Source organism: Triticum aestivum, chromosome 4A (genome assembly GCF_018294505.1).
Source record: "Triticum aestivum cultivar Chinese Spring chromosome 4A, IWGSC CS RefSeq v2.1, whole genome shotgun sequence".
Taxonomy (NCBI): Eukaryota; Viridiplantae; Streptophyta; class Magnoliopsida; order Poales; family Poaceae; genus Triticum; species Triticum aestivum.
Genome location: NC_057803.1, coordinates 12616135 through 12688223, shown reverse-complemented (window position 1 = coordinate 12688223; position 72089 = coordinate 12616135). Strand labels below are relative to the sequence as shown.

The 72089-nt window shown below is 48.7% G+C and overlaps 1 pseudogene; it reads left to right on the top strand.

The window, feature by feature from the left end:
• The first annotated feature begins 28089 nt into the window (after positions 1-28089).
• On the top strand, positions 28090-66093 carry LOC123083694 (GPN-loop GTPase QQT2-like; annotated as a pseudogene).
• The last annotated feature ends 5996 nt before the right edge of the window (positions 66094-72089 follow it).

Genomic DNA, 72089 nt, shown 5'->3' with positions numbered 1-72089 from the left:
GCCCCCAGACGGCAAAGGGCCAGGTGAGGGGGATGGTCTTGAGTGCAGAAGCTAGCAAGTGTTTCTTGGAGCTAAAAACTTGGCACCCTTTGCAGTGTTTGACTAGTTCCTTGGCGTCTTCCAAAGTAGTCGGCCAGAAGAATCCATGGCGAAAAGCTTTGGCGATGAGTGATCTTGAGGCTACATGGTGGCCGCATTCCCCTTGGTGGATGTCCCTGAGGATTGCTATGCCCTTCTCTGGTTCAACGCAGCGCTGGAAGACTCCAGTGAAGCTGCGCCTAACAAGCTCTCGGCTGACGATTGTGTAAGCTCCGGGTCGGCGTTGAACCTGTCTTGCCGAGATCTCTGTCGGAGTAATAGGCCACGGGTAGGCCAACCCGAGCCCCAGAACCTTTCAAGACATCGGGGCAGGCTGCGCCCCTCAAGACCCCAGGACGAAGAGCCGCCTTCTAAGAAGTCGGCGGCAAGACGGCCGACTGCCCACTCGCGGCCGAGTCCCATGGACGACTTCAGGATAAGCCGACTCCTGACTGGCGACCTCCAGAGAAGCCGGCTTTGGGGAGTCGGCCTGCGACTCCAGCAAAACCCCATGTCCTCATTAAGAGGGACAGGACAGGGGAGTGGCTACAGTGAAGACTGCTCCCACCCCTCTCCAGAGGCAGGCATGGCTACAGTACGCCGTACTCGCGGAGATCTCCGAGAGGCGTGGCACTGTTGCCATGCCAGCCCTGCCATCAGCACTAGTGGACCAAATCCTGCGCCCACGACGGCTTGTCCGTACGGCCTTGGGGCAGCAGGTCCCACCAGCCAGCGGGACCCCAGAAGACGGCAAGTGCGCCACCAGTCGGACTCGTTGGGAGTCGGCCCCCGGGAGTCGGCCAGCTCCTCCCCCGGGGCCCACGCGCCATTAATCAGATGTGACGGAGAGTGGCAATAGTGATCGCCCGCCAAGCGGCGGGGCTGTTGCCACGACTCCATGACGAAGCCCGCGTGATTAGAAGCATGGCTACAGTAATCAGCAGCCGGCAAGACCCGCCCGCGGCGGACGCGGCCTGTTGGCTCCGTACCTAGCCAGTCGGCGGGCCCCACCAGTCGGCGGAGAAGACGAAGGCTAGAGGCACTAACGGCTGGGCCCGCGTCCAGCCAGATTACCATTGTACCCCTGGGGGGTAGGCCTATATAAACCCCGCAGGGCACCCATGCAAAGGGTTGGAACCCATTAGCTCTAGACCAGATCATATAGGAGGGGGAGAGCTAGCCTTGCCCTCTCCTACCTCTAGGAAACAACTGAAGGAGCAATCATGTAAACACTTCGCCATAGTGATCATGCGGAGACCCCGTAGAGCAGCAGTAGGGGTGTTATCTCCCCGGAGAGCCCTGAAGCTGGGTAAGATTCGCCGGCGTGCATGTCTACGCCTCATCCCGTTTCCCGGCACCGGCGACGTTCTACTCGCCCCCACCATGATAAGCCATCCTTTGGCATATGTCGCACCCAACCCCCGACATTTGGCGCCCACCGTGGGGCCTGGTGCACCGCCGTCCGGAGACCTGTTCTGGACGGGAACCCTTTTCCTCCCTGGCGAGCGCAGCCAGCCAGGCACGCCAGATGGAGTTTGCACCGACGCACTGCACGGCGTTGAGATCACCTGCGCAGCTAGCTGCCTCGCCGAACTTGTCGGCGAGGTTCGGCTCTCCGACGAACCTGCATCCAACGCAGGCACGGGCGGCTCCAAGAGCCTCCTCGCGGGCCTCCTCAATCAACTCCACATCTCCGGCGAGCCTGCCGTGGACTTGGAGTCTATAGGCTCCACCGACCCGATGCTGGTCGACTCCGACACCGCGTCGCTGGACGCGTTCCCCACTAATGTGGTGGTCTATGACGAGCCTCTCCCTCGCGCGGAGAGCGACGGAAGCACCATCACTGAGGTGCTCGTCATCAGTCATGGCGAGCTCTCCAGCGGAGGAGTGCATGACCCGCTTGGCGCGGCGCTGCAAGACCTAACTGCGCCCATTCTGGGAGACGCTGACGCAGAGACGTTGGAGGCGCGCCGCCTTCAGCTCATCGAAGGCGCGAAGAAGCTGGCTAGCATGAGACGCTTGTCAGAAGCCTACCAGCGAGAGATGGATCGCGCTGTTGACGGCTCGCCGGCCCCGGCTGGGCCCAGCCGCCTTCGCACGATCCAGCAGCGTGGCGTAGCCATCGCCGACCTGTTCGGGGCAAGACGTCCTGTGTACGCTACACCAGCGCAGAACATCCGAGCCGCCCAGGCGGCGGCGGATGAGCTAGACAATTTCGAGGGCAAAGAACGCCGCCTGATGATGGAGCGAGTCCAGCGGCTCCTCGACGCGGCTGCCGCACGGAGGCGCCGCAGCGGCAGAATGACGACCTGCACCGAGATCAAGGCGCGACGTCTCGGACGCCAACTAGCGGTGCCCGAAGAAGAAAAGACCAGGATCCGGCTGTCAGCCACAGTCAGACTCACATTACCATAGAGCGCGACCGAGACAGCCGCCCGAGAGCAGCGGAACGACGGGACGACTGTCCGCCTCCTCCTCCTCGCAAGGAGAGGCGAGTCTCCCCGCCACCTGTTGACCATCCGACTCTCAGCGACCGCCTTGGCTGTCGAGAGGGAGTCAGAGAAAATGACGCCCGCCACCGGATCGACCGACTTCATCGATCCCTGGCGCTGGAAGAAGAAGATGAGTTGGGTCCGCCTTGTTTCGGGCCCCGCATTCGAGACAAGCCCTTTCCCAAAGGGTTCACGCTCCCAAGAGACACGCCTAAATATACCGGCTCCGTGAAGCCGGAAGACTGGCTAGTTGACTACTCTACGGCTGTCAGCATAGCGAACGGCAACAAGCGTGTCGTTGTAAAGTACGTTCCGCTCATGCTCCAGGGCACGGCCCAGACATGGCTGAACAGCCTGAAGCCCCGCAGCATCAACAGCTGGGTCGACTTCACCGAAGCGTTCGTCCGCAACTTCACCAGCACGTACAAGCGTCCTCCCAAGCCTCGTCAGCTCTCCTTGTGCATGCAAGGTCCCGACGAGTCGACTCGCGACTACCTCACGCGTTGGACCGAGCTTCGGAACTCCTGTGAGGGCGTGCACGAGGTGCAGGCTATCGAGTACTTCACCGCCGGGTGCAGAGAAGGCACCCTCCTCAAGCACAAACTCCTCTGCGACGAGCCAGAAACCCTCGACGAGCTACTGATCATAGCAGACAAGTACGCCACGGCCGACTCCTCCATGAAGGCAGAGATTCAAGTCAGCGCAACTGGCAAAGTGGCCCCTCAAGCTCCAAGAACTCCGGCGGGAGACACCAGTCGGCGGCAACAGCAGAGCGAACACAAGCGCAAAGCCTCGCAGCCGGCTTCCAGCAGCCGGCAGGTCGCGACAGTTGAAGCCCAGCAGCCGGATGGGCAGCCTCTGCCCAAGCGACAGAAAGGCGGCAAGCCCAACTGGTTGCCGGCCTTCTCCTACGAGCAAACTCTGGATGGACCTTGCAAGTTCCATAGCGGCACAAAGCCGTCGAATCACACCATCCGGAAGTGCCACTGGCTCACCAGGATCGCCAAGGGAGACGGCCTCCTACCTCCCCCGCCTGCTGGGCGGCCGCCTCCGCCTCCGCCCCAGCAGCCGGCTATCAGGCCAGTCGGTGCGGTACAAGACGAATACCCTGAAGAACACGGAGCCTACATGGTGTTTACCAGTATGGCTGATGATCGACGCAGCAGGCGGCTGCAGCGACAAGAGGTGAATGCAGTAGCATCAGAGACACCATAGTTCATGCACTAGTCCGAGAAGCCAATCAGCTGGAGCCGGGCTGACCACCCAGAGGTGATGCCGAGTCCGTGCTCCTATGCCTTGGTCTTGGATGCCACCTTTGCTACGAATAGACGAGCCGCGCGTTTCTCGCGAGTTCTGATAGACGGAGGCAGCAGCATCAACATCATGTACAAAGACACCATGGAGAAGTTAGGAATCAAGCAAAGACAGCTTCAGAACAGCCGGACTGTGTTCCACGGCATTGTTCCTGGGCTTTCCTACTCACTAATCGGCAAGATCCTGATGGACGTCCTCTTTGGAGACAAATATCACTTCCGCCGAGAGTCAGTTTGGTTTGAGGTGGTGGACCTTGAGAGCCCATACCATGCGCTACTCGGCCGACCCGCCTTGGCCAAGTTCATGGCGGTCCCCCACTATGCCTACCTCAAAATGAAGATGCCCAGTTCCAGGGGAATTCTGGCTGTAGCTGGCGACTACCGGAAGTGGTCTGCCTGTGCGGCTGAGAGCAGTCGGCTAGCCGAGTCCCTGGTGATCGCAGCCAAGAAGCAGCTCCTGGAGCGGGTTGTGGCGATGGCCGGCAAGCAGCCTGAGGTGTCGCCCAACCCAAAGGAGTCGGAGGCTGAGGGTTCGTTCAAACCGGCCAAAGAGACAAAGAAGATACCCTTGGATCCGGAGCACCCGGAGAGGTACGCTGTCGTAGGGGCAAACCTCGAAAGCAAATAGGAAGGCGAGCTCGTCGATTTCCTCCGTGAGAATCGGGACATCTTCGCATGGTCCCCCAAAGACATTCTAGGTGTACCGACGGAATTCGCCGAGCACAAGTTACATGTACGATCTGATGCAAAGCCGGTCAGGCAGCCCCTGTGCCACCTATCAGAAGAGAAGAGAAGAGAAGAGTTGTCGGAGAAGAGATAGCCCGACTCCTAGCAGCCGTCTTCATTATGGAAGTATTCTTTCCAGAATGGCTAGCAAATCCAATCCTGGTACTGAAGAAGAACAAGCAGTGGAGAATGTGTATTGACTACACGAGCCTCAATAAGGCCTGCCCCAAGGACCCATTTGCTCTACCAAGAATTGATCAGGTGATAGACTCCACAGCCGGATGGGAGCTGTTGAGTGTTTTGGATGCATACTCAGGATATCACCAGATCAAGCTGAATCCGGCTGACAGACTGAAGACCACCTTCATCACGCCATTTGGAGCCTTCTGCTACCTCACCATGACGTTCGGCTTCAGGAATGCCGGCGCCACCTTTCAGCGTTGCATGCAGAAGTGCCTCCTCAAGCAGCTCGGCAGGAACGCCCACGTCTACATGGACGACGTGGTGGTGAAGACGAAAAAGCGTGGAACACTGCTGGAAGACCTCAAGGAGACCTTTGAGAACCTGCGCCGATTCCAGATCAAGCTCAACCCCGAGAAGTGTGTCTTCGGAGTACCAGCCGGCCAGCTCCTTGGCTTCCTGGTCTCTGAACGCGGCATAGAATGCAACCCTGTAAAGATCAAGGCCATTGAGAGAATGGAGGTACCCAGCCGACTGCTGGATGTGCAAAAATTCACTGGCTGCTTGGCGTCCATCAGCCGATTCATCAGTCGTCTAGGCGAGAAAGCTCTCCCCTTATACCAACTCATGAAGAAGACCACTTTTTTCGAGTGGAACCACAAGGCGGACGAAGCTTTTCTCCAGTTGAAAAAGATGCTGACTACTCCACCCGTTCTGGCGGCTCCGACTCCTAAGGAACCTATGCTCCTGTACATCGCCGCCACCAGCCGGGTAGTCAGCACGGTCATTGTAGTGGAACGCAAGGAGGAAGGCAAGGCGCTACTTGTCCAGAGACCAGTATATTACCTGAGCGAAGTACTGTCGACTTCCAAGCAGAACTACCCCCACTACCAGAAGATGTGCTATGGCATACACTTTACCGCCAAGAAATTGAAGCCTTACTTTCAAGAGCATCCAATCACTGTGGTCTGCACGGCCCCACTTGCCGAGATCATCGGAAGCCGAGATGCTTCTGGCCGAGTGGCCAAGTGGGCCATAGAGCTGGCTCCTTACACCATCCACTACCAGCCCCGCACCGCCATCAAGTCACAAGCACTGGCCGACTTTCTCGTCGACTGGGCCGAGGCCCAGTACCTGCCTCCAGCGCCCGACTCCACCCATTGGCGTATGCATTTCGACGGTTCCAAGATGCGCACTGGCTTGGGAGCCGGCGTCGTCCTCACTTCCCCTAAAGGCGACAAGCTCAAATATGCACTGCAAATCCATTTTGCTGCCTCCAACAACGTCGCCGAGTACGAGGCGCTCATTCACGGGCTCCGGCTTGCCAAAGAAGTCAGCATTCGCCGGATCCTATGTTATGGCGACTCGGACTTAGTGGTCCAACAGTCATCTGGCAACTGGGACGCCAAAGATGCGAACATGGCGAGTTACCATTTATTTGTGCAGCAACTCAGCGGGTATTTCGAGGGGTGCGAGTTCCTCCATGTGCCAAGAAACGACAACGACCAAGCAGACGCCTTGGCACGAATCGGTTCTACCCACCAAGCGATACCATCCGGCGTGGCCCTTCAGCGCCTCCTCAAGCCGTCTGTCAAGCCTTCACCAGAATCAGACTCCATCTTCGTGCCGGCTCCTCCCGAAGAAGTCGGATCCGACTCCAGAGCCCCGGCAGATGGTACGAGGATTTTGGCAGATGGCTCCAAAGGTGCCACAGCCGAAGCCGGTCCAGGGACAGCAGTACCCGGCCCGGGGACTGCGGCAGCAGACTCGAAGACTCCAGAACTCAGCCTAAGAACCGCGCCAGTCAGCCTGGGGACTTTATTAACCCAGCAAGCGGTTGTTGATTCCAACCCACCACCTCCTAGCCCAACCGCCCTCGTCCAAATCGCAGTTCTGGCTGTCGAAGAAATAGCAGCACCCTCATGGGCCCAGCCCATCCTCAAATTCCTGGTGAGCAAAGAGCTGCCGACTGATGAGACCTCAGCTCGGCAAGTACAACGCCGAGCGGCAGCCTACACCATAGTCAACAAAGAGCTGGTCAGGCACAGCGTAATTGGTGTTTACCAGCGCTGCGTAGAGCCAGAGCAAGGCCAAGCAATTCTCAAAGACATCCATCAAGGCGAGTGCGGCCACCATGCGGCTTCAAGAGCACTTGTCACCAAAGCCTTTCGACACGGTTTCTTCTGGCCGACTGCCTTAGAAAAGGCCAAGGAATTGGTCCAAAAATGCAAAGGGTGCCAGAAGTTCAGCTCCAAGCCGCACCAACTGGCTTCTGCACTCAAGACCATCCCCATTGCCTGGCCTTTCGCAGTTTGGGGTCTAGACATGGTGGGACCATTCAAGATGGCACGAGGTGGCTTAACTCACTTACTTGTCGCAGTGGACAAGTTCACCAAGTGGATAGAAGCGAAGCCAATCAAGAAACTGAACGGTCCGACTGCCGTGACTTTCATCTCCGATATCACGATTCGGTACGGAATACCACATAGCATCATCACCGACAACGGCATAAATTTTGCCAAAGGCGCCTTGGCCCATTTCTGCGCAACACAGGGCATCCGACTGGACCTAGCATCCGTCGCCCATCCTCAGTCAAACGGCCAGGTGGAGCGAGCAAACGGCCTCATCCTTTCCGGCATCAAGCCCCGGCTGATCGAGCCTCTGGAGCGCTCGGCTGGCTGCTGGCTCGACGAGCTGCCAGCCGTCCTCTGGAGTCTGCGCACGACTCCAAACAAGGAACCAGATTCATGCCTTTCTTCCTTGTCTATGGTGCCGAAGCCGTCATCCCAACGGACATAGAGTTCAACTCCCCACGAGTCACCATGTACACCGAGGAGGAAGCAGAAAAGCACGACAAGACGGCGTCGATCTGCTGGAAGAGGGCCGGCTGTTGGCACTCAGCCGGTCCAGCATCTATCAGCAGAGCCTGCGCCGATACCACAACAGGAAGGTTAAGCCAAGATCTTTCCAAGAAGGCGACCTTGTGCTCCGGCTGATCCAGCGAACAGCCGGCCAGCACAAGCTGTCGACGCCTTGGGAAGGCCCTTTCATCATCAGCAAAGTGCTGGGCAACGACTCCTACTACTTGATTGACGCTCAAAAGCCCCGAGCACGCAAGAGGGACGACTCCGGCAAGGAGACAGAACGGCCATGGAATGCAAATCTCCTCCGAAGATTTTACAGTTGATGCAGTATGTACCACGCCACCTTTTGTATTTAAGTACCAAGACTTCGAGCCCCCCAAGACGAGCTCGGGGACTTCCCTCTTTTGTCCGTATGATAAAAATTATGCCTACAAGTATGTTACTCTTTGCTATGCCGCTTGGCACCGGGCTCGACAAGCCAGCTCAGGGATTTGCCGCCTTGCACTATGAAATCCTTCCTGTAGCCGGACAAGTAGTGTGTAACGCCTAAACCGTCTCCTGTCAGAAGCCGCAGCTCGTAGAGCGACTGTACGGTGGGCAGGAGTAAGGTAGAATGGGCGTTCGCATGAAAAATGGCTAAGGACTCAAAGCATAAAACATAGCTCAAGACGGCTTCCAGCCGTTTTTCGCAAACCGACTCTTGAATAGTCGGATTGCCGCCTTCTATTCAACTTGCTCAAAAACTCTTAAAAACGGCTAAGTACTTGCCTTCCCAAAGTAGCCAAGCATTTGATCCAATGGCAGTCCGCAGAGCGGCTGTCCGATTGGTAAAGCAGGCAATTAAGGGAAAACGGCAAAGGAAAAAAGCCAAAAGAGCAATGAGCAAGAAAAGATAGAATTTGGATAAATATTTACATAACTTAGGCCCTTGGCCGAATCTTCGAGCAGAAGTTCAAAATACACCCCGCGTGTGGAATTGTGCAAATTAACAAGTTCTTCAAAGACTACTAAAGCAGATAAAATAAAGATAAGGCGGCAGCTTAGGAAGCAGCAGACGGATTCGGAGGGTCGGAGGAGGCGGCAGCGTCAGGCGTTGGGGCGGCCGGCTGGGCAGTTTCGGCTTGATCGCCTCCGGCGGCAGTCGGCTCGGTCGCACGCGGCTCGTTGCTGGAGGCGCGGTCGAGCTGAGGCTGGCCGTCCGTTCCGTCTTCTAGCACTTCCGTCTCGCCTCCGTCCTCCGCCTCGCCTTCCTCCTCGACGCTGGAGCCGATCACCTCCGCCGAGTCCTCGCCGTAGTCTGGGTTCATCCCAAACCACTCCGGCAGTACCTCCTCGCCGTCTTCAGACCACTCGGGGACGAAGATGTTGGTGTCGGTATACTCAATGATCGTCGTGGCACGCTTGACAAGGGCGTCTTCCACGGCTACCAGCTCCGGCTGGGCCTCTGACCGGAGGGTGGCCAGCCGGTCTAGATCCAGCCCCGGATACCACGCCTTGACGAACTCCAAGGCCCGGCGCGCTCCAGCTCAGGCCGAGGAACCCTTCCAGGCCTCAAGACGACCAGCCGCGACCTCTAGCCAGTTGGCAGTCAGGCTGGGGGTGCGCGGAGCCTGCATGTCTGGCCATAGGGCGGCAACCGCCTGGGCACCGACACGTTGAAGCCGGTGCAGCATCCGGTGAGTCAGCCAAAGGCGAGCCTCAATGCTCAGGATATGCTCATCAAGGGTTCGGGGGGTGTCGGCGGCGATCTCTGCACCTTCCGCTCTCCGACCTTCACGGTCAGCCTCGATGGCTTGGATGGCGGCCTGCGAGTGCCCAGGGAAGAAGTCTGCCAAGACAGAAGAAACGAAGAAGCAAGTCAAAAACCAGGAGTCGGCATGACTTATAATTGGCAGCTCGAAGAAAGAAAGTAAAGAAACTCACCATCAACGATGTCTTCAATCTCATGGATGCCGCAGGCCAACATCGCCTCCTTGTCAGTCCAAGAGGAGCGCTCGCTCGCGAACTCAGCTAGGAGGGCGGTTTTCGCTTCCTCCGCCTCCTTCTGCGTCTTCGCAAGCAGCCCCCTCTGCTCTGCCAATTGAGTGGCCAGCAGATCGCGCTCTGTGGAGAGCTTGATGCACTCCTCCCCCTTGGCGCGCAACGCGGAGTTGGCGTCGCTCAGCTACTATTGAAGAACAGCGTTGGCTTCTGAAGAGAAGGAAGAAAGAAGGCGTTAAGTCATCAATAAAGAAGGTCGCCGGGGAGATCCGGCCCGACTGCTTAGCAGTCGGCCCGAATCTCGGGGACTACAGCCCGCGGGTGTGCCAGCGCGCCCCCGCAAAGAAGAAAAAAGGACTTACTCCGGCTCTCCGACAAGTCGGCGGTCCGCTTGCCAAGCTCTTCAACGTTATGGTTGAAGGCAGTAACGCGGAGGTTGTGGTAGTCCTGCGACAAGTGTTTCAGACGAAAGTTAGTACCCGGAGCTCACCAATTGGAGTTCCGGGCCGCCTGCGCAGCAGCCGGCCCGAAACTCGGGGACTACACCCAGTGGGTGCGCTGGCGCCCCCCCACAGAGAGGAACAAGAAAACAAGGACCAAAGAAAAAACATACCCGGACGGCTGCCCGCGATGCCAGGTACGCCTTGGTGCACTTATGGAGGGCGTCGCCCTCAGCTCGAAGCTTCGCCTGGACGTCCAGAAGCGCCTGGTTCAGTAGCCCTGTGCCGCCTCCTTGCACCCACCGAATGGGCGCGGCGCTCATCGCTTCGGCGTCTGGGATCGCTGAGCTGGCGGTGCCGGCCTCCAGGGGGTGGGGCGCCGAAGTCGCCTTCTCCAGATGGCGGAGCGTTGACGAGCCGACTTGGAGGAGTAACCTCGCCACGGCCTCGTCTTCGGTCGGCGGCACCAGAGGGTCCGCTGGCTGTTTGCCCTGCGCACTCCCAGACGGTGGCGGAGGCGGCGGCAGAACGATCACGTCCGACGTAGAGGAGTCGACGCCTTCCTTCTCCATGATGGGGTTCTCGCGGCCGGCTTCCCCAGTCTGCCCCGTGAACTCTGGAGGTGGCGGCGCAAAGTTCAGCGGGGTAACAAGCACCGCCGATTGGCGGCGTACGGCCTCCTCAGCCTGCCGCTTCGTCGCGGCGGCGGCTTCGGCCTCCGCCAGTTTCTTCTTGGCGGAGGCCTCCGCCTTATCGGCCTCCGCTTTCTCCAAGCGGGCGGCCTCTTCCTCGTTGCGCTTCTCCTGCGCATTCCGCTCCATCGCCTCCCGGAGGTCAGCAGCAGGGCCAATCCGCCGAGTGGTGGCAGACGTCTCCGCTGACCCCATGACGGAGGCGGCGGCAACCCTCTCAAGAGTAAGGGGAGCCCTGAAGCAAGGGAAGCAAGCAAAAGACTCAGACAAAGCTGCAGAGAAAGAATAAAGCGTTAAGATGGAATACTCACGCGGAGACCAGTGGTGGCTTCTTCACTTCCTTACGGAAGCGGATGGCCTTCGCAGCCGCCTCGTCCCGCCGGGTCGCCGCAGCCAAACCCTTGGGCTTCTTCGGCCGACTGCCGAACAAGGTCAGCACGGCCCTACGCTTCTTCCCGCCGCCTGGAGCACCCGGCACGGCAGAAGAGCCTGCGCCAGGCTGGCTGGCTCCTGGCCGTTGGCGGGGAGCGACTTCTCCCTCGGCCTCGTCGTCAGGCCAGTCGGAAAAAGTGGTCGAAGGCCTGGAGCCGCCTGCTGCTCCTCCTCCTCCCTCCGCGTCGTCTTCCAAAGCCGCCGCTCCCAGATCAGGGTTGTCGACGTTGCTCTTTGCCCGGTCGGCAAGGAACTCGCGGGCCGGCCCCGAGGTGCCGGCTGGTGGATGGAGGAGGGGATTCTGTGAAGGAAATATGCCCTAGAGGCAATAATAATGTTATTATTTTATTTCCTTATATCATGATAAATGTTTATTATTCATGCTAGAATTGTATTATCCGGAAACATAATACTTGTGTGAATACATAGACAAACCAAACGTCACTAGTATGCCTCTACTTGACTAGCTCATTAATCAAAGATGGTTATGTTTCCTAACCATAGACATGTGTTGTCATTTGATTAACGGGATCACATTATTAGGAGAATGATGTGATTGACATGACCCATTCCATTAGCTTAGCACCCGATCGTTTAGTATGTTGCTATTGCTTTCTTCATGACTTATACATGTTCCTATGACTATGAGATTATGCAACTCCCGTTTGCCGGAGGAACACTTTGTGTGCTACCAAACGTCACAACGTAACTGGGTGATTATAAAGGAGCTCTACAGGTGTCTCCAAAGGTACATGTTGGGTTGGCGTATTTCGAGATTAGGATTTGTCACTCCGATTGTCGGAGAGGTATCTCTGGGCCCTCTCGGTAATGCACATCACATAAGCCTTGCAAGCATTGCAACTAATGAGTTAGTTGCGAGATGATGTATTACGAAATGAGTAAAGAGACTTGCCGGTAACGAGATTGAACTAGGTATTGAGATACCGACGATCGAATCTCGGGCAAGTAACATACCGATGACAAAGGGAACAACGTATGTTGTTATGCGGTCTGACCGATAAAGATCTTTGTAGAATATGTAGAGCCAATATGAGCATCCAGGTTCTGCTATTGGTTATTGACCGGAGACGTGTCTCGGTCATGTCTACATTGTTCTCGAACCCGTAGGGTCCGCACGCTTAAGGTTTTGATGACAGTTATATTATGAGTTTTGATGTACCGAAGTTAGTTTGGAGTCCCGGATGTGATCACAGACATAACGAGGAGTCTTGAAATGGTCGACACATAAAGATTGATATATTGGACGGCTATATTCAGACACCGGAAGTGTTCCGGGTGATTTCGGAGAAAACCGGAGAGCCAGAGGGTTACTGGAACCCCCCGGGGAGAAGTAATGGGCCATATGGGCTTTAGTGGAGAGAGAGAGGGGCAGCCAAAGGTGGGCCGTGCGCCTCCTCCCCCTGGTCCGAATTGGACTAGGAGAGGGGGGGCGGCGCCCCCCTTTCCTTCTCCCTCCCCACTTCTTTCCCCCTCCTAGTAGGAGTCCTACTCCTACTAGGAGGAGGACTCCTCCTTGGCGCGCCATAGGGGCCGGCCGGCCTCCTCCCCTTGATCCTTTATATACGGGGGCAGGGGGGCACCCCTAGACACATAAGTTGATCCACATGATCATATTCTTAACCGTGTGCGGTGCCCCCTTCCACTATAATCCACGATAATATTGTAGCGGTGCTTAGGCGAAGCTCTGCGGCGGTAGTACATCAAGATCATCACCACGCCGTCGTGCTGACGGAACTCTTCCCCGACACTATGCTGGATCGGAGTTCGGGGATCGTCATCGAGCTGAACGTGTGCTAGAACTCGGAGGTGTCGTAGTTTCGGTGCTTGATCGGTCGGGCCGTGAAGACGTACGACTACATCAACCGCGTTGTCATAACGCTTCTGCTGTCGGTCTACAAGGGTACGTAGATCACACTCTCCCCTCTCGTTGCTATGCATCACCATGATCTTGCGTGTGTGTAGGAATTTTTTTTGAAATTACTACGTTCCCCAACAGTGGCATCCAAGCCTAGGTTTTATGTGTTGATGTTATATGCACGAGTAGAACACAAGTGAGTTGTGGGTGATATAAGTCATACTTCTTACCAGCATGTCATACTTTGGTTCGGCGGTATTGTTGGACGAAGCGGCCCGGACCGACCTTACGCGAGACCGGTTCTCCCGACGTGCTTTGCACAAAGGTGGCTAGCGGGTGACAGTTTCTCCAACTTTAGTTGAACCGAGTGTGGCTACGCCCGGTCCTTGCGAAGGTTAAAACAGCACCAACTTGACAAACTATCGTTGCGGTTTTGATGCGTAGGTAAGATTGGTTCTTGCTTAAGCCCGTAGCAACCACATAAAACTTGCAACAACAAAGTAGAGGACGTCTAACTTGTTTTTGCAGGGCATGTTGTGATGTGATATGGTCAAGACAGGATGCTAAATTTTATTGTATGAGATGATCATGTTTTGTAACCAAGTTATCAGCAACTGGCAGGAGCCATATGGTTGTCGCTTTATTGTATGCAATGCAATTGCGCTGTAATGCTTTACTTTATCACTAAATGGTAGCGATAGTCATGGAAGCATAAGATTGGCGAGACGACAATGATGCTACGATGGTGATCAAGGTGTCGCGCCGGTGACGATGGTAATCACGACGGTGCTTCGAAGATGGAGATCACAAGCACAAGATGATGATGGCCATATCATATCACTTATATTGATTGCATGTGATGTTTATATTTTATGCATCTTATCTTGCTTTGATTGACGGTAGCATTTTAAGATGATCTCTCACTAATTATCAAGAAGCGTTCTCCCTGAGTATGCACCGTTGCGAAAGTTCTTCGTGCTGAGACACCATGTGATGATCGGGTGTGATAGGCTCTACGTTCAAATACAACGGGTGCAAAACAGTTGCACACGCAGAATACTCAGGTTATACTGACGAGCCAAGCATATACAGATATGGCCTCGGAACACAGAGACCGAAAGGTCGAGCGTGAATCATATAGTAGATATGATCAACATAGCTATGTTCACCAATGAAACTACTCCATCTCACGTGATGATCGGACATGGTTTAGTTGATTTGGATCACGTAATCACTTAGAGGATTAGAGGGATGTCTATCTAAGTGGGAGTTCTTAAGTAATATGATTTATTGAACCTAAATTTATCATGAACTTAGTACCTGATAGTATCTTGCTTGTTTATGTTTGATTGTAGATAGATGGCCCGTGCTGTTGTTCCGTTGAATTTTAATGCGTTCCTTGAGAAAGCAAAGCTGAAAGATGATGGTAGCAATTACACGAACTGGGTCCGTAACTTGAGGATTATCCTCATTGCTGCACAGAAGAATTACATCCTGGAAGCACCGCTGGGTGCCAGGCCTGCTGCTGGAGCAACACCAGATGTTATGAACGTCTGCAGAGCAAAGCTCATGACTACTCGATAGTTCAGTGTGCCATGCTTTACGGCTTAGAATCGGGACTTCAACGACGTTTTAAACGTCATGGAGCATATGAGATGTTCCAGGAGTTGAAGTTAATATTTCAAGCAAATGCCCGGATTGAGAGATATGAAGTCTCCAATAAGTTCTATAGCTGCAAGATGGAGGAGAATAGTTCTGTCAACGAGCATATACTCAAAATGTCTGGATATAATAATCACTTGATTCAATTGGGAGTTAATCTTCCAGATGATTGCGTCATTGACAGAATTCTCCAATCACTACCACCAAGCTACAAGAGCTTCGTGATGAACTATAATATGCAAGGGATGAATAAGACTATTCCCGAGCTCTTCGCAATGCTGAAAGCTACGGAGGTAGAAATCAAGAAGGAGCATCAAGTGTTGATGGTCAACAAGACCACTAGTTTCAAGAAAAAGGGCAAAGGGAAGAAGAAGGGGAACTTCAAAAAGAACAACAAGCAAGTTGCTACTCAAGAGAAGAAACCCGAACCTGGACCTAAGCCTGAAACTGAGTGCTTCTACTGCAAGCAGACTGGTCACTGGAAGCGGAACTGCCCCAAGTATTTGGCGGATAAGAAGGATGGCAAGGTGAACAAAGGTATATGTGATATACATGTTATTGATGTGTACCTTACTAATGCTCGCAGTAGCACCTGGGTATTTGATATTGGTTTTGTTGCTAATATTTGCAACTTGAAACAGGGACTACGGATTAAGCGAAGATTGGCTAAGGACGAGGTGACGATGCGCGTGGGAAATGGTTCCAAAGTCGATGTGATCGCAGTCGGCACGCTACCTCTACATCTACCTTTGGGATTAGTATTAGACCTAAATAATTGTTATTTGGTGCCAGCGTTAAGCATGAACATTATATCTGGATCTTGTTTGATGCGAGACGTTTATTCATTTAAATCTGAGAATAATGGTTGTTCTATTTATATGAGTAATATCTTTTATGGTCATGCACCCTTAAAGAGTGGTCTATTCTTATTAAATCTCGATAGTAGTGACACACATATTCATAGTGTTGAAGCCAAAAGATGGAGAGTTGATAATGATAGTGCAACTTATTTGTGGCACTGCCATTTAGGTCATATTGGTATAAAGCGCATGAAGAAACTCCATACTGATGGGCTTTTGGAACCACCTTATTATGAATCACTTGGTACTTGCGAACCGTGCCTTATGGGTAAGATGACAAAAACACCGTTCTCCGGTACTATGGAGAGAGCAACAGATTTATTGGAAATCATACATACAGATGTATGTGGTCCGATGAATGTTGAGGCTCGTGGCGGATATCGTTATTTTCTCACCTTCACAGATGACTTAAGCAGATATGGGTATATCTACTTAATGAAACATAAGTCTGAAACATTTGAAAAGTTCAAAGAATTTCAGAGTGAAGTTGAAAATCACCGTAACAAGAAAATAAAATTCCTACGATCTGATCGTGGAGGAGAATATTGAGTTACGAGTTTGGTGTACATTTGAAACAATGTGGAATAGTTTCACAACTCACGCCACCCGGAACACCATAGCGTAATGGTGTGTCCGAACGTCGTAATCGTACTTTACTAGATATGGTGCGATCTATGATGTCTCTTACTGATTTACCGCTATCGTTTTGGGGATATGCTCTAGAGACGGCCGCATTCACGTTAAATAGGGCACCATCAAAGTCCGTTGAGACGACGCCTTATGAACTGTGGTTTGGCAAGAAACCAAAGTTGTCGTTTCTGAAAGTTTGGGGCTGCGATGCTTATGTGAAAAAGCTTCAACCTGATAAGCTCGAACCCAAATCGGAGAAATGTGTCTTCATAGGATATCCAAAGGAAACTATTGGATACACCTTCTATCACAGATCCGAAGGCAAGACTTTTGTTGCTAAATTCGGAAACTTTCTGGAGAAGGAGTTTCTCTCGAAAGAAGTGAGTGGGAGGAAAGTAGAACTTGACGAGGTAACTGAACCTGCTCCCTTATTGGAAAGTAGTACATCACAGAAACCTGTTTCTGTGACACCTACACCAATTAGTGAGGAAGCTAATGATAATGATCATGAAACTTCAGAACAAGTTACTACTGAACCTCGTAGATCAACCAGGGTAAGATGCGCGCCAGAGTGGTACGGTAATCTTGTTCTGGAAGTCATGCTACTAGATCATGATGAACCTACGAACTATGAAGAAGCGATGGTGAGCCCAGATTCCGCAAAATGGCTTGAAGCCATGAAATCTGAGATGGGATCCATGTATGAGAACAAAGTATGGACTTTGGTTGACTTGCCCAATGATCGGCAAGCAATTGAGAATAAATGGATCTTCAAGAAGAAGACTGACGCTGACGGTAATATTACTGTCTATAAAGCTTGACTTGTCGCAAAAGGTTTTTGGCAAGTTCAAGGGATTGACTACGATGAGACCTTCTCACCCGTAGCGATGCTTAAGCCTGTTCGAATCATGTTAGCAATTGCCGCATTTTATGATTATGAAATTTGGCAAATGGATGTCAAAACTGCATTCCTGAATGGATTTCTGCAAGAAGAATTGTATATGATGCAGCCGGAAGGTTTTGTCGATCCAAAGGGAGCTAACAAAGTGTGCAAGCTCCAGTGATCCATTTATGGACTGGTGCAAGCCTCTCGGAGTTGGAATAAATGCTTTGATAGTGTGATCAAAGCATTTGGTTTTATACAGACTTTTGGAGAAGCCTGTATTTACAAAAAAGTGAGTGGGAGCTCTGTAGCATTTCTGATATTATATGTAGATGACATATTACTAATCGGAAATGATATAGAATTTCTGGATAGCATAAAAGGATACTTGAATAAAAGTTTTTCAATGAAAGACCTCAGTGAAGCTACCTACATATTGGGCATCAAGATCTATAGAGACAGATTGAGACGCTTAATTGGACTTTCACAAAGCACATACGTTGACAAAGTTTTGAAAAAGTTCAAAATGGATCAAGCAAAGAAAGGATTCTTGCCTGTGTTACAAGGTGTGAAATTGAGTAAGACTCAAAGTCCGACTAATGCAGAAGATAGAGAGAAAATGAAAGATGTTCCCTATGCTTCAGCCATAGGCTCTATCATGTATGCAATGTTGTGTACCAGACCTGATGTGTGTCTTGCTATAAGTCTAGCAGGGAGGTACCAAAGTAATCCAGGAGTGGATCACTGGACAACGGTCAAGAACATCCTGAAATACCTGAAAAGGACTAAGGATATGTTTCTCATATATGGAGCTGACAAAGAGCTCATTGTAAATGGTTACGTTGATGCAAGCTTTGACACTGATCCGGACGATTCTAAATCGCAAACCGGATACGTGTTTACATTAAACGGTGGAGCTGTTAGTTGGTGCAGTTCTAAACAAAGCGTTGTGGCGGGATCTACATGTGAAGCGGAGTACATAGCTGCTTCGGAAGCAGCAAACGAAGGAGTCTGGATGAAGGAATTCATATCCGATCTAGGTGTCATACCTAGTGCATCGGGTCCAATGAAAATCTTTTGTGACAATACTGGTGCAATTGCCTTGGCAAAGGAATCCAGATTTCACAAAAGAACCAAGCACATCAAGAGACGCTTCAATTCCATCCGGGATCTAGTCCAGGGGGGAGACATAGAGATTTGCAAGATACATACGGATCTGAATGTAGCAGACCTGTTGACTAAGCCTCTTCCACGAGCAAAACATGATCAGCACCAAAGCTCCATGGGTGTTAGAATCATTACTATGTAATCTAGATTATTGACTCTAGTGCAAGTGGGAGACTGAAGGAAATATGCCCTAGAGGCAATAATAATGTTATTATTTTATTTCCTTATATCATGATAAATGTTTATTATTCATGCTAGAATTGTATTATCCGGAAACATAATACTTGTGTGAATACATAGACAAACCAAACGTCACTAGTATGCATCTACTTGACTAGCTCGTTAATCGAAGATGGTTATGTTTCCTAACCATAGACATGTGTTGCCATTTGATTAACGGGATCACATCATTAGGAGAATGATGTGATTGACATGACCCATTCCATTAGCTTAGCACCCGACCGTTTAGTATGTTGCTATTGCTTTCTTCATGACTTATACATGTTCCTATGACTATGAGATTATGCAACTCCCGTTTACCGGAGGAACACTTTGTGTGCTACCAAACGTCACAATGTAACTGGGTGATTATAAAGGAGCTCTACAGGTGTCTCCAAAGGTGAATGTTGGGTTGGCGTATTTCGAGATTAGGATTTGTCACTCCGATTGTCGGAGAGGTATCTCTGGGCCCTCTCGGTAATGCACATCACATAAGCCTTGCAAGAATTACAACTAATGAGTTAGTTGCAAGATGATGTATTACGAAACGAGTAAAGAGACTTGCCGATAACGAGATTGAACTAGGTATTGAGATACCGACCATCGAATCTCGGGCAAGTAACATACCGATGACAAAGGGAACAACGTATGTTGTTATGCAGTCTGACCGATAAAGATCTTCGTAGAATATGTAGGAGCCAATATGAGCATCCAGGTTCCGCTATTGGTTATTGACCGGAGATGTGTCTCGGTCATGTCTACATTGTTCTCAAACCCGTAGGGTCCGCACGCTTAAGGTTTCGATGACAGTTATATTATGAGTTTATGAGTTTTCATGTACTGAAGTTAGTTCGGAGTCCCGGATGTGATCACGGACATGACAAGGAGTCTCGAAATGGTCGAGACATAAAGATTGATATATTGGACGGCTATATTCGGATAGCGGAAGTGTTCCGGGTGATTTCGGAGAAAACCGGAGAGCCGGAGGGTTACCGGAACCCCCCCCCCCTGAGAGAAGTAATAGGCCATATGGGCTTTAGTGGAGAGAGAGAGGGCAGCCAAAGGTGGGCCGCGCGCCTCCTCCCCCCTGGTCCGAATTGGACTAGGAGAGGGGGGGCGGCGGCCCCCACCCCTAGTAGGAGTCCTACTCCTACTAGGAGGAGGACTCCTCCTTGGCGCGCCATAGGGGCCGGCCGGCCTCCTCCCCTTGATCCTTTATATACGGGGGCAGGGGGGCACCCCTAGACACACAAGTTGATCCACGTGATCATATTCTTAACCGTGTGCGGTGCCCCCTTCCACTATAATCCACGATAATATTGTAGCGGTGCTTAGGCGAAGCTCTGCGACGGTAGTACATTAAGATCGTCACCACACCGTCGTGCTGACGGAACTCTTCCCCGACACTTTGCTGGATCGGAGTCCGGGGATCGTCATCGAGCTGAACGTGTGCTAGAACTCGGAGGTGCCGTAGTTTCGGTGCTTGATCGGTCGGGCCGTGAAGACGTACGACTACATCAACCGCGTTGTCATAACGCTTCCGCTGTCGGTCTACAAGGGTACGTAGATCACACTCTCCCCTCTCGTTGCTATGCATCACCATGATCTTGCGTGTGCGTAGGAATGTTTTTTGAAATTACTATGTTCCCCGACATTCTGACCAAGGCCGACTGGTCAGGTCACACAAAATAGACTCGGCAAGAAAGAAGACAATCCAAAGAAAGAAAAGGCAACTCACTTCGGGCGGGGGGTTGGCGCGAGAGTACGGCTCCTTGCCGAACCGCCAATCCTCCAGGAGCTTGCTGTCCGAGAGGTAGTTCACCATGTAGGCCACCTCCTCGTGAGGCATGTCCTTGGTGCACATCCGACTCGGGTCACGGTGCCCGCTCATTTGGCATATCATGTGGGGGCGACCTTGGAGCGGGAGAACTCGGTGCGCCATGAAGGCGGCCAGCAGGTCTGGACCAGTCAAGCCCTCCGACTGCGTCAGCACTCGGAGTCGCGTGACGGCACCGGCTCCCGCAGGCGTCAGCGACTTGGCCCGGTACGACCAGTTGGGCAGTCTACCAGCCGGCGGGCCGGCTTCGAAAGCCAGCAGGTTGACCTAGTCGCCCCTCGCGGAGACGCTCCCGACGTAGAAGTACGAGCGCTGCCACATCTTCACCGACTTTATCAGCGAGATGGCAGGGAAGGGGTTGTCGGCCCCCGACCTTCGCACGGCGATGAAACCGCCGCATTGAGCCGGCACGCCAGCAGCCTGGGTGCCGAGCTTGGAGAAGAAGAACTCCCCCCAGAGCTCGAGGGTGGGGAGGACTCCGAGGAAGCCTTCGCACAAGGCCACGAAGGCGGATAGCAGCACCATCGTGTTGGGCGTGAGGTGGTGCGGCTGGAGGCAGTAGAACTCTAGAAAAGAGCGGAAGAAGTTGCTCGCCGGCAGCCCCAACCCGCGCAGGCAGTGCGAGCGGAAGATGACCCGCTCGCCCTCCTGTGGCACGGGGGAAATCTCCCCCCTCGGCGCAAGACGCACCCGCACGTAATCTTCACCGGGGAGCCGACGAGTCTTGCGGAGAAACTCGATGTGGTCGTCATGAACTTCTGATCCATCCCAGGTGCCGGAGTGCACCGGGGGAGGCGCGGTGGCAGAAGAAGAACTCATCACGAGCTGATCGCCGCGGCGTTCGTCGAAGCTTGGGCGCGCGGCAGAGCAAAGAAGAAGAAGAAGGAGAAGAGCAAGGAGTAGTGAGAAGGAGGGACGCGTGTGCGCTGCCGCGCCCCCCTCTTTCCCCTACTTACAGCCTCATAGGCTGCGAAGCCGAGGGGGCGGTCGTGGGATTTACTGCGCCCACGACCCCACGACCCCCACATTTCCACGACAAGTTACTGTGCGCAGTAACTCCACGGGAATCCCAACCGTCCGCCTGGGCCACAGCGGATCCGCTCGGGCGCCGAGGCGTGGTAGTGGTGGGCCCCGCCTACGGGCCTGTCCCGTCGCACGCGTAGGCTGGCAGAATGGCCCGACCACGTGTTATCACATGACAGGCCTGGAACGGGCGGCAGCCTGGAGGCTTAGCCAGCATGCTACTTGGATCCCGCCGCGACGTTCGAAACATTGTGCGAGTCAGAGTTGGGCGAGTCCGACTCCTTCTAGTCGGCCCGGCGGAAGTCAAGCAAGAACCATGTGTCAAGCACCTGGAAAGAGAAACTGCTGAGGCTTCTCGGCCGATCGTCCGCGGCGCCTCACTAGCTTCGGGGACTATTGTCGGAGAAATGGACCACGGGTAGGCCAACCCGAGCCCCAGAACCTTTCAAGACATCGGGGCAGGCTGCGCCCCTAAAGACCCCAGGACGAAGAGCCGCCTTCTAAGAAGTCGGCGGCAAGACGGCCGACTGCCCACTCGCGGCCGAGTCCCATGGACGACTTCAGGATAAGCCGACTCCTGACTAGCGACCTCTAGAGAAGCCGGCTTTGGGGAGTCGGCCTGCGACTCCAGCAAAAACCCATGTCCTCATCAAGAGGGACAGGACAGGGGAGTGGCTACAGTGAAGACTGCTCCCACCCCTCTCCAGAGGCAGGCATGCCTACAGTACGCCGTACTCGCGGAGATCTCCGAGCAGCGTGGCACTGTTGCCATGCCAGCCATGCCATCAGCACCAGTGGACCGAATCCTGCGCCCCCCACGGCTTGTCCGTACGGCCTTGGGGCAGTAGGTCCCACCAGCCAGCGGGACCCCAGAAGATGGCAAGTGCACCACCAGTCGGACTCGTTGGGAGTCGGCCCCCGGGAGTCGGCCAGCTCCTCCCCCGGGGCCCACACGCCATTAATCAGATGTGATGGAGAGTGGCAATAGTGATCGCCTGCCAAGCGGCGGGGCTGTTGCCATGACTCCATGACGAAGCCCGCGTCATTAGAAGCACGGCTACAGTAATCAGCAGACGGCAAGACCCGCCCGCGGTGGACGCGGCCTGTCGGCTCCGTACCTAGCCAGTCGGCGGGCCCCAGCAGTCAGTGGAGAAGACGGAGGGCAGAGGCACTGATGGCTGGGCCCGCGTCCAGCCAGATTACCATTGTACCCCTGGGGGGTAGGCCTATATAAACCCCCCAGGGCACCCATGCAAAGGGTTGGAACCCATTAGCTCTAGACCAGATCATATAGGAGGGAGAGAGCTAGCCTTGCCCTCTCCTACCTCTAGGAAACAGCTCAAGGAGCAATCGTGTAAACACTTTGCCATAGTGATCATGCGAAGACCCCGCAGAGCAGCAGTAGGGGTGTTATCTCCCCGGAGAGCCCTGAAGCTGGGTAAGATTCGCCGGCGTGCATGTCTATGCCTCATCCCGTTTCCAGGCACCGGCGACATTCTACTCGCCCCCACCATGATAGGCCATCCTTTGGCATATGTCGCACCCAACCCCCGACAATCTCGTCGGTTGGCAGCTCTCTGTTTACTAAGAAGTTGAGGATGGGCTAGGCCCATGATGGAGCTGTGACTTCTTCTATTGTCAGGACTGCCACTGTGATAGGGGTGGGTGGGCTGGGTGGTGAAGAGTTGGAGTCAGAGTCGGCCACCGCCTGTTGTGTTGATGCAGTCCCCGGGCCGCCTGCAGTAGCCCCCGGGCCGAGTTCCGAATTCCCCGGGCCGGGTGCGACTATGGCAGTCCTCGGGCCACCTGTTGGAGTCCCCGCGCCGCCTTCTTGGTTTCCCAAGTCGGATCCGACTTCGTCGGGGTCAGGCGGCACGAAGATGGAATCAGATTCTGGAGACGGCTTGATAGACGGCTTGAGGAGGCGGTGGAGAGAAACGCCGGCTGGTATAGCTTGCCGGGTGGATCCTACTCGTGGGGCATCTGCTTGCATGTTGTTGGCACGTGGTACATGAAGGAACTCACATCCTTCAAAATATCCACTGATTTGCTGGACGAGGAAACGATAGCTCGCCATGTTTGCGTCCTTGGCGTCCCAGTCGCCAGATGACTGCTGGACCACCAAATCCGAGTCGCCATAGCACATGATCTTCTGGCTGGCTTGTAAAGACGACGTAGGCAGCATGCTCGTCGGGGTACTCGTCTTGAACTGCCCCGACCGCTAGTCGAGCAGCCGGCTGCGGAGGAGCCGGAGGCGGCTGACCAGCAGGCGGAGGTGGCGCCATCCCCTCACCCTTGGAGATCCGTGTGAGCCAGTGGCATTTTCGGGTTGTGTGGTTTGAAGGCTTTGCGCCACTGTGAAACTTGCAGGGGGCATCAAGTGCTTGCTCGTAGGAGAAAGCTGGCTGCCAAGCCGGCCTGCCGCCCTTTTGCTTCTTGGGTGCGGGCCGCCCTTCGGGTTGTTCGTCTTCGACTGTGGCCACCTGCCGACTGGTGGAAGGCGGCAGGGGAGCCTTGCGCTTGTGGTCGTTCTGGTACGGGCATCGGCTGGACTCTCCAGCCGGCGTCTTGGGACTTTGAGCGAGCACCTTCCCGGAGGCGTCTACTTGGAGCTCGGTCTTCATTGAGGAATCGGCCGTGGCGTATTTATCAGCTATGATCAGCAGCTCGTCAAGCGTAGTCGGCTCGTCGCAGAGGAGTCGGTGCTTGAGGAGGGTGCCTTCTCGGCACCCGGCGGTGAAGTACTCTATAGCTTGAACCTCGTGTACTCCCTCGCAGGAATTGCGGAGCTCGGCCCAACGCATGAGGTAGTCGCGAGTCGATTCGTTGGGTCCTTGGACACACAAGGAGAGCTGTCGGGGCTTGGGAGCTCGCTTGTAGGTGCTGGTGAAGTTACGGATGAAGGCTTCAGTGAAGTCTAGCCAGCTGTTGACGCTGTAAGGTTTGAGGCTGTTAAGCCAGGTGCGCGCCGTGCCTTGGAGCATGAGGGGCACATATTTTACGGCAACACGCCTGTTGCCGTTCGCGATGCTAACCGCGGTGGAGTAGTCGATCAACCAATCCTCCGGCTTCACGGAACCATTGTACTTGGGCGTGTCTCTTGGGAGCGAGAACCCTTTGGGGAAGGGCTCATCGCGGATGCGGGGGCCGAAGCAAGGCGGGCCGACATCATCTTCTTCTTCCAGGGCCAGGGATCGCGCAAGGCGGTCGATCCGGTGGCGGGCATCATTCTCGCCGACTCCTTCACGGTGACCCAGCCGGCCGCTGAGAGTCGGATGCGTGACTGGCGGCAAGGTAGGGTATGTTTCCCCATGAGGCAGAGGAGGAGGGGGGTTGCCCTGCCACTCCATGGCTCGAGGGCGGCCCTCTGCGTCACACTCGATGGAGATTCGAGTCTGGCTGCGGCTGGCAGCCGGCTCCTTTTCTTTTCTTGCGCGGGTGTTTCCCGCGGTCGGTGTTCGGGACGTTGCGCCGTGCTCTCGGCGCGGGGGGGGGGGGCTCTCAGCGCAGATGCCGGCTTCATGCCGCTCCGTGGCCACGTCGATAAGTTGTTGGATGCGCCTGGTCATGTAGGGGAGCTCATCAGGCCCCAGCCCATTCAATTCGTCTGCGGCTGCCTGGGCGGCACGCAGGTTCTCGAGAGGCGTGGCATAGATTGGGCGGTCTGCTCCAAGCATGTCAGCGATAGCCACGCCGTGTTTCTTGACGATGCCGACGCGGCTCGGCCCGTCGGGAGGCGGCGTGCCGAAGGCGGCACGGTCGACCTCGCACTGGTGAGCCTTGATGAGGTGTCTCATGGTGGCTAGCTTCTGGCCCTCCGCAACGAGGGCTAAGGGGCACGCCTCCAATGTCTTGGCGTCCACGTCGGCTAGGACGGGGGCGGACAAGTCGTGCAGCGCTGTCTGCAGGGTGTCGTGGGCGTTTTCGCCTGAGGCGGTGCCGTGGCTGATGACCAGTACCTCGGTGATGGCACTGCCGCTGCTGTCGGCTTGAGGAAGAGGGTCATTGATGATTACCACATTGGTGGGAAAGGCGTCAAGGGATGCCGTGTCGGAGTCGACAAGCATCGGGTCGGTGGAGCCAACTGACTCCAAGTCCGCGGCAAGCTCGCCGGAGACATGGAGCTGGTCGAGGAGGCTGGCAAGGTGGCTCTTGGGGCAATGCGGGCTCGTCGGAAATGCGAGCCTCGCCAAGAAGATCGGCGAGGCAGCTCGCTGCGCAGGCGTCGGCGACGTCTTGCAGCGCGTCGTGGCAAGCGCCATCGGGCGAGCCGGGCTGGCTACGCACGTTGGGAAGGAAGAGGGTTCCCGTCCAGAACAGGTCTTCGGACGACGGTGCACCTGGCCCACGGTGGGCGCCAAATTTCGGGTGGTTGGTGCGACATATGCCAATGGATGGCTTATCATTGTGGGAGCCAATAAAACATCGCCGGTGCCTGGAAACGGGATAAGGCAAAGACATGCACGCCGGTGAATCTTACCCAGCTTCAGGGCTCTCCGTGGAGATAACACCCCTAATGCTGCTCTGCGGGGTCTCCGCATGATCACTATCTCGACGGGTAGCTACAGGATGCTCCTTGAGCTGTTCGGTGAAAGGATGAAGGAGGGCAAGGCCAGCCCGCTCCTCTTCTCCTTGTGGTGTCTAAAAACTATCCATAGAGAGATCGCCCTGCATGGGAGCCCTGGGGGGTTTATATAGGCCTACCCCCCAGGGGTACAATGGTAATCCGACTGGGCATGGGCCCCAGCCGTCTGTGCCTATGCCCACTCGCTTGTTTGCCGACTGGTGGGGCTCGCCGACTGGTGGGCCCCGCCGGCTGCCGGTCCTCTGGTTGACAGGCCGGCCCCACCGCTCGGGGGCTCTGTTGGGGGCTGGTTACTGTGGCCCCGCCTTTAGTGGCGAGGGCTTCGTCTTGGCAAGCATGGCTACAGTGATAAGCCGCCTGGCGGCTTATCACTGTAGCCTTACCTTGTCTTATCTCCTTAATGGGGCGCCTCCTTCGAGGGAGTGGACTGGACGGCTACTGGGAATCGGTCGTACCCCAGGCCGACTGGGGGTGGCCTGGCCGCCTTCGGGTGTCTCCATGATGGATGGGACCCGCCACCCATGGGTCGTACTGACGGCTCGCCGTGGGTGACATCATGGTCAATATGGCAACAGTGCCGCGCCGGACGGGTGATGGCCGCCCGTACGGCGTACTGTGGCCAGGCGTGCTCCGGGATTAGGGGGTGGCAGGTTTTGATGTAGCCACGCCCCGTCTCATCGCCGTTATGTGGGTGTAGATTTTGAGGGCACGATCTGGGCCGCCTGCTGAGGGGGGGTCGGCTTCTTGGAGTCGGCCTTCTGGTGGCCGGCTTCGTGGAGCCAGCCCTCTCGGGGCTTTCTTCTTGGCGATTTTTAGGCCTAGGCCGCCTTCGCACAGCCGGCCTGAGGGGCAGTCGGCTGGAGGAAGGCGGCCCCACGTCTTGGAAGCTTGAAGGCTCGATTGGCCTATAATTTTTCCGAAGTGCCAGGGGGAGCCGGCTAGGCTACCCATGGTCATTTACTCCATCAAGCATGAATAATAAATCTTTATCATGAATAAGGAAATATAAAATAACAACTTTATTATTGCCTCTAGGGCATATTTCCTTCACCGACATGAACAACAATAGTTGGGTGATACTCGAATGATTTCCTCGAGTGTTTGCCTGAGTGCGATTTTGGGAAAAGAATATCATTCGACTGAGATGTGTTTGTCGTAGAAGCTCGGGTCCTAGTTTTGGCGGCCAGGGTTACCTGATATCAACAAAAATCCAGTTCCACTGGAAGCTCAAAATAATAATTCGATAAAAAGAGCTTGTGACTGCCTGGGTGAAGACGATTCGACGACACATTTCTGTGTCATGATCTGCGGCAGTGGAGATTAGGCCCTGAACCCTATCTAGCCACTACCCAAAGAAAGTCAAAAGGGGGGTCGGCATGAGCGTTGATATTCAACACCGAGCTCGCTCCCCCCTCGAAAGGATCCATCAGTCAGCGCAGGCTCTGTAGCGATTCCATCCCCTATAACCATCTCTCAATGTAGGGGGCTGGAGCTCCTTAGTGAACCCTATCTAGCCACTACCCAAAGAAAGTCAAAAGGGGGCTCGGCATGAGCGTTGATATTCAACACCGAGCTCGCTCCCCCCCCCCCTCGAAAGGATCCATCAGTCGTCGCAAGCTCTGTAGCAATTCCATCCCCTATAACCATCTCTCAATGTAGGGGGCCGGAGCTCCTTAGTGCGGGTACAATAATTCCATACATGCACACTCATGGGCGTGTAAGATGACCTTATAGCAATAGTCGTCATATCTTCCCCTAATAATAAAGCACGGGTTGAGTCTGTCGGCTTCATCATCGCGCCCTTTTTGCAGAAAAGCCCCTACTGTTTTCTGGTAATTAACCCGCGGTACTAATTTAAGTGGTCAATGGTGAAAAAACGTTTCGTTCGTGGGATAACGCATGGGCTCTCGTCCCCCCGTGCAGTGCCCCCCGAACTCTAAATCGGGAGGGGAGCTCCCGATCCAGAGCCCCTCGCCGCCCCACTGCCTTCGCGCTCGGCCTCGCCACCGGCCGCCGCGCCGCCGTCGACCATAGCCAGACCTCCACGCCTCGTGCCCCCTCTTATGGTTGTCCCTCTTCTCCGTTTCCTTCCCCTTTGTTTCTCTCCCTCACACAAGGATTGCCTCTCCCCTTATTCTACAGGAGCAGCCATGGCCACCAATGACCGCCGCCTCGCCCGGATCCAGTCGGAATCGACCTCCTGCGGTTGTATCCGCCCTATCCCGACCTCGCCGACCTTCCTCCCGCTCTTCGTCGCGATCCATCGCCGGTCTCGAAGACCAGCGCCTCCGTCCGAATTTTAGTAAGTTTTGTATGTCCGTCCCACAATCCCATTATCTAGCAGCAACCGCCGCTGCCGCCAGCAGCAGTAGGCGCGGCTGGAGATCCCCTCGTGGGCCAGCGCCGGCCAAAGAAGCCCATGCGCGATGACGATTAGCACGAGGGCGTCGCCAACTCGGACACCCTGCTCGCCTTCCCTCAGGACAACGAGCACGACAAGGCGGCAGCGGAGGACGAGGCCAAGGACAGCGTGCAGGACAAGGTGAGCCGCTATTCAGTTGCCATTTTAGTAGGATGGATGGCCGACCGAACCGGTGATATGTCGAGCTTTTATTGAGATTTTGTGATTGGAAGCTTACTCTGTTTTGGCCTACAATGTAGGGACGGGGAAGACCAGCTTAATGCACCGTCTGGTGTGTCATATGCAAGCATCGGCGAATATGAGGGGTTATGTGCTCAACCTTGACCCTGCGGTGATGACACTGCCATTTGGAGCCAACATTGATATCTGCGATACTGTGCGTTACAAGGAGGTGATGAAAGAGTACGGACTTAGTCCCAATGATGGCATTCTTACCTCACTCAACCTGTTCTCGACCAAGTTTGATGAGGTACGCATCTTATATGCATCTCGAATGTTTAGAATGGTAATGTGCACTATTTACGTACTCTGCTAGGCTATAAAATTCAAGGTAGTACAAACGTACAACCACTCAGTAAACTGGGTTGTTTCATTTTTGCGGGTAACTGATTCATGTAATTCCATCATTCAATGTAAGATGTTGCAGAAATTGTGCTTAATTTATAGTGTGATGCAGAGTTTGTAAAAATTATCTGATTCTGCTATGAATAGTGACAACTTATTTTTGCGGAATTGTATATTTATGCTACATTTATGGTATGTGAGACATCTTTTTCCCCCTCTATCATGTGCCATTCAGCTAATAGATGTCCAATATTCATCCTTGAAGGTTATATCTATTATTAAAACTAGTAAGCATGCACGTGCAACGCACGTCTCAAACAAAACATGTTCACATGATATAATACTAAAATGATTTTTACAAAAAATTCAGATCGCTACAAAATGTTATCATATCACTCAAATTGTATTTTCAAAAAGTGCGACATATTTGTGATCCAACACACATATCATAAACATGTCTTCGCATAAAATTCACTGTCACATAATAATTGTATTATAATTGCTACAAGAATATATTCTCCAATCCGCAACTAAGCATGTTTTGAAGGTCCATCTTTTGAAGCAATGAAGGTCCATCTATAGATGCGATCAATGATGCTTCGTTCAATGTATGGGATATTATTTTTAGCTTCATTCTCTTCGTACTTTAAAATATGCACCAAAAATTGCTTCCTCAGTTGAAAACCATCCTACATTGGCATTATACAACATTGTTATAACAAGTTGTATGTGCAATGTGTATACAAATAAGCATGGTGTAAATAGTCACCTGGGGTATGGGAAAATATAGATTTCCATCGCGCAATGAGTGCCTGTAATTAAAAAAACCAGACAAGGCACTGCATATATGAAATAAACACATAATGTGCGTTGAATGAATCAATTAATATTGTAATGCGTTTAAAAGATTCATACCAGCGTGAGTTTGTTGGAGCATCAGGAACTATGCATTCCCATTTAGAGATATCATCCTTGAATGCAGGGTTTGCAACTTTAAGCGCAAGGTTTAGATTGTCAGCCACAGTTTTAAGTACATTCTTTCCAAAAGTAGGTATTGGTATCGGATCAAAAATTGAGACAACTTTTCTATTTTGATCCAAGACAAACAATAGAAATAACCCAAACATATACCAAGGCAATAAAATCTGCAATGATGAAATAGTTTAGAAACACATAGAATATTAATTAAGACCAAGTAAAGCACTGTGACAAATGAAAAAATCTTACCATATCACATTGAGAGATATGATAATCATTACTGTCAGGCCAGCTATGAAACAACCGTTTCAATGTAGCAATTTCCATATGTTCACGATGGCTTGAGTCTCGTGCATAGTGGAACATGGACTAAAGTAAGAATGAGAAAATATTAGTGCAATGAGAAAAAAATGTAGTACGTAATTATAGTAACTTACACAAAAGTTCAGATCCATATAGTGAGATGGAATGTCTCTGAGAAGCTGGACTTCGTGGCGCGCTAGTATTCGCACAACCACATTAAAGCAATGAATATCCATGTATTCATCATTGCTTAATATGTTTTTAATTTGTCTCAAATTTAAGCTAATAGGGTACGGAGCAGAGCTTTTCACCCATTCGCTCCTGTAAAATCAAAATTCTATAAATTATAATGACATCAAAGTAATTTGTTGGAATATAAAATGAACTAAAAAATATGGCTTACTCTAGTAGAGCGACATCATCAACCATACTGATGAACAAACAAAGTTCATCTATTAAATCATCGTTTGTTGGGTTGACAGACGGTGAAAGAATAAATGACCGCGGGATGAGCTCAACTTCTGTTGATGTATTTGATGTTTTGAAATTCTTAGGGGGTCTATCCAGAATCATACATTCTGTGGGATCTGTGTTGTTTTTGTCCTCTTCCATGTCTCGATTTCTTATATTATCATCATTCAATTCTGAGTCCACCAAAATGACAGCTAGTTTTGTTCTAAAATCTGTCATATGTTCCTATTAAAATAGTAATAAAAGTTAAATAGTGATACAACATAGAATAAATGTAATGATACACAGTAAAAAAATACCTGTGTAGGAATGTCAGACAATATAACTCCTGTGAAGTACTCCATAAAATTTACCATCCACAGACCACAAGATGACTTGCATGATTACAAATATAAAACTTAAATAAACTCAATCATTTTTTATCAAATTTATAGATATTTGTATAAAAGAACTTTTAGAATCATCAAATGATCATGACTGAAACAAGCCGTGATGAAAACAAAATTTTCACAAACTTAGTGAACCGGATATGCCCTATGAAATATAATGTTTATTTAGAAGGTGTAATACAGTACGGTATATTTTTGTAGTATATTTTTATTTGGACAACGCCGCACTCAGTGAAACTCCCACCGCCCCCTCATTTCTCCTTTCCTCCCCATTCTTCCCTCGTTCGTGGCCAAGAGATCCCCATCCACAGCCGGCGGCCCGGCGATCTGCTCTGCGCCACCCCTCACTCCTACTAGCGACGTCGGGGCCATCCGTCGCGTGCGCTCTCTGGTGGCCGCTCCCCCCACCCCCCTCCCCTCGTCACCAGCGCTGGCGGACGGGTAGGCCCTGCTCTGCCCCGCCCCGCCCCTCCCTCCTCCTGGCGACGCCGGGGCGCTCGAGGTCGGCATGGTCGCTGGCGACGCCTTGGCCCTCTGTTGTCCTAATGCGATGTAGCTGCCAGGAGCCTATCCAACCTCTCCCGTGCATCACGAATTTCCCTCCCCCTGCTTGGGACGCTATCAAGGTCTGGTTCCAAGTCTTCTTCTCCCTTGGATCCGGATGCTCTACTCTCCGATCCCATCTAATTTTCCATGTTTGATTCAGTCAGGAGCAGGAGCAGTTGCTGCTCGCGACCTCCATCTTGATTAAGATGACAATGAAGACCTCCGCGTGTTGTGCTGCTGCTCGGGGGATGACCCTCCCTACGCTTCTCCTCGCTCGTCCAGGTCCAGGTTAGTCTCTCTGACCCCACCGCCTGCTCCTCCCCGTCAAATTGGTGCATAGCCTCACTGTGTGCAATGTTCGTCCCCTAGGGTTAGCTGCTCGGGGGCCATGGCGTGTTCCGAGCAGGCGCTGCCTTCGGCGCCGCTGTTGATGATGTGTCCCTTAATAATTCAGATATCTTGAAGGAGAACAAGGAGGTGCCTAAAGGGGATGAGAGCAAAAAGTTTCAATCGAAAGAGGTATACCCATCTGTCTGCAGTTTGATCTTAAGACACTCCTCCCTTGGCCATGCTGTGATGTTTACATCTTTCCACTTATCCAATTTTAGTTCCATTTGAAGCGATGCATATTGGAACATATTTTTCAGTCCTTCCAGCTATTACATGAATAAATGACCAAGTATTAGCATCAGAATCAAAGAATGATAGAAATTGTCTTATCAAAAGATGGTGCAGTGGGACTAATAACTAACCATAGCGGTAAGGTCTTGGCAGGGCATTCCTGGGCCTAGCGAGTCGAGCACCTGGATACGTTTCACCCGGGTATTTATAACTGCTAGGTACCAATGAAAGTGTTCAATGTTTACTGGAATGAATATCTGAAAAAGGGATTTGTTAGTTTAGGTCTCATCTATACAAACATCCGTCCTCGATTGAATTCATCATAGTAATATGTACGGAACTGAGACTCACCATATCATGTTCTAAATAAGTTGTAGCTCTCTTTAATACCCATCTTGGTACGTCATCCCGTATAGAGCTAAATTCCTTTATCATTTTAGAGATGCATGCATTCTCTAAGAACACACTTCCAACTGACCTCATCTATAGATGCTCTTTAGCACTTATGCAATGTATGTATGCGTCTATGATCTACAATATCAAGTGCACACCTTGGTTATAAGAGATATACGAACTTATGTTAAAATCGTCTTGTCATAAAACTACATATACTTACTTCGTCGCCAACAAATTCTCCGCCGGTTAAAAGACATAGTAACTATTTTTTTAGATATGAGTCATTGATGCTCACTAAATTTCTTTTATCACTTGGTTCAGACATGATATTTTCAATGACGGACCAATCATCGCCGGTGCAGGCGTAATCTATCATGATGTAAGCAAGAAGAATTATTAATAATGAAGAAAATTAGTGTAGCAAAAGTAGGGTATAGAAGGATTTGTTCATGCCTTCTGGAGCCACCACGTAGTCTTGTGCCTTCTTAGGTTTGTTATGCATTCGGATAGGGATAGGCTTCCCTGTTTGTGCCCCTTTCATGCCGGATGTGTGTGCTAATTCTTCGTCCTCTGATGCCTCTGTCACTTCGGAGACTTTGGAATCAGTGGACTGCATGCTATGCTTTTTCTCCACTTCTTCTTTGTCAGCTATTCCATTTGATTCTGGCATCGTCTCCCCTATAGTTTTTGCCCCTTCTGCGCCGAATGATTGTGCTAATTCCTCATCCTGAGCTGGCTGCATTTGTTCACTTGTTTCATTGAAGGTTAATTCCTAAGAGCAACATTACAAGATATAATATAATTAGAATTAGAACTATATGGGACATAGTTGAAAAAATATATATGCCTATGTCACCTCGGATTCAGTGAACCGTGAGCTCTTCATTTTGTGCACTTCATCTTTGTCGGCTATTCCATTTGATTATGCCAGCTTGTCCCCTATATTTTCTCCCCCTTCGGTGTCGAATCTTTGTGCTAATTCATTGTCTTGAGTTGGCTGCATTTGTTCACTTGTTTCCTTGAAGGTTAATTCCTGAGAGGAACATTACAAAGAATAATTTGTATGGAGGATATAAAATAATTAGAATTAGAACTATTTGGGATACCCGAAAAGAAAGCATGCCTTTGTCACTTCACAATCAGTAGCTTGTGTGCTATTTTTTTTCTCTACTCCATCTTTGTTGTCTATTCCATTTGATTCTTCCTCGCTTACTAACTGAAACACACAATAATACAATATTATCCAGTAATTATAAAACAGAAAATATTATTAAGGTGAGTAAAGAATTGTAGGCATGATATTATTATACTAGAAATTACATATTGTTTTATCCCACTAGAATAAAAATAATAATGACATGTGAAAATAAAAATCGTCTTTGTCGACTTAGAGTATCACCTCATCAATCTCCATATTTTCTGTATCATCCTTGATGGTTTGGTCTTCTATCGCCTTTGTTGACTCGGTGTTCATATCCTCATCTTTGATTATCATGCCTTCAATCTGAATATTTTGTGTATGCTTGTCCTTGGCTCCCTTGTCGATGAGTTCCTGAAAACCCAAGCATATATAAATCGTATGCTGCTGGTGGTATGATATTCTGTTAAATACATATATATCACGCACCTACAGATTCTATGGATTTGCAGATGTTTTGATTACACAATAGCGTTGTTTACCAAACTGAAGTTGTGTCATATTCAGAGGGTTAGTATAGTCCTGATATGACTGGCACCTCACGGCCAGGCAAGTTAAATTCTGTTCTGGAATAGATATCCATCTGACATAATTTTGCCATTGTTTCATGTTCAATGGTTACTTGGGCTGAATTGGTGAATGAATTGATGGCAGAGCTCATGTGGTAAATAAGCACTCCTATTTGTGTGTGGAAACCACAGTTTCTGATCTGCTCTTACCATTAGACCCTATGTTTTGTACATCACAATTAGATGCAGATATCCGTACACGTTTACTTAACATAGTGCTACCAGAATATTGTTTTCACCTAAATTATAATGATCTATTTCTTTGTTCAATTATCCAGTCAACCTTTTGAGATTCACTTGCGTGACTAATCATCTGGATGTTGCAATAATAAGAATTTCCTAAGTCACACGGAGCATGTTGGTAATTTTGTAGGGTCACACAGATCATCTAGATGTTGCAATAATAAGAATTTCCTAAGTCACACGGAGCATGTTGGTAATTTGGTAGGGTCACACAGATCATGTTGTTTTACTTAGTTGGATCCCCTTGTTGTTTTGCAGATGCGAAATCATGAATAGGATGAAATTGCAGAGAGATACCATTACCATGATTATTGTAGATTGATCCGTACAGGCCACCGAGGATTGTGGCGCAGACATGGAGGACGATGGTAGGTCACCACTGGCAGATGTGTGCGGCAAGGTGGAGGCCTTCGCGGCGGAGGAGACCTTCGCGGTGGAGGAGTGTGAGGATGTGGCAGCGAGCTCGCAAAGTAGGATTCAGGGGAGGTTGAAGGGAAACCCTACGGTGCAAAACCCTTTGCTTATTTGGGCTCCTGATCGAGAGGTCGTTAGGTCTAGGCAATATACAAGGTGGAAGTCACGGGAAGGACTTCCATAGCGTGAGGAGGAAAGGGAATCATGATCGCTATGCCAGGCCCCACACTTCCCTTTGATTTATCTCTAGCCCCACGCTTTCCTTTGATTTATCTCAGGCCCCACATTGTTTTTCCTTTTATTTATACCCAAGCACATTAAATTAATTGAGTTATTTTCGTAATACATTTTATACAGAAATATTGAGTTAAGCTAATTGGAACGTTTCTTCGATTTTGTGTCTTCTTTCCTTTACCATTTTGTACAGATAAAACTTAAACCTTTTCGTAAAGAAATATAATTCGTGTTTCCTTTCTCTTGCCAGTTTATTGTACCATCAGTGGCCGTGCTGGATAGGAGGGGCCAGCTAAGTGCTTTTAGTTATGAGTTTGCTAACCCGGCGGAATCTAATATTCCAGAGATTGAAGGATGTAAAATTGCAAATGTTGTACTACAGCTGAAAACTCTTGGCATTGATGTGTAACCATCAAGATGAGTTTAGTAATTTTGTTTTCTCATTATCCCTGGTCATAAGTACAAGGAAAATTTGCATTGAGAAGATAGACGCTAGTAAATCCAGCCATCATAAAGTTACAATATTTCAGGTGTGCTAGTGTGCTTTTTATTTACAAATAAATAAATCACACAAATAAATGACATAGACATGCAGAGTCGAAGGTCACATCGGCATCCTTCTTCTTTTATGATTATTATATAGTGCTATCTGATAAAAACCTGGAAGTAAAGAAAAGATAAGTGCTAGTAAATCTAGCCATCATAAAGTTACAATATTTCAAGTGTGCTGGTGTGCTTTTTGTTTACAAATAAATAAATCACACAAATAAACGACACAGATATGCAGAGTAGAAGGTCACATCGACATCCTTCTTTTTTCATGATTATTATAGAGTGCGATCTGATAAAAACCTGGAAGTAAAAAAAACAAAGATAAGTGCTAGTAAATCCAGCCATCATAAAGTTACAATACTTCAGGTGTGCTGTTGTGATTTTTATTTACAAATAACTAAATCACACAAATAAACAATACAGATATGCAGAGTCAAAAGTCAAATCGACATCCTTCTTCTTTCATGATTATTATATAGTGTGATCTGATGAAAACCTGGAAGTAAAGAAAAAAGATAAGTGCTAGGTCCAGAATTAGTTATAGAAAAGTAAAAGGTGCGAAGAAAATACGAACGATCGCACGTACCTCACCCCTCTAAAACATCTGTGTACATAATGTTTTTGGTGCTTCTCCTAGATTTATCAACCTCTCTGTTAGGCTTGGCTAAAATTCACGTTGTCTGTCTTGAGACACCTCTTGACAATGCAACATATACCTGGCCATGTGAGAATACAGGCTCTGGAAGGTAAATACCAACGTTTGGGATGGTTTGACGCTGTGCCTTGTTAATGGTCATCGCAAAACTCAGGCAGATGGGGAACTATTTTCTCTTAAGCTTGAAGGGAAGTGAGGTGTCCTCCGAGGGTGACATAGGGATCCTAGGTATGAACACCCTCTTTCCGGCATGCTGACCACCAACAATCTCCGCATCGATTGCATTATCCTGGAAAGCTCTGATCGTAAGTCGTATTCCATTACATAGCCCATTATGAGGGTCGAGGTTCCGCAGCAAAATGACCGGGCAGTTCATTTTTACTCTCAACACATGCGGGGGCAACCCATTTGGTGTGAGCGAGTTCAGCAAATCAATCGTGTAATTATTTTGGAAGTCATCCTCGATACAGTCAAAGCTTTGGTACACCTTTTCTTCGTCTGGAAACCTGGAGATCATCTTGTCATTTAGGTCATCCACATGCTCGTTTTTGGTCGAGAGGATTGCACGTGTGCTCATATACTCTCTCGACATAGCATTGGTGTGCAGGGATGGGAAGACATCTTTGATGAGCTTGTTAACAGGTTCTTCGTCCTCGATATAAGAAATCACAATGTCTTCAGGGAGACACACATAGTCGTCGCCAATTGTTTCTTCCATTCCATTGCCTATCCTAAGGAGGTATTCAGAGAACCAAGGGTCCGCTTGTGCTCGCATATTACGCGTGAGGCGTATCTTGCGGATGTTCTCCCACAAATAGGATCTCAAAAGTGTAGCATCCGTGATCTGTGCTCTTGTCCCCCAGGTCACAACGGGGAGGACCTGCCTAAAATCCCCACCAAAGACGACAACCTTTCCACCAAACGGTAGAGGACATTCCATTATATCCTGCAGCGATCTGTCAAGCGTCTCAACTGCTTAATGCTTTGTCATAGCAACTTCATCCCAAATTATCAAGGATGCCTGTTTAAGCAACTCTGTCGTACCACTCTGCTTTGTGAAACTACACATGTTGCTGTCAGTGAGCTTGATTGGAATTTTGAACCTGGAGTGTGCAGTCCGGCCTCCGGGCATTATCGACGCTGTAATACCTGACGTAGCAGTTGCGATCGCTATTAGGCCCATCAAACGGACCCTCGCAAGCAATGCCTTGTACAAGTATGTCTTCCCAGTGCCTCCAGGACCATCAACAAAGAATATCTGGCTTTTTTGGTTCGTCACATGATCCATTATGTCATTGAAACCAGCCAGTTGCTCATTGTTCAGGTAGTTGAATAGATCTAGATGTTCTTGATCTGCTTTAACTTGCCTCTCCTCTTTTACCTCCCTATACTCGGCGTCTGAAGAACCATCTGTGTCAACCAAATCCGGAAGCCCATACATTTTAATATCCTTTCCCATGGATTGCATCAGATCCCTGATATCCCTAAGGACCATCTGCTCAAGTGCTGCCTCATTCGATTGAGTACAGCGGTAATCTTCAGACATCGATGCTAGGTGTTTGTCCCACAACTGACGGATTTATGTTGCCTCACAGAATACCATTATAGTTGCAAACAACCGTCTAAGAGCAGAAGGCATCTGAAATGTTGCTGCCTCTGTCATGCAATCATCAAGTGTCCTGTTATGCTCAATGAGTCCTAAGTGCTTGTAACGCCCTCGATGCGGCTATAACTCCCACGTGTCGAGGCACGACTTAGAGGCATAACCGCATTGAAAGCAATGTCGCAAGTTAGGCAATCATTACAACATCCCATGTAATATATAATAAAAGGGGGAGATAACATAGTTGGCTTACACTCGCCACGTCACATCAGAGTACATAAATAACATCCATCAAACAAGCACTCATGGCCCGACTACGGCGCCAAAATGGAAAAGACCCCCAACATGCGACAAGGTCCTGAATCGATAACCCCAACTAGGCACCACTACTGATCATCCGGAAAAGATACGTAGTAACGCTGAGAGTCCTCGTCGAACTCCCATTGAAGCTCGTAATCGCCAACTGGAGCAGAAACACCTGAACCTGCATCTGGAGTTGTAGTATCTGTGAGTCACAGGGACTCAGCAATCTCACACCCACGCGATCAAGACTATTTAAGCTCATAGGAATGGATAAGGCAAAAAATATGTGGAGCTGCAGCAAGCGACTAGCATATGTGGTGGCTAACTTATACGCAATAGAGAGCGAGAAGAGAAGGCGAAGCACGAGCGAGAAGCTAAAGGAACATCCTGCGCAAGCATAACTCCAACACCGTGTCCACTTCCCGGACTCCGCCGAGAAGGGGCCATCACGGTAACACACACGGTTGAATCATTTTAATTAAGTTTAGTTCAAGTCATCTACAACCGGACATTAACAAATTCCCATCTGCCCATGACCGCGGGCACGGCTTTCGAAAGATCAATCCCTGCAGGGGAGTCCCAACTTAGCCCATGACAAGCTCTCACGGTCAACGAAGGAATAGACCTCCACCCAAGACACACCGATCAGACTCGGTATCTCGGTACAACAAGATGATTCGACAGGTTAAAACAAGTCCAGCAACACCGCCCGAATGTGCCGACAAATCCCGATAGGAGCTGCACATATCTCTTTCTCAGGGCACACTCAGATGAGACTAGCTACGAGTAAAACCAACCCTCAAGTTTCCCCGAGGTGGCCCCGCAGGCAGCTCAGTTCGGACCAACACTCAGAGGGAGCACTGGCCCAAGGGGGGCTAAAATACGATGACCCTCGGGCTCCGGAAACCCAAGGGAAAAGAGGCTAGGTAGCAAAAGGTAAAACCAATGTTGGGCATTGCTGGAAAAGCTTTAATCAAGGCGAACTATCAAGGGGTTCCCATTATAGCCCAACCGTGTAAGGGACGCAACAATCCGGGAACATAACACCGATATGACGGAAACTAGGGCGGCAAGAGTGGAACAAAACACTAGGCGAGAGGCCGAGCCTTCCACCCTTTACCAAGTATATAGATGCATTAAGATAACATAGCAATATAATGATATCCCTACAAGTAAATAAATGTTCCAACAAGGAACGGCTCCAATCTTCACCTGCAACTAACAACGCTATAAGAAGGGCTGAGCAAAGCGGTAACATAGCCAATCAACGGTTTGCTAGGACAAAGGGGGGGTTAGAGGTTCAACATGGCAATTGGGAGGCTGACAAGCAAATGGTAGGCATCGTAGCATTGGCAAAGCAAAAGAGCGAGCAAACTAGCATAGCAAAGATAGTAGTGATTTCGAGGGTATGATCATCTTGCCTGCACAGTTGTCAGAGTTGACTGGATCCTCACAAGCAAACTCAACGGGCTCCTCGGTAGCGAACTCGTCTCCCGGCTCTACCCAACAAGACAAACAAGCAACAAGGATACAATCAACCACGGGCAAGTCCAAGCAATATGATGAAATGACGATATGCTATGCGGGATGCGATGCGGGATGCAAAATGCAAGATATGACAGGAAAAGCATGAACCTGGCCTCAACTTGGAAAACCAAGTGTGCCACTGGATAGAGGGGATGAAATCGCTTGAAAACGATATAAAGATCATTGGAATCGGAGCTACGGTTTGGAAATGGCGAGCGTTTTAAGATATGACACCGGTCTGCGATTTACAGCAAGTAGGCATCTAAATGCAACGAAATGAACATGCTACAGCCACCAAACATGAAAACAAAATACATGGAAGTGATGTACACAAGATGGTTGACAAAACACTAGCACTGAGCCATAGGCAAATTCATCCATTAAGAGGTTCAAACAAGCATGGCTAAAATGCAAATGCAAAACAGATTTCAGACTTAGTGAAATTAACACTAGTCTGAAATTTCAGATCACGAAGCTCTCTTCGGAGCAGCAAAACAACATGATAGAGAACCTGAACATGACAAGTAAGAACATGGCATGGAGCTACTCAACAAGCTTAATAAAACACCCAAAGTGACCTGGGGCCAAAAGGGTTCACAAAATACTCTACCGAGCTCACGAACATCGCTCGAACACAATCAGTTTTCAGACTTAGTGAAAACTGAGACATGCTGAAATTTAACTCACGAAGGCATGTAAACGAGCTCGATGCACTCACTACGGTGCAAGTCATGGCAAGGAAAGCATATAACCAGCAAGAAGGCACAAAGTGCTAGCTACACATGGCAAGAACGAAGGCATAGCATGCATGGAACACTAACGGTAGCATCGGCGAAATCGCAAACAAGTTGACGATCTGCCCAGATTAACAACGAAGCAAAAGTTGAGCTCGATTGAGTCAACCTAGAGCACTCCACAAATGCCAACAAAGACATGGATGGATAGATCATAACATAAATATCAAAACTCCCTTACTGATCATCCTCAAAAGAGGCACGGATCATTAGGAAACAAGCTGGACATATAGCATCATGAACTAAAATATCCCAGACTTAGCGAAAATCACTAAGTCCCTAAATCTGCAATCTCAGGTACCCTACTTCGCAAGCTTGCACAAGACAACACACACATCCTAAAAATGCATGGGTGACACCTCTGGAAAGAAGACAAAATGCTTCACAATACATCCCAAAGGGGCACAGGCATATCATGCACGGATTAAATATAGCAAAAATGACAAAAGTGCATGATGAACTAACGGATCTGCAATTTAACTCACGAAGCCTCCTTCTAGCAGCATTTTGGGTATCAAGATGACCTCAAATGCAAATGATGCAATGGAATGAAATGATGTACATGTCGAGACGAACATTTTGATATATCATACGCCCAAAACGGAGCTACGGTTGCAAAGTTACGGGACCTCGAACTGAGCAACATGGATCAAAAAATTTTAGGACTTAGCAAAAAAAAATCGGGGTTAGGGTTTACTGTTCACGCGACCGGATCCAGATCGGGATCACGGCGCGGAAGCCGAGGCGGCGCCGGCGGCGGAGCTCGAGCTCGCCGGAGCCGGTGGAGGAGGGGGAGGCCGGCGAGACGGCGGCGAGGTGGTCCGGCGAGGTGGACCGCGGGCGAGGGCGCGGCCCCGGAGGCGCGGGCGCGCGGCGAGGAGCGGACGGGCGGCGGGGTCCGGCACGGCGGCGGCCAGTGCGGTGGCGGCGACGGCGTCCCGCGGCGGCGCCGGTCGCCGGAGGCGCGGAAGGCGGCGGCGCTCGGGGAAGGAGGAGGCGCGGGGGCGCGGGCTCGCGGGGGCCCCTCCTGGGCCTCCCGGGCCGGGACGGCGGCGGCGATGCGGTCCCGCGGGGACACGTGGCGGCGGCGGGTTGGATGGCGGCGGCGGGCGGACAATGTCCGGCCGGGGGCGGACACGTCCGTCGGCGCGGATCTGGCGGGGATGTTTTTTTTTTAGGGTTTCGGGGAGAGGGAGAGATCCGAAAACGGAGGGGTGTATATATAGGCATAGAGGGAGCTAGGAGAGTCCAAATGAGGTGCGGTTTTCGCCCACACGATCGTGATCGAACGCTCTAGGACATGGAGCAGAGTTTGGTGGGTTTTGGGCCAAATTTGGGGGGTGTTGGGCTGCAACACACACGAGGCCTCTTCGGTCCCTCGGTTAACCGTTGGAGTATCAAACGAAGTCCAAATGACCCGAAACTTGACAGGCGGTCTACCGGTAGTAAACCAAGGCCGCTTGGCAAGACTCGGTCCAATCCGGAAATGTTTAAACCCCACACAAGAAAGAAAGGTAGAAATGACCACCGGAGGAGAACGAAACGCCGGAATGCAAAACGGACCACGGGGAAAATGCTCGAATGCATGAGATGAACATGTATGCAAATGCAATGCACGTGATGACATGATAAGAGATGCACGAAAAAGAAAACAACACACGGAGACAAAGACCCAAACCCGAGAAATGAATATAACTTAGCGCCGGAGACGGCAAGAGTTGGATACAAATATGGAAAGTTACATCTGGGGCGTTACAGTGCTCACACGCCTCTCTGAAGGAATTGCATGGATTGCCATTCACTGTTTTTAAATCATCAAATGAAGTGGCACCTCGGACATGGCTGAGGAGCACCCGCAAGTAGTACCTCTCTCCTTCATCAGGGTGTGCATACACCAGTCTTCCAATCTGTGGTCTATTATTTTTTCTTGGTTGTCACTTCTTATTACTGGCAATCCACCTATAATGTTCTGGGATCTCTGTGTACAGCCATTTCCGTGCCTCTGGATACTTCTGGTTCATCTCAAAGTACTCGGTAAGCATGGATTTGGAAGAAGATGGCCGAGCAACAACATCTTCCAGATTTTCATAAGCCCTAAATGCAAATGTATGCATGTTTGGTAGATGAAGTTGGAGCTGCAACACAGATGGACTGACACCAAACATTTTAAAGCCAAATATCCTATAAATAGCTTCCAGAGGAGATATATAGTGTGCATCCCTATACTATCGGATTTCGTTGATGATTCCCCCATCATTGATAATATCTTGCTCGAATGCAAATGATGCCTTATCATGCCCTTTGTAGATGTATTTGAACAAGTACTTGACTGCCTTGATGCTCGAGCATGCTTTGACATTAATGTGACGGTTGTATGTCATTAGCAGGAAGGGGTTGTAAGGGACCACCCATCTGTTGTCCAAATCTGCTCCTCTGATCCTAACTCGAACCCCATCGTCCCTCCTTCTGTAGATCGAATATGAATCTTTCCCTTGTAATGTGGCATCACAGAAATCTCGTGGGTAATGAAACCGACATTGTCCATCTATCATGCAAGGGGAAATCTTCTTCGGCGCACCACATGGTCCGTGCAACATGTGTTTGACTACCAGATCATGGAGAACAGGATATTTCTTCTTGTCGGGTATCTCTGCAGATATCACCCGATCATAGTCATCTGGGGTCCTTAACTTGCTTTTGGCTTTCATGATTAAAAGTATATGCTCATGAGGGAGACCTCGTTTCTGAAACTCGGTGACATTACATAAGTCACAACTTCTTCGAAATGCTTACCCTTAATTAGTAGGTCCATCATACTTCGCTATTTAGCTTTGTATACTCTTGCCACAAGGTCTGGACGGTCTTGCGGCAGTTGTCCAGGCAACATTTCCTTAGTTATCTCCTCCCAGTAGGGATTGCATGTCATGGTGATAAAATAATCCGGTTTACCCCATCGTTGTACTATTGCCATCGCATCCAGAAACCTGCGCTGCATGTCACGGTCACCACCAGAAAATGTACGTCGAAGCACTATTCTCTTGCCAATCCTATCACCACGTGACTCGCCGGCATAGACGGTGTCAACAAGACCCTATAACGAATCAATATTTGACGCTAAGTAGTGTACAAGGTTGAAGCAAAGAGTGCATCATATATAATGTGATTTATTGGTATTAACAGAAGCATGTTACCTGGTATAGGTCAGCACATATAACCTTTTGATTTTCTGGCCATGAGTACCAGTCAAGCCTCATTGTCTCAATCTTGATGTACATGTCAACAGCCCACTGTTGGAAAAGGCGCCCCCTGAATAAGATGATGTTAAAAAGCTTTTTTCGGACCTGTAGCTTGAAGCAATAGTACTCCCTCGCGCTAACAAATTTCCTGGATTTTGTGGCATTAATCTCATTGTCTCCAAACTCCTCCAGGTTATCATCATTGTCATCTAAAAATTGATTAACAAAAAAAGTTGGTATGATAGATAGAATCATAAGAATATAAAAAACAGCAACTACGTGCAAAACCTGCAGGTAAATCAGTGCCCTGGTCTTCAAGCTGTGTGGTATGAGTATGACCAACTTGTTCTCCCATCATGTTGTTGTCTGAAATATGGACGACTGACTAAGTTTTAATTTGACCCAATATGTATATAAATCTGCTATGAACATCATACCTGAATGAAAAGCAGTAGGTTGGTTCCTTTGTGGTACAGAATCATGCATTGAACCTTGGGTTGTGGCATCGGGGAGCCCAATATATGGCATCCAACGATTCCAACCAATCTCCCCATGTGGGAAGAATAGTGGATATGACAAAGGGTCGTAGCAGCCATAGTATGCTCTCATATACACGGGACGATCTCCTTTGCCATACACGAAAACACTCCTATCAAAGGTATTTTGAGGGTCACTTCCTTCAACCCATATTGCTGCTACCTGCGAAGTAGTTGGCGCATTGTACCTTTGCTGATCAAGGTTGATATCTGTGTTCAGTGAGATCCTATATTCATCCAGATTCGGAACAGCACCAATGCTTCTAAAAGCCTGAGCATAAGGGTTATGTTGTAGTATTGTCGGAATCTTCTGTATGAGATCTAGCCTAAGATCTGGAGACCTCTTAACCCTGTGAATCAAGTTTTCATCCGTATCGTAAATATATAGTTGCAGATGCCGAGGGCCATATTCACCGGACATTAGATCATCAAGAGCGTGGTACAACTGGGCACACTCACGAAAAGTGTAGACGCCGGTTCCTGCGGCAGTACTGACTTGACGATCAAGAGTGACACCAAGAGTTGTGAATGAGAAGTGCGAGTTGAAATAACGTATATTCTCTCTGAAATATTTAGCATCATCATCCGATTGACTTGTAAACAACTGTTTCAACTCGTCAGAAACTTCTGGAGTAAACACACCCACTTTGCCCTTTCTGCAACAAAATGCAGGCCCCTCGTATTGAAACCGCAATGCTCCACAGTGGCAGCAGTCGCTAACCTTTCTAAGGACATGGTGCTTTTTGGGCAGATTCATGTATACCCTGTCATGAGTGTCATTAGTGCGAGTTCCATCACCATGATTCTGATCCACAAGGTAGGATTGAAAATCAACATCTGGAAAAGTGTAGACATTTGCATTAAATTAATTTGCAAAACAAACCATTTTGTTGTATTATATATTCTATTGGTACATCATGATAGAAACAATAGACCTGGTTGGGCGAACATCCTAGCTTCCTCATCAGGGTCATCATCTCCAAGGTTGTTGCCTGCCAAGCAGTCTAGCCGCCAACACATTCGATTATGCAAAAGGTGTTTCAAATAACACTTAGGACATGGAACAAAGGTAACCGGGGGAGAGGAGACTTAAAATGATATTATGTGTACCATCAATATTAATCGTGTGGGCATCAGGCTCTAGTATTCCATATGGATCTTCGCCGTGGTTGTCGCCTGATAACATTTTATATGGGAAAAATGAGTAAGAATCAGAGATGAATTGAAGTTAGTAAAAATATACCAATTAGATTCTGAGTGGCACGACTCGCATCAGGGATCGTTTCCATTCCTGGACTATTGTAAGTTGTTTGGATCAGTATAGGTTGTTTCCTTCCATAAGTAGACTTCGTTCCTGAATGAACAAAAGAGGGCCCAAATACAGAAGAAATAAACACTATTGAAATTATTGTAGCAACAATAGACCTGAATGAACAAAAGAGAACCCCCAACTCAGTGCAATCACTCAAAAGAGGGCCCATTTTGTTGTATTATAAATCAGTACTTTTACATCATGACATTATTGTAGCTGAATGAACTATTATATTTGTAGCCTAAATATTTCAATGAACTAACCTTTGTTTTGTAAAGACTCATCTGGGTCATGTAGGTTCATGATTGTACTGAGTTGGGGGTTCTCCTCCCCTGACAGTTGGGTGAATGGCAATCGTCGTGAATGTCGCTGCATCTGGTACGCATCATTTCTGTGCAACCAATTGGTCTCATTATCGTCATAGATATTCTCGTTGAGCTGCATTGAACTTGGCCTAGGCTCTTCTTCACATGTTATGGTTTGCAGTTGTGTGACTGCCGTTTGTCCGGTAGCTCGCACCTGTGAGACAATGTTACTGCCATCAGCGACGGCATCAATATGCTTATTGTGCTCACTGGATTTGGGTTGTCCCTCACATAGTTCATCTGTATTGTGTGCAGACTGCTCCCTTTTCCCCCGTATCTCAAAGCCCATTATGGTCTGAATAGACAAATAGTAGATCATTAAATGGTAATACCATTGGGCTATAAATCACCAAAGTCGACAATCATTACCTTGTGACACAGCCGACTCTGTGTGTGTTTTGTTTTCCAGTCCATTAATGTCTGATGCGCCATTTTTTTTTGTTTGTAGGCTTCACGTCGTCTCTTATTTATCCCATCCCTATTTTGTGCATACCGCTCTCTTTCCCTCTGCCTTTTTATCTCTTTACAGTCTGCAAGTCATGACACAGTTCAGCAGCTGAGCAAAATAAATAAGAAATTGAGTGATTGGGTTAAGTACCCAAGGAGTGGTTGTTGGTTATATCCTGGAATGGTGTGCATGCCCCGTTGGGAGTGGTAGGGGCCATACGAAGTTCTTGAACCCTGTGAATGGCAAATTGTTATAATACAATTATATTTGAAGTGGACACTGACTGAGGACTTTCAGATCTAAAAGTACTAATTTGTTCTGCAAGTTCTGACTAATTTTCTTATGAAATTCATCTTCAGTAGTTATAGGGATGAGTTTTCATAGGTGCCTCATTATTCGTCAGCAATTTACAGAGAGTCTAACAAATCTGGGATGTAACAATGGTTCTTAACTGCTTTCATGTGTTGGTTAAATTACAAACTGGTCGTCGCTGATGTGTTTTAGTATATATCGCAGGATGAAGACAAGAGGAAATGAGGGCGCACCTGCGTTGCAGAGGAGTTCGTGGACGGTGACGCCGTGGTATGAGCTCAACGACGATAAGGCAGGACAGCCTGGGCGGTGGCGTCTCAAAGCGTCACCAAGCCTGGACGGTGGCGGCATGTAAAAGCCTTAGGAAGTCCAGAAGAGCATAGACCTGTGATGGCAAATTACTCGTCGTCGCGTCCGTCACCGGGTGCCTCGCCGGCTGCGTAGGGCGTACTCCTCGCCGCGTCCGTCGTCGGGTGCCTCGCCGGCTGCGTAGGGCGTAGGTCAATCTGGATGCCTCGAGGGCCGGCTCAGATTTTTTTGTGTGTTCAGTTGAATAACCCAGCTGGAGATTACGTGATGTTTCCCTTGTAAGCATAAGCATTATTTTTAATAGTAGTAGATAGATAGTAGAGAAACAACCCAGCCGGAGATTACGTGATGTTTCCCTTGTAATCATAAGCATTATTTTTTCACCGAACATGGGAGGGCAGTTTTCGTCTGCCCCTTGTTGGCTATTTTAATAGTAGTAGAGAAGTGAGCAGACCAACTGGATTATGTGCTGATGGACACTGAGGGAGTCCTGGATTAGGGGGTCTCCGGACAGCCGGACTATCTCCATTGGCCGGACTGTTAGACTATGAAGATACAAGATTGAAGACTTAGTCTCGTGTCCGGATGGGACTCTACTTGGCGTGGAAGGCAAGCTAGGCAATACGTATATGGATATCTTCTCCTTTGTAACCGACCTTGTGTAACCCTAACCTTCTTCGGTGTCTATATAAACCGAAGGGTTTTAGTCCGTAGGACAAGAATCACAACATACAATCATACCGTAGGCTAGCTTCTAGGGTTTAGCCTCTTTAATCTCATGGTAGATCTACTCTTGTAACACCCATATCTTCAATATTAATCAAGCAGGACGTAGGGTTTTACCTCCATCAAGAGGGCCCGAACCTGGGTAAAACTTTGTGTCCCTTGCCTCCTGTTACCATCCGGCCTAGACGCACAGTTCGGGACCCCCTACCCGAAATCCGTCGTTTTTGACACCGACATTGGTGCTTTCATTGAGAGTTCCTTTGTGTCGTCCCCGTTAGGCTTGATAGCTCCTACTATCATCAATAGCGATGCGGTCCAGGGTGAGACTTTTCTCCCCGGACAGATCTTCGTATTCGGCGGCTTTGCACTGCGGGCTAATTCGCTTGGCCATCTGAAGCAGATTGAAAGCTACACCCCTGGCCATCAGGTCAGATTTGGAAGTTTGAATTACACGGCCAACATCCGTGGGGACTTGATCTTCGACAGATTCGAGCCACAGCCGGGCGCGCCGCACTGTCACGATGGGTATGACCTAGCTCTGCCATCGGACGGTACCCCTGAGAGAGCAGATGGCGGAGAGGAGGAGGATGACAATTACATGCCCCCCTCCGAAGACGAGGCAAGCCTCGGTGACGATGAATTCGTCGTACCAGAGGATCCCGTCGAACAAGAGCGCTTCAAGCGCAGGCTTATGGCCACGGCAAATAGCCTGAAGAAAAAGCAGCAGCAGCTTCAGCTGATCAAGACCTGCTAGCTGACAAATGGACTGAAGTCCTCGCGGCCGAGGAATATAAACTCGATCGTCCCTCCAAGAGTTACCCAAGGCGCAGGTTACTACCCCGACTGAAGGAAGAAGCGTATGATACGGCTGATCGGCCACCTCGTGGCCGCGATAGAGAGGCATTCCAGCCAAAAGCTCAGCCTCCACCCCAACGCTATCCAAATAAAAAGGCATGGGGAGATACGCCAGACCTGCCAAACATATTGGAGGACAAAGCAAAGCATTCAAGATCGATCTACGGATCACGAGGGCGCACCACTCTACGAGACGGTAAACGTCACGCCGGATACAGTAAAAGCAAATCCGGCCAGGCCGAACACAGCGGGCAGGACCCGTACGAGCTGCGTCGCGATATAGCCCAATACATAGGCGCCGCACACCCCTTATGCTTCACAGACGAAGTAATGGAACATCAATTCCCAGAAGGTTTCAAACCTGTAAATATTGAATCATACGACGGCACAACAGATCCCGTAGTATGGATTGAGGACTTCCTCCTCCACATCCACATGTCTCGCGGTGATGACTTACATGCCATCAAATACCTCCCACTAAAACTCAAAGGACCAGCGCGATATTGGCTTAATAGCTTGCCGGCGGACTCCATTAGCTGTTGGGAAGATCTGGAAGCCGCATTCCTCAACAACTTTCAGGGCACTTATGTGCGACCACCAGACGCCGATGACTTGGGCCACATAATTCAGCAGCCAGAAGAGTCGGTCAGGCAATTCTGGACTCGGTTCCTTACAAAGAAAAATCAAATCGTCGACTGTCCGGATGCGGAGGCCTTAGTGGCTTTCAAGCACAACATCCGAGATGAGTGGCTAGCCCGGCACCTTGGTCAGGAAAAGCCGAAATCTATGGCATCCCTCATGACGCTCATGACCCGCTTTTATGCGGGAGAAGACAGCTGGCTGGCTCGCAGTAACAACATATCAAAGAACCATGTTACCTCAGATACCAAGGACGGCAACAGCAGGTCACGTCACAACAAGCATAAGCGCCACATTAACGGCGAAAGTACTGAGGATACGACAGTCAATGCCGGATTCAAAGGCTCTAAACCCGTTCAGCGGAAAAAGCCATTCAAGCAAAGTATGCCGGGTCCGTCCAGCTTGGACCGTATAATCGATCGCTCGTGTCAAATACACGGCACCCCAGACAAGCCAGCCAATCACACCAACAGGGATTGTTGGGTGTTCAAGAAGGCCGGCAATTTAATTGCCGAAAACAAGGACAAGGGGCCGCATGGCGATGACGAGGAAGAACCCCGGCAGCCGCACACTGGAGGACGGAAGAGGTTTCCCCCGCAAATGCGGACGGTGAACATGATATATGCAACCCACATCCCCAAGAGGGAACGGAAGCGTGCGCTCAGGGACGTATATGCGTTGGAGCCAGTCGCCCCAAAAGTTCAACCCTTGGTCCTCCTGTCCGATCACCTTCGATCGCAGGGACCACCCCACTAGTATCCGTCATGGCGGATTCGCCGCACTGGTCCTAGACCCAATCATCGACGGATTTCACCTCACTCGAGTCCTTATGGACGGCGGCAGCAGCCTGAACCTGCTTTGTTAGGACACAGTGCGCAAAATGGGTATAGACCCCTCAAGGATCACGTCATTACAGGCATAGAGGCCCACTTCACAGGCTCAATTACACTGGAATTGGTCTTCGGATCCCCGGATAACTTCCAAAGTGAAGAGTTAATCTTCGATATAGTCCCGTTCCACAGTGGTTATCACGCGCTGCTCGGATGAACCGCATTCGCCAGATTCAATGTGGTACCACATTATGCATACCTCAAGCTCAAGATGCCAGGACCTCGCGGAGTTATTACAGTCAATGGAAACACAAAGCGCTCTCTCCGAACAGAGGATCCCACCGCGACCCTCGCAGCAGAAGCGCAAAGCAGCCTCTCAAGGCAATCTAGCAGTTTGGCATTTCAAAGCCTGGACACCTTCAAGCGCGCTCGGGGCAATCGGCGAACAGACCGCCTAGCGTGATCTGAGCTCGCGTAGCAATACGGCGGCCACCCCAATCCCAGCCCAACGGCGTTGTTCATGTCGCGCGTACATAATTACGCAATAAAAATACCATGGGCACAGATGGGGAGGGGGAGGCACAACTACGGCACGCCCCAAAATGCGGCCTAAACCGCACTAGGGGCTTCCCGTTTGGTTATTTTTTTTCTTTCAGGACTTCAATCTCTGGAAACACTGTCCGGCAGCTCTATTGCCGAACACATGATACAGCAACCAAGGAGGCCGACAACTACGGAATTCCCAGGTGGATTACAGATTTTGTTGGAAATATGCCCTAGAGGCAATAATAAATTGATTATTATTATATTTCCTTGTTCATGATAATCGTTTATTATCCATGCTAGAATTGTATTGATAGGAAACTCAGATACATGTGTGGATACATAGACAACACCATGTCCCTAGTAAGCCTCTAGTTGACTAGTTCGTTGATCAACAGATGGTTACGGTTTCCTGACCATGGACACTGGATGTCATTGATAACGGGATCACATCATTAGGAGAATGATGTGATGGACAAGACCCAATCCTAAGCATAGCACTAGATCGTGTAGTTTGTATGCTAAAGCTTTTCTAATGTCAAGTATCATTTCCTTAGACCATGAGATTGTGAAACTCCCGGATACTGTAGGAGTGCTTTGGGTGTGCCAAACGTCACAACGTAACTGGGTGACTATAAAGGTGCACTACAGGTATCTCCGAAAGTGTCTGTTGGGTTGGCACGAATCGAGACTGGGATTTGTCACTCTGTGTGACGGAGAGGTATCTCTGGGCCCACTCGGTAGGACATCATCATAATGTGCACAATGTGATCAAGGAGTTGATCATGGGATGATGTGTTACGGAACGAGTAAAGAGACTTGCCGGTAACGAGATTGAACAAGGTATCGGGATACCGACGATCGAATCTCGGGCAAGTATCGTACCGATAGACAAAGGGAATTGTATACGGGATTGATCGAATCCTCGACATCGTGGTTCATCCGATGAGATCATCGTGGAACATGTGGGAACCAACATGGGTATCCAGATCCCGCTGTTGGTTATTGACCGGAGAACGTCTCGGTCATGTCTGCATGGTTCCCGAACCCGTAGGGTCTACACACTTAAGGTTTGGTGACGCTAGGGTTATAGAGATATTAGTATGCGGTAACCCGAATGTTGTTCGGAGTCCCGGATGAGATCCCGGACGTCACGAGGAGTTCCGGAATGGTCCGAAGGTAAAGAATTATATATAGGAAGTGCTATTTCGGCCATCGGGACAAGTTTCGGGGTCACCGGTATTGTACCGGGACCACCGGAAGGGTCCCGGGGGTCCACCGGGTGGGGCCACCTGCCCCGGGGGCCACATGGGCTGTAGGGGGTGCGCCTTGGCCTATATGGGCCAAGGGCACCAGCCCCAAGAGGCCCATGCGCCAAGAGAAGAGGGAAAAGGAAGAGTCCTAAAGGGGGAAGGCACCTCCGAGGTGCCTTGGGGAGGAGGGACTCCTCCCTAGCCGCACCCTTCCTTGGAGGAAGGGCCAAGGCTGCGCCCCCCCCCCCTCTCCCTTGGCCCTATATATAGTGGGGGGAAGGGAGGGCAATCACATCTAAGGCATGGTGCCTCCCTCTCCCTCCCGTGACACATCTCCCTCCTCCCGCAGCGCTTGGCGAAGCCCTGTTGGAATCCCGCTACTTCCACCACCACGTCGTCGTGCTGCTGGATCTCCATTAACCTCTCCTCCCCCCTTGTTGGATCAAGAAGGAGGAGACGTCGCTGCTCCGTATGTGTGTTGAACGCGGAGGTGCCGTCCGTTCGGCGCTAGGATCATCGGTGATTTGGATCACGATGAGTACGACTCCATCAACCCCGTTCTCTTGAACGCTTCCGCGCGTGATCTACAAGGGAATGTAGATCCTCTCCTTCCCCTCGTTGCTGGTCTCTCCATAGATAGATCTTGGTGACACGTAGGAAAATTTTGAATTATTGCTACGTTCCCCAACAGTGGCATCATGAGCTAGGTCTATGCGTAGTTACTATGCATGAGTAGAACACAAAGTAGTTGTGGGCGTTGATTTTGTTCAATATGCTTACCGTTAGTAGTCCAATCTTGATTCGGCGGCATCGTGGGATGAAGCGGCCCGGACCAACCTTACACGTACGCTTACGTGAGACCGGTTCCACCGACAAACATGCACTAGTTGCATAAGGTGGCTGGCGGGTGTCTGTCTCTCCCACTTTAGTCGGATCGGATTCGATGAACAGGGTCCTTATGAAGGGTAAGTAGCAATTGGCATATCACGTTGTGGTTTTTGCGTAGGTAAGAAACGTTCTTGCTAGAAACCCATAGCAGCCACGTAAAACATGCAAACAACAATTAGAGGACGTCTAACTTGTTTTTGCAGGGTATGCTATGTGATGTGATATGGCCAAAGGATGTGATGAATGATATATGTGATGTATGAGATTGATCATGTTCTTGTAATAGGAATCACGACTTGCATGTCGATGACAACCGGTAGGAGCCATAGGAGTTGTCTTTATTTATTTATGACCTGCGTGTCAACTTAAACGTCATGTAATTACTTTACTTTATTGCTAACTGTTAGCTGTAGAAGTAGAAGTAATAGTTGGTGAGACAACTTCATGAAGACACGATGATGGAGATCATGGTGTCATGCCGGTGACGATGATGATCATGGAGCCCCGAAGATGGAGATCAAAAGGAGCAATATGATATTGGCCATATCATGTCACTATTTGATTGCATGTGATGTTTATCATGATTATGCATCTTGTTTGCTTAGAACAATGGTAGTAAATAAGATGATCCCTCTTTAAAATTTCAAGAAAGTGTTCCCCCTAACTGTGCACCGTTGCGACAATCCGTTGTTTCAAAGCACCACGTGATGATCGGGTGTTTGATTCAGGCGTTCACATACAACGGGTGTAAGCCAGATTTACACACGCGAAACACTTAGGTTGACTTGACGAGCCTAGCATGTACAGACATGGCCTCGGAACACAAGAGACCGAAAGGTCGAGCATGAGTCGTATGGTAGATACGATCAACATGAAGATGTTCACCGATGATGACTAGTCCGTCTCACGTGATGATCGGACACAGCCTAGTTGACTCGGATCATGTAATCACTTAGATGACTAGAGGGATGTCTATCTGAGTGGGAGTTCATAAGATGAACTTAATTATCCTGAACATAGTCAAAAGGTCTTCACAAATTATGTCGTAGCTCGCGCTTCGGTTCTACTGTTTAGTTACGTTCCTATAGAAAATTTAGTTGAAAGTTGATAGTAGCAATTATGCGGACTAGGTCCGTAAACTGAGGATTGTCCTCATTGCTTCATAGAAGGCTTATGTCCTTAATGCACCGCTCAGTGTGCTGAACCTCGAACGTTGTCTGTGGATGTTGCGAACATCTGACATACACATTTTGATAACTACGTGATAGTTCAGTTAAACGGTTTAGAGTTGAGGCACCGAAGACGGTTTTGAAACGTCGCGAAACATATGAGATGTTTCCAGGGCTGAAATTGGAATTTCAGGCTCGTGCCCACGTCAAGAGGTATAAGACCTCCGACGATTTTCTTAGCCTGCAAACTAAGGGAGAAAAGCTCAATTGTTGAGCTTGTGCTCAGATTGTCTGAGTACAACAATCATTTGAATCGAGTGGGAGTTGATCTTCCAGATGAGACAGTGATGTTTCTCCGAAGTAATTACCACCAAGCTACTAGAGCTTCATGATGAACTATAATTGGGGACATATATGATGATCCTTGAAATATTCGTGATGTTTGACACCGCGAAAGTAGAAATCAAAAGGAGCATCAATTGTTGATGGTTGGTGAAACCACTAGTTTCAAGAAGGGCAAGGGCAAGAAGGGATACTTATGAAACGGCAATTCAGCTACTGCTCTAGTGAAGAAACCCAAGGTTGAACCCAAACCCGAGACTGAGTGCTTCTGTAATAAAGGGAACAACCACTGGAGCAGAATTATCCTAGATACTTGGTAAATAAGAAGGCTGGCAAGGTCAATAGAAGTATATTGGATATACATTATGTTAATGTGTACTTTACTAGTACTCCTAGTAGCACCAGGGTATTAGATACCGGTTCGGTTGCTAAGTGTTAGTAACTCGAAATAAAAGCTACGGAATAAACGGAGACTAGCTAAAGGTGAGCTGACGATATGTGTTGGAAGTGTTTCCAATGTTGATATGATCAAATATCGTACGCTCCCTCTACCATCGAGATTGGTATTAAAACCTAAATAATTGTTATTTGGTGTTTGCGTTGAGCATAGACATGATTGGATTATGTCTATCGCGATACGGTTAATCATTTAAGGAGAATAATGGTTACTCTGTTTATTTGAATAATACCTTCAATGGTCTTACGCCTAAAATGAATGGTTTATTGAATCTCGATCATAGTGATACACATGTTCATGCCAAAAGATATAAGATAGTAATGATAGTACCACCTACTTGTGGCACTGCCACTTAATTCATATCGGTATAAAACGCATGAAGAAGCTCCATGTTGATGGATCTTTGGGCTCACTTGTTTTTGAAAAGTTTGAGACATGCGAACCATGTCTATTGGTGTATATGCATGAAGAAACTCCATGCAAATGGACCGTTTGGACTCACTTGATTTTGAATCACTTGAGACATGCAAATCATACCACATGGGCAAGATGACTGAAAGCCTTGTTTTCAGTAAAATGGAACTAGAAAGCAACTTGTTGGAAGTAATACATTTTGATGTGTGCAGTCCAATGAGTGCTGAGGCGTGTAGTGGATATCGTTATGTTCTTACTTCACAGATGATTTGAGTAGATGTTGAGTATATTTACTTGATGAATCACGAGTCTGAATTATTGAAAGGTTCAAGTAATTTCAGGGTGAAGTTGAAAGATCGTCGTGACAAGAGGATAAAGTATCTATGATATGATCATAGAGATGAATATCTGAATTACGAGTTTGGCACAGAATTAAGACATTGTGGAAATTGTTTCACAACTGATACATCCTGGAACACCATAGTGTGATGGTGTGTCCGAACATCATAACTTCACCCTATTGGATATGATGCATACCATGATGTCTCTTATCGAATTACCACAATAGTTTATGGGTTAGGCATTAGAGACAACCACATTCACTTTAAATAGGACACCACGTAATTCCGATGAGATGACACCGTATGAACTATGGTTTATAGAAACCTAAGCTGTCATTTTTTTAAAAGGTTTGGGGCTGCGATGCTTATGTGTAAAAGTTTCAGGCTGATAAGCTCGAACCCAAAGCGGATAAATGCATCTTCATAGGACACCCAAAACAGTTGGGTATGCCTCCTGTCTCAGATTTGAAAGCAATAAGGGATTGTTTCTAGAATCGGGTCATTTCTCGAGGAAAGGTTTGTCTCGAAAGAATTGAGTGGGAGGATGGTGGAGACTTGATGAGGTTATTGAACCGTTACTTCAACTAGTGTATAGCAGGGCACAAAGAGTTGTTCCTGTGGCACCTACACCAATTGAAGTGGAAGCTTATGATATTGATCATGAGACTTCGGATCAAGTCACTCCCAAACCTCGTAGGATGACAAGGATGCGTACTACTTCTGAGTGGTACATAATCCTGTCTTGGAAGTCATGTTGCTAGACAACAATGAGCCTACAAGCTATGGAGAAGCGATGGTGGGCCCGAATTCCGATAAATGGCTCGAGGCCATAAAATCCGAGAGAGGATCCATGTATGGAAACAAAGTGTAGACTTTGACAGAACAGCTCGATGGTCGTGAGGCTGTTGAGTATAGATGGATTTTAAAAGGAAGACGGACAATGATGGTAAATGTCACCATTAAGAAAGCTCGACTTGTCGTTAAGATGTTTTCTGACAAGTTCAAGGAGTTAACTACGGTGACATTTTCTCACTCGTAGCGATGCTAAGAGTCTGTTGGAATTATATTAGCAGTCACTGCATTATTTATGAAATCTTGCAGATAGGATGTCAAAACATTGTTTCCTCGATGATTTTCTTGAGGAAAGGTTGTATGTGATACAACCGGAAGATTTTGCCAATCCTGAAAGATGCTAATAAGTATGCAAAGCTCCAGCGATCCTTCTAAGGACTGGAGTAAGCATCTCGAAGTTGGAGTGTATGCTTTGATGATGATCAAAGATTTTGGGTTTATACAAAGTTTATGAGAAACTTGTATTTCCAAAGAAGTGAGTGGGAGCACTATAGAATTTCTGATGAGTATATGTTGTTGACATATTGTTGATCAGAATGACGTAGAATTTCTGGAAAGCATATAGGGTTATTTGGAAAGTGTTTTTCAATGGAAAGCCTGGATCAAGCTACTTGAACATGGAGCATCAAGATCTATAAGGATAGATCAAAACGCTTAATGGTACTTACAAATGAGCACATACCTTGACATGATCTTGAAGGTGTTCAAGTTGGATCAGTCAAAGAAGGAGTTCTTGCCTGTGTTGTAAGGTATGAAGTTAAGAATTAAAGCTCGACCACGGCAGAATAGAGAGAAAGGACGAAGGTCGTCCCCTATGCTTAAAACATAGGCTCTACAGTATGCTATGCTGTGTACCGCACCTAAAGTGTGCCTTGCCATGAGTCAGTCAAGGGGTACAAGAGTGATCCAGGAATGGATCACAAGACAGCGGTCAAAGTTATCCTTAGTTACTAGTGGACTAAGGAATTTTCTCGATTATGGTGGTGGTAAAAGAGTTCATCGTAAAGGGTTACGTCGATGCAAGCTTAACACCTATCCGGATAGCTCTGAGTAGAGATACCGGATACGTATAATGGAGCAACAATTTAGAATAGCTCCAAGTAGAACAATTATTTGGAATAGCTCCAAATAGAACGTGGTAGCTACATCTAGGAGATGACATAGAGATTTGTAAAGCACACACGGATTTGAAAGGTTCAGACCCGTTGACTAAAACCTCTCTCACAAGCAACATGATCAAACCTAGAACTCATTGAGTGCTAATCACGTAGTGATGTGAACTAGATTATTGACTCTAGTAAACTCTTTGGATATTGGTTACATGGCGATGTGACCTGTGAGTGTTAATCATATGGCGATGTGAACTAGATTATTGACTCTAGTGCAAGTGGGAGACTGTTGGAAATATGCCCTAGAGGCAATAATAAATTGATTATTATTATATTTCCTTGTTCATGATAATCGTTTATTATCCATGCTAGAATTGTATTGATAGGAAACTCAGATACATGTGTGGATACATAGACAACACCATGTCCCTAGTAAGCCTCTAGTTGACTAGTTCGTTGATGAATAGATGGTTACGGTTTCCTGACCATGGACATTGGATGTCATTAATAACGGGATCACATCATTAGGAGAATGATGTGATGGACAAGACCCAATCCTAAGCATAGCACTAGATCGTGTAGTTCGTATGCTAAAGCTTTTCTAATGTCAAGTATCATTTCCTTAGACCATGAGATTGTGAAACTCCCGGATACCGTAGGAGTGCTTTGGGTGTGCCAAACGTCACAACGTAACTGGGTGACTATAAAGGTGCACTACGGGTATCTCCGAAAGTGTCTGTTGGGTTGGCACGAATCGAGACTGGGATTTGTCACTCTGTGTGACGGAGAGGTATCTCTAGGCGCACTCGGTAGGACATCATCATAATGTGCACAATGTGATCAAGGAGTTGATCACGGGATGATGTGTTACGGAATGAGTAAAGAGACTTGCCGGTAACGAGATTGAACAAGGTATCGGGATACCGACGATCGAATCTCGGGCAAGTATCGTACCGATAGACAAAGGGAATTGTATACGGGATTGATCGAATCCTCGACATCGTGGTTCATCCGATGAGATCATCGTGGAACATGTGGGAACCAACATGGGTATCCAGATCCCGCTGTTGGTTATTGACCGGAGAACGTCTCGGTCATGTCTGCATGGTTCCCGAACCCATAGGGTCTACACACTTAAGGTTCAGTGACGCTAGGGTTATAGAGATATTAGTATGCGGTAACCCGAATGTTGTTCGGAGTCCCGGATGAGATCCCGGACGTCACGAGGAGTTCCGGAATGGTCCGGAGGTAAAGAATTATATATAGGAAGTGCTATTTCGGCCATCGGGACAAGTTTCGGGGTCACCGGTATTGTACCGGGACCACCGGAAGGGTCCCGGGGGTCCACCGGGTGGGGCCACCTGCCCCGGGGGCCACATGGGATGTAGGGGTGCGCCTTGGCCTATATGGGCCAAGGGCACCAGCCCCAAGAGGCCCATGCGCCAAGAGAAGAGGGAAAAGGAAGAGTCCTAAAGGGGGAAGGCACCTCCGAGGTGCCTTGGGGAGGAGGGACTCCTCCCTAGCCGCACCCTTCCTTGGAGGAAGGGCCAAGGCTGCGCCCCCCCCCCCTCTCCCTTGGCCCTATATATAGTGGGGGGAAGGGAGGGCAATCACATCTAAGGCCTGGCGCCTCCCTCTCCCTCCCGTGACACATCTCCCTCCTCCCGCAGCGCTTGGCGAAGCCCTGTTGGAATCCCGCTACTTCCACCACCACGCCGTCGTGCTGCTGGATCTCCATTAACCTCTCCTCCCCACTTGCTGGATCAAGAAGGAGGAGACGTCGCTGCTCCGTATGTGTGTTGAACGCGGAGGTGTCGTCCGTTCGGCGCTAGGATCATCGGTGATTTGGATCACGACGAGTACGACTCCATCAACCCCGTTCTCTTGAACGCTTCCGCGCGCGATCTACAAGGGAATGTAGATCCTCTCCTTCCCCTCGTTGCTGGTCTCTCCATAGATAGATCTTGGTGACACGTAGGAAAATTTTGAATTATTGCTACGTTCCCCAACAGATTTCATATAATTCCTCAGCTCGCCCTTGGAAGGGACATAGTCCTACTCTTTTGCTTATTACACTATCTGTATCACTCTGCTTTAATGCAATTTTTTAATATACAATGCATGACATTACGACTATTATCGCATTTTTGTTATATGTATACATATCTATGTGTTCATTAATGACGCCTAGCAACCGTACACTCTGGTACGGCCAATGCACTAGGGGCTTACGTACCCACAATATGGTGTGAAAAGTCCGAACACTTTCACAAGTGCGGCACCCCGAACTTATAGCATTATATGCATCAGCTCCAAATCATGTCTTTGGTCAAATGTTGGGTTTGCCCGGCTCCTATGTTTTGGTACCTTACGTTCCGCTCTATCGGCTAAGGTAGCGCTAGGAGAACTACTGCGATTGTGCCCCGGTTCTGCCGGGCCGAGCACCTTAGAAGAGAAAGTTAAACTGACTGTCATGATAAGGCGAGAGACTGGTTGCTGTTCGGCGAGGTTTTTCGAGTCCCTAAAGACTTATGCCGCTTAGGGCGAGGGGCCGGCTCCGTCCGGCTTACAGGCGTGTATCGCGCCCCAAATTCGGCCTTCCGAATACCAGGGGCTTCGCTGAAATTTAAAATTATAGAATTCTATGGCTAAGTGAGAGTGATAAAGCATTATTAGTCTGGTTGCCTTGTTCGTTGTGCTGAGCACCTCCCTCGAAGGACCCAAACATGGGAACAAGAGTGCTCAGGTTTATCCCGAACACCCCGGCACTCGTGGCATGGGGGTAGAAGCCGAGGACTAGCCATCTCTCAGATTGGATAAACAGCCAAACAGAAGGTAATATTTTAAATTCACACAAGCGTTGCATAGCGAATACGATACAAGTTTTCATACACACAGGACAAAACGAGCAAGTCTCATTCAAATATTACATTTTGCGAACACTCATCCACGATAAGACGGGCGCCCGGCAGAACACCCTCGTAGTACATCTCGGGGTGGCAGTGCTCCTTGCCCTCCGGCGGCCCCTCCTTGATCAGCTTCACGGCGTCTAGCTTGACCCACTGCGTTTTTACACGGGCAAAGGCCCGGCGTGCACCTTCAATGCAGACGGATCGCTTGACGACCTCCAGCCGTGGGCAGGCATCCACAAGCCGCCTCACCAGGCCAAAGAAGCTGTTAGGAAGGGCATCGCCAGGCCACAACCGGACTATGAAGCCCTTCATGGCCTGATCGGCCGCCTTATGTAGCTCGGCCATCTGCTTCAGCTAGTCACTCATCGGCACCGGATGTTCGGCCTCAGCATACTGAGACCAGAACAGCTTCTCCGTCGAGCTGCCGTCCTCGGCCTGGTAAAATTGTGCGGCATCGGACACACTGCGGGGCAAATCTGCGAATGCTCCTGAAGAGCTCCGGATCTGGGTAAGTAATCGATAATTTACTTTTACATGCTTGCTTTGCATATAGAAAGCCTTACCCGCCGCTATCTTCTTTATCGCGTCGATCTCCTGAAGGGCCTTCTGGGCCTCGGCCTTGGCACTCTTCGCGCTCTCACGGGCCGCGGCAAGCTCAGACTCTCGCGTCTTCAAGTCAAGCTCCAACGCCTCGTGCTTCATCACGAGAGCCTGGAGCTCTTGCTGCACCTCGCCCACCCGAGCCTCGTGCCTCTCTCGCTCGGTGCGCTCCTGGGCCGCCTTCTCTTCGGCCTGGGACAACGCTTGCTTCAGGGTCGCCACCTCGGTCGTGGCCCCTGGCAAACATACAATGATCCTGTCATTTAGCAATCGCGTCCTTTTTCTCATCTATAGACGGGGTATTACTTACCCTTGTTCTCCTTGAGCTGCCTCTTAGCGAGGCCGAGCTCTTTCTAGGACCCCTCGAGGGCCTCCTTCAGTACGGCGACCTCCGCAGTTAGTGCGGCGGACGCCAGCAGCAAAGCCTGCATATGCATATTGACATACTTATATTAGACTCCTGCGATATTATTTGATCCTTTGTTCGGCTTTTCTTTGTGAACACCGAACAAAGCATCAGGGGCTACTGTCTATGCGGTAATATTTCTACTACATTAATTTTAAACACTTACCTCGAAGCCTGTTAGAAGGCTAGTACAGGCTTCAGTCAATCCGCTCTTGGCGGACTGAACCTTCTGGATCACCGCACTCATGATAGTGCGGTGCTCCTCCTCGATGGAAGCGTTGCGAAGCGCTTCCAACATAGTGTCCGGCGCCTCTGGATGGACAGAGGTCACCGGCACAGGCGTCTCACCCCCCTTAGAAGGGGACCGCCTACCCGAGCTCTGAGCCATTGGAGGGTCCGGCGCGGTGTTCGGCTGAAGGCCGAACTCGGAGCTCTTGGGGGGCCCGTCCCCTCGGCTCCCGGAGTCCGGAAGGTCGCCTTGAGGTGCCTCCGGGACTGTCCCCCCTCGATCCGGTGCCTCTTGAGACATCACCTCGGCATCGTCGGCTGGATGAGGGGAGGTGGCGGTCGGGACTGGATCGCTATCCATGTCCGACGAGCCCAGGGAGCCGTCCGAGGATACCTCGATATTGGCTCGGGGCGGCCTGCACAATTGAGTTTGACGTTAGGGAAAGCAATGTGACAAAGGAATCCTATGGGTTACTTTGGTATCAAAATACTTATGATCTCCCCTGGGGCTTGGCCCTGGGCAACCACTCGTCTTCACTTCCGTCGGCGACGGTAGAGCTGTCCGGAAGGAGCGTCCTTCCCTTCTTGGACCCTCCGGCCTCCCCAGTTGGGGTGGCCTTCCTTTTCTTGTCTCCCCCAGTTGGTGGGGGAGCCTCTCCTTCCTCTTCCTCGCCTTCAGGGGAAGAGTGCGCCGCAAACTCATCGGACGGTGAGTCCGACGACGCCTGGCGTCGGGAACTCTTTCGAGCTCCCTTGGCCTTCTGGGTCTTCTCCGGCACCTTATAAGGGGCCGGAGTCAACATCTTCGCCAGAAGGGCGTCTGCAGGGCCTTCGGGCAAGGGAGCCGGACAGTCGATTTGTCCGGCCATCTTCTGCCAGTCCTGTTAACCGCACGGGAGTTTAGATCCCGCATAGAATCAATCTATATAGAAAACAAGTATCCCGTGAAAGGTAAAACAACTTACCGCACTGGCGTGGCGCTTCGCGCTATATCCGCGATCCTCAGTAATGGGGGAGGGACCGCGGCGCCCTTGAACAGCACTCTCCAGGCATCTTCATGAGTCGTGTCGAAGAGCCTGTTCAGAGTTCGGTGCTACGCCGGATTGAACTCCCACAAGGTAAACTCCCGTTGTTGGCACGGGAGTATCCGGCGGACGAGCATAATCTGGACTATGTTGACAAGCTTGAACTTCTTATCCACCATGTTCTGAATACATGACTGGAGTCCAGTCAGCTCTTTTGAATTACCCCAGGACAGGCCCTTCTCTTTCTAGGAGGTGAGCCGCATGGGGATGCCATATCAGAACTCGGGGGCCGCTACCCATGCGGGGTCGCGCGGCTCGGTGATATAGAACCACCCCGATTGCCACCCCTTTATGGTGTCCACGAAGGTGCCCTCGAGCCATGTGATGTTGGGCATCTTGCCCACCATGGTGCATCCGCACTCCGCCTGGCGGCCGCTCACTACCTTCGGCTTGACATTGAAGGTCTTCAGCCATAAGCCGAAGTGGGGCTTGATGCGGAGGAAGGCCTCGCACACAGCGATGAACGCCGAGATGTTGAGGACGAAGTTCGGGGCCAGATCATGGAAATCTAGGCCGTAATAAAACATGAGCCCCCGGACGAAGGGATGGAGAGGGAATCCTAGTCCGCGGAGGAAATGGCTGAGGAATACCACCCTCTCATGAGGCTCGGGGGTGGGATGAGCTGTCCCTCATCTGGGAGCCGGTGCGCGATATCGTCGGGAAGGTATCCGGCTCTCCTCAGTTTCTTGACGTCTCCCTCCGTGACGGAGGAGACCATCCACTTGCCTCCCTCTCTGGACATGGTTGGAGAAGGTTGAGATGGAAGTGAGGACTTGGGCGCTAGAGCTTGAGTGTGCGGGAGCGGATGAGCGGAGGAGGAAGAAGGCGTGGATAGAAAGGTGAATCCTTATCCCTTTATATGGGCGGACAAAATTAAACGTCCCCACTTGCCTGGTAAAACTCGCTTATCCCCCAAGCGCCGCAATTGATGGCACGGTTGGGTTACCCACGCCCGTATTGATGAGAATCCCGTAATAAGGGGACACGATCTCTGCTTTGACAAGACGTGTCGAAAAACTGCCTCGCGTTATGTGCGGGGCTGGTTAAAAGAAACGGTTTGAATAATCACCGGGCCATGACGTGACATCATGTTGCCAAAACAAGCTAGCGGATTAGATCTGCGAAAACATTATTCTCTCTATAGTGAAATGGGGGACTTATTTTGCAGGGTCGGACACTATCCTCGTATTCAAATTCTTCTGTGATGTATTCGGAGAAGGAACCCGCCTTGCAATGCCGAAGACAACTGCGCGCCGGACTCATCGTCATTGAAGCCTGGTTCAGGGGCTACTGAGGGAGTCCTGGATTAGGGGTTCTCCGGACAGCCGGACTATCTCCATTGGCCGGACTGTTAGACTATGAAGATACAAGATTGAAGACTTCGTCTCGTATCCGGATGGGACTCTACTTGGCATGGAAGGCAAGCTAGGCAATACGTATATGGATATCTCCTTCTTTGTAACCGACCTTGTGTAACCCTAACCTTCTTCGATGTCTATATAAACCGAAGGGTTTTAGTCCATAGGACAAGAATCACAACATACAATCATACCGTAGGCTAGCTTCTAGGGTTTAGCCTCTCTGATCTCGTGGTAGATCTACTCTTGTAACACCCATATCTTCAATATTAATCAAGCAGGACGTAGGGTTTTACCTCCATCAAGAGGGCCCGAAACTGGGTAAAACTTCGTGTCCCTTGCCTCCTGTTACCATCCGGCCTAGACGCACAGTTCGGGACCCCCTACTCGAGATCCGCCGGTTTTGACACCGACAGACACCCCAGGGTAGATTGAAATCTTTACTTGGTCGGCTTCAGGAGCTAGCTATCATAGCCGAAGCTTGTGCTCGACATTTCCAAAGGTTGTTGCATATGTGGTAGACACCCCCAGGTCGACAAACCCTGTTACCTTTATGAGCAACATGATGTAAGCGTGCAGTATCCTCTACAAGACCCGTTTGGCTCTGGTGCTGACATTTAATAAGGTTGATGTAGCCAAGCATGAGTTTGATCTTGAGGTAAGTACACCCTTGTGATGATTTCAGTTTCACTGTTCTTGATTATGTACACTGGTATTGCATTTAGCTGCTAACATGTATTCACATTGTGTTGTATGGAGTGTGCACTGGTTCACTTTTTGGTATACTTTTGTCAATATGTAACATTTGAGTTGCCATGTTGAGCCATATGATTTAGGTTTATTGAACATCTATATTAATTGACAATGCACAAACAAGGCATTTGTCCATGATGTTTCTTCAGTTTTGCGCTTGGTTTACGTTTTTTTCTTCAATTTTTGGTAACTTGGCCATCATTTATTTGCTGGACCAGTTGATGCAAGACTTTGAAGCATTTCAAACAGCTTTGGACTCCGACTCATCGAACTCATCGTCATTTACCCAGAGTCTCTCTCTTGTGTTGGACGAATTCTACAATAACCTACGCTCTGTTGGAGTACCAGCGGGTCAATGGCCGTCCACCCTGGGCCAAGGTGAGCGTGCCTGAAAATCTTTTCTCGCTGTACAATTTCTCTGCCTCGATTCTTCCATACGTGCCAGATGAATAAACAAAGCACCATTATTTTGCTGGTAGAGAAAACAAAGCGCCATGATAGGCAGCTCCACGGTGTTGATATGATACATCAGAAAATAATACAGTGTGCTGGCATCCCAAAATTTCGATCCAGATGACTCATTTATTCAACTGAAAAAACACTTGCTCTAAACAACATCACCATGAAATTACTTGATCTGGACCGTGTCGTGTCGGCTCTGATTCAGTTGCAATTGAGTTTGTGTTGTTATCGCGGAAGAATATTGTTCTAACTTATGGTTACTAGGTTAGCTAAATTCTGATCAATGACTAGCTATTTATGCTAACTGCCTGCTTGCTTTGGGGAGTGTGGATGACTGTCATTTTCTATGTGCTTACTCTGCTTATTATCTGCATGTATAATGTTCTTTGCACGAGTATGATTTTCTATGTAGTGATAATTAGAGAGTAAACTGTAGGTGCCTTGCACGATGGTTGGTCTACATTGATGGAGATGATTGTTTAATCAGGGTGTTTCCACCCTTGGCCTTCAGTACAACTCAAACATGAGATATAGTTTTAACCCTCCACCTAACACAGATATTTCGTGTGTTTTCTGAATAATAAAAGTATCAAGCATTTGGTTTACTGGTTGTAATTGCTGTTTCAGGTTGATGTTTCACTGGACCCGGTGAAGGAGTTGAGCAGAGTACTATCCGAGCGAAAATTTTGAAATGTAGTTGTTCGCATATTCCCCATTTTCTTATTTCCGCTTGAGAAAATCAAACGATGCCTACAAATACATAGAGTTTTGCATCTCATAGTTAGTCCATCTCATGCACCCACGCTTCTGTTACACGGAGAACCACTTTTATCAGTTTATCCAGTGTTTTAATTAGCATATGTATCACTGTGGATACCGGATACTCTAATATCCTTTCGGCTAGGTTATTTTGCGAGGGTTGTGTGCACCGTACCCCATTTATCTGGACCAACGTGTTCTTCTGGCCCTTTTCCAGCAACTCACATGCGACATAGCCAACTACATATCCCTGAAGCTTCAATGGATACAAAAGGTTTACAGAATCTTCACACGTAGGATTTGGTTTATATCTCCAACTCTTTAATGTTCGATTACCTGGTACTCCTTGATTGTGCAGTTCTCTTAAATATTTTGGACCACTAAGCATTTTAGGAAACTGTAGTGGTGGTATATGCACAATATATCTGACAACATAAGTATGAAAAATTGAAAAAAAGTATAATTTCAGGTAATTTGTGTGTCATACTTAACCGCGGATGCTGCTTTGGGTTGTCGTTTTAGTTGATAAAAAAATTCAAAGAATTTTTGTAATAATTCCGACAATTGCACAAGCCGGTCATTCCGAGGTTCAGTATATTTTTATAGCAGAATAATGTACTTGACTAGATGCTACTAGCGTAAATCATTTAAGTTTATTGATCTTCTAGATGAGCTTTTGTGAAACCATGTATCTGTTTGTAGAAAAAAATAGTCCAACATGAAGATAATATTTTCAAGTATGTCGCATTTGTTTTATTTTCCTGCAAATTGCTATCAAGGTGAAGGACAGATACATCACTATGGATTATCTACATATATCAGCAGCACTTGCTTTTCAAATTGGCGAAACATGGCTTGCCTATTCAATTGTCCATTACTCAACATTTCAAAATGCTTGAAGGTTTTAGTATACCCAGTGCCCTTTTATAGAGTTGCAATGAAATTCCTGTTAGATGTTAATGTCCTTTAGGAATTGTACATTGAACTACTGACACATTATCATGCAGGTCATTCATCTTGGGGCACAATTATACGAAGATCAGTGGCAAAACATGAGCTGCATAACTGGTAATGTAATGCTAGAATCAAGTTTCACTTGTAAATTTCAAAGTGATTCCATGATTTTGTTTTCTGTGTACTATGGCTGTGTTGTAACTTGTAACACATACCCTGAGATTTCAAGTGTGCTTCTGTGTACTATGGTTGTGTTGTAACACATACCATGAGATTTCAAGTACGCGAGCAGTTGATTTGAGTTACAAATTATTATTTTCATGTCTATCCATTGAAATATACTCCCTTCGTTCCCAAATATAAGTCTTTCTAGAGATTCCAACAAGTGACTACATACGGAACAAAATGAGTGAATCTATACTCTAAAATATGTCTACATACATCCGTATGTTATAATCCATTTGAAAACCATTGACTGCTTATCTGTCCTTCTATAGCTTCTACTTGAAGAAATGCTCCAAGAATTAGGCCACCATCAATATATTTGTTCATTTATGGGTAAAAGTGTCTGAACGTGAATTATCACTTTTTATTTGTTGAGAAGTTTCTTACCTTTGTGCTGGTCAATAATTTTTATGTAGATTCTGATATTATATTTCTAGCTAAGATGCATTAAATCATTGTAGTATAGTCGAAGGGGATGTTACAGATGATCATTTGTGTACTGTTTGTAGAGAACATATCTCCAATTGTATTATTGATAAATGAAGGAAATTTTTGGCGTTTGCTCCATCAATATATTTGTTCATTTATGGGCAAAAGTGTCTGCACGTGAATTATCACTTTTTATTTGTTGAGAAGTTTCTTACCTTTGTGCTGGTCAATAATTTTTATGTAGATTAGGATATTATATTTTTAGCTAATATGCATTAGATCATTGTAGTATAGTCGAAGGGGATGTTACAGATGATCATTTGTGTACTGTTTATAGAGAACATATCTCCAATTGTATTATTGATAAATGAAGGAAATTTTTGGCATTTGCTCCATAGCGAAGCACTAAAGAGGCACGTGGCGACACGTGCATGACTCACCCCTCTCCCCCTCTATTAAACAAGCCCACAACATTGCAAGTTAAAAGCGAGATGGAGTATTGGGGCGGTATATGGATGCAGGAGTAGATCGGTGTATAGACTAGGTGCAGGAGTAGCTCAGAGAGGGTGACCCTCATATCCAGCTTGACAAGATTATTTTTTTGAAGTTTTAAACATTCCACTGAGCAATTCAATGACAAGTGTGTCATGCGGTGGTTGACCTCATCACCTTGCAATCGATCACGTTCCAACGTGCTTTGATCAGGTAAATAACACAACCATCGTTGTCAAGGGCTGAATGAAGGATAAGTGGCAACATGGGCAGGCTATCGTGTTGACATAGATGTCATGGACGAAAGGAGCATGTAGGCACGCTTTATTGGGTTAGAGGGAGTATTTTTTTTCTTCCGTTGCAATGCATGGACATTTTTGCTAATAATCATTATAAAAGGAATGATCTTTCTTGTTATCTATATTTAAACATATCACTGGTTTCAAAATTTCCCCAATTATTGGAAGCTTCTCATCTAAAGAAAAAAGGTTGGCGTGCGCAAAACTGTCGCAAAGAGGGAAACTATGCGCACTAATGAGAGGGAAATTGGTTATATGTGTTTGTAAATTCTTCATTTATAGGTTTTTGATCCATTTATATATATTGAATCACTCTATTGTCATTTGGCCACTTTTGAGTAATATATTCAGGTGGATGAACTCCTCCCCGGTGATTTCTCAAAAAAATAACCTTCCTTTAAGTACATGGTTGGTGTGAGCTTGCCAGAGCAATTTCTCACACTTTTGAACGGCTTTTGGATTGGCTAAGATGTCGCAAATACAAGTTAGAAATGTGACCTTTAGAAATTTGTCGGGAATAGATAGATCTATGTTGACTAGATACAATGCTAACTGTGTGAAGCTAGTCTATTTAGAACTCAGGTTTATACTGAAAACCCAATTCGGTGCCAGACTCATCTGCACCCGGTCATAAATTTTTTAAAACAAATACTAAAAAAATTCAAAAAATCTAATTTTTTATGTGATAGGCAATTTTGTGCGTGAGGTTCGCTCCACATTTCAACTTATTTGGACATCTGAACAGCTCTCAGCAAAAAAAACCAAATCGGGTCAGAACTGTGTGTGAATAGTAAACTTTTTTATAGACCCTGAATTTGTCTTTTTTGCTGAGAGTTGCTCAGATGTCCAAATGAGTTGAAACTTGGAGCGCACCTCACACATAAACTTATCTACCACATAATTTTTTTTAGAATTTTTGGATTTACTTAGTATTTGTTTTAATTTTTTTCGTCAAGGGGGTGCAGATGAGCTCGGAAGCAGAAACACTGCACTCGGGTTATACAAGATATTCATGCTAAAGTAGTCCTGGCCATCTCAGGCCCGGCCCTGTCGACCCACCCAGGCCCGACCCTAAAATCCAGGGCCTAGGCCCGATGGGCTTGATCGTAGGTCGGGCTTGGGTCTGAGTTTTGAGCCCACCAGCAGGGCCTGGGCGGGCTTGGGCTTAGCATATTGACATTTTAAGGAAGAGGCCCAGCCCACGGCCCTAAGCCCTAAGGGATTTTCAGGGCTTTTTACCAGATAGGCCGGGCTTGGGCTTAAAAAGTAGGCCCGATGGTAGGGCCTAGGCCTCAGTTTTTCTGCCATGGGCTTTTTTAGGCCCGACCCAAGCCCGGCCCGGCCCGGCCCATGGCCAGATATATGCTAAAGTAACTCTACCAGGCACTTAATGTCTTTGCCATGGTAATCGGATGGCATTTGCCTCCGTGTTGCTCCGCTTGTGCCGATTCAGGGGTGCCGATCCCGGAGGCACCAGAGAAGCAAGTTGTGGCGACCCCTGCCCCGGTGGCACTGCGAGCCATGATTGGCCACTCAGCAGGGGAGTTGCCTCCCCACGAAGGAATAGATGGCGTGTTGATCTGCTGTGTTGTCTTTTTTTTTCTTTTTTCTTTTGCTCGCACCGGGGAAAATGATGTGGCATAACCCAGCGAGGGCACTTTGCACGACTGTTAATGGGTTTAATTAATGGGCGTCTGTGTAAACCACTGGCACGGGGTACCTTGATTGGCTAGCATGCATTGAACGAAGACAACCCTCAACAAAAGCAACATTGGCATTGCCTGGGTGTGTGCCTTGTTGGTAAATTTGACTGCCCCGACACTGGATGTTGGTTATTGCTATCGTTGTAGTCTAGGTGTGCACCATGAGCATCTTCATCAGAACTACCTTGGTACAGGCCATGTATGCTCGACGTATTTTGTTGCGGTGGCTGCAAAGAAAGTCATATTTAAATGTCACCGCATGAACATGGAAACATGGATGCATCTACAACAGAATGATAGTTGATTACAACATACCGGTAATCCACTTTTGAATCCAGGCTCAGCTGCACCTGCCCTTATGGAAAAAATCAAAATAAATATTAGAATAAGTCAAAAAATTCCAAATTTTCTGTGTGGCAGATAATTTGATGCGTGAGGTACGCTACAATTTTCAAATCATTTGGACATCTGAGAAGCTCTCGGCAAAAAAAAAACAAATTCAGGGTCTGTAAAATTGTTTACTGTTCATGCATTGTTCTGACCAGATTTGTCTATTTTGCTGAGAGCTTCTCATAAGTCCATATGATCTCAAATTTGGAGCGTACCTCACGTGATAAATTTTCTACCATGCAAAAAAAGATTGGAATTTTTTGAATTTGTTTTGAATTTTTTGTAAGTTTTTTTCCTGGACGGGTGCAGATGAGTCTAAGCACCGAAATGCCGCACTCACAACATACCTCGTTGTTTTGAGTAATACTTCCGGGTGTATGTTGATAATTCTGAGGCCCTTTTGGTGCACTGATGACTTTGTCCACACTACATAATATCAAGGAAGCAAACATGTCCATATATCATAATCATCACGTAAAATAATTAGTATGAAAAGATGAAGAAATTAAAACAATGCATACGGATCCAAAGAGACTTGCCTTGGAGAAGTATTAAGATATTGTGAGAATGCAGAGGACAGAAATATCTGTTAGAAATGATAGGCTCTCTCCGTGGAATATGGTTTCAGTATCTCCACGGTCTTCTTCCGGAGAACAACACCAACCATCCAGGGCTCCTTTGATTCAAAGGATATCTTTAGGAATTTTGGAGGATTGAAATCCTTAGGATTTTTTCCTATGTTGGCCCTTTGATTCATAGGATTGGATCCTATAGGAATTTATCCTATGGAATCTTTTGTACTACATTTCATAGGAAAACTAACATCCACTCCAACCTCTTTTTACATTTCTTTTATTTTTCATGTGGTATCAAACACTCTTTGCTAATCCTATAGGATTCAAGTTGACATGCCACTGCAATCCTATACTTTTCATATTCCTACATTTTCAAAATCCTGTGAATCAAAGAGGCCCAATTCTTTTCGTGACACTTCACCATCATGTAGACAACATCGTCCCCATTAGTGTCGAGGATCGGGAAATTTGTTGTGAGGTTCCTCAATGTTATTCTTCCAACATTACGATCCCACATCTTACTCAACGCCAATGTTTCAGCAAAATCATCCCCCATTGATGCGACAACACATAATGCTTCAGGGCATCATCGACCAAGATGTGAGTTATTTACCCAAAACCACCACACTTAGGGCTAGGGTAACCACTTGGTCCACATTGAAGGCAGAGCACAAAAAACCACCGAAAATGTGCCTAATGCGTAACGCGGAGCACTGATAGTCAGATTACCTCGCGAAAACAGTCAAACTGACTGGTTGGGTCCACCTATAAGGTTGATGTGGAATGCCTATGTGGAAATTTT